Source organism: Brachypodium distachyon, chromosome 4 (assembly GCF_000005505.3).
Source record: "Brachypodium distachyon strain Bd21 chromosome 4, Brachypodium_distachyon_v3.0, whole genome shotgun sequence".
NCBI lineage: Eukaryota > Viridiplantae > Streptophyta > Magnoliopsida > Poales > Poaceae > Brachypodium > Brachypodium distachyon.
In genome coordinates this window covers 36,180,085-36,247,499 of record NC_016134.3, presented here as the reverse complement: position 1 = coordinate 36,247,499, position 67,415 = coordinate 36,180,085, and the positions used below count along the sequence as shown (strand labels likewise).

The 67,415-nt window shown below is 46.8% G+C and overlaps 9 protein-coding genes, 1 long non-coding RNA gene, 1 other non-coding gene and 1 pseudogene across 18 annotated transcripts in view; 5 read left to right on the top strand and 7 right to left on the bottom strand.

Moving 5' to 3' along the window:
- LOC100845027 (protein disulfide-isomerase LQY1, chloroplastic) overlaps positions 1-717 on the bottom strand; it is a 5,368-nt gene extending 4,651 nt beyond the window's left edge. For 3 of the 4 annotated variants that reach the window (XR_732566.3, XR_001407416.2, XR_002960398.1), the window contains exon 1: positions 409-717. Coding sequence is in view for 1 of the 4 variants with exons in the window: in XM_003578093.4 (XP_003578141.1) it covers positions 409-627 (219 nt within the window). In the remaining 3 variants the exon portion in view is untranslated. The remainder of the gene's footprint in view (positions 1-408) is intronic. The other variant, XM_003578093.4, reaches the window with a different exon arrangement.
- A 2,381-nt stretch (positions 718-3,098) lies between these two features.
- LOC100844719 (probable monogalactosyldiacylglycerol synthase 1, chloroplastic) lies at positions 3,099-7,839 on the top strand. The gene is made up of 8 exons (XM_010239877.3): positions 3,099-3,694; positions 4,387-4,559; positions 5,693-5,854; positions 5,970-6,111; positions 6,214-6,438; positions 6,596-6,658; positions 6,767-6,841; positions 7,443-7,839. The coding sequence occupies exons 1-8, from the start codon at positions 3,164-3,166 to the stop codon at positions 7,677-7,679; spliced, it is 1,608 nt and encodes a 535-aa protein (XP_010238179.1). The 5' UTR covers positions 3,099-3,163; the 3' UTR covers positions 7,680-7,839.
- A 4,267-nt stretch (positions 7,840-12,106) lies between these two features.
- Positions 12,107-14,807, bottom strand: LOC100830764 (aspartyl protease family protein At5g10770). Its single transcript, XM_003576489.4, has 2 exons — positions 14,111-14,807; positions 12,107-13,579 (listed from the first exon to the last, which is right to left on the bottom strand). Exons 1-2 carry the CDS (start codon positions 14,208-14,210, stop codon positions 12,255-12,257), a joined length of 1,425 nt encoding a protein of 474 aa, XP_003576537.3. The 5' UTR covers positions 14,211-14,807; the 3' UTR covers positions 12,107-12,254.
- Positions 14,808-15,552: 745 nt separating this feature from the next.
- Positions 15,553-21,375, bottom strand: LOC100830453 (probable folate-biopterin transporter 6). Its single transcript, XM_003576488.4, has 5 exons — positions 20,603-21,375; positions 18,764-19,023; positions 18,561-18,659; positions 17,965-18,138; positions 15,553-16,450 (listed from the first exon to the last, which is right to left on the bottom strand). Exons 1-5 carry the CDS (start codon positions 20,985-20,987, stop codon positions 15,842-15,844), a joined length of 1,527 nt encoding a protein of 508 aa, XP_003576536.2. The 5' UTR covers positions 20,988-21,375; the 3' UTR covers positions 15,553-15,841.
- Positions 21,376-21,525: 150 nt separating this feature from the next.
- LOC100830141 (pentatricopeptide repeat-containing protein At4g30825, chloroplastic) lies at positions 21,526-24,862 on the bottom strand. Its single transcript, XM_003576487.4, has one exon. It carries the CDS (start codon positions 24,617-24,619, stop codon positions 21,809-21,811), a length of 2,811 nt encoding a protein of 936 aa, XP_003576535.1. The 5' UTR covers positions 24,620-24,862; the 3' UTR covers positions 21,526-21,808.
- A 2,358-nt stretch (positions 24,863-27,220) lies between these two features.
- Positions 27,221-34,103, bottom strand: LOC100844413 (putative leucine-rich repeat receptor-like serine/threonine-protein kinase At2g24130). Of its 4 annotated transcripts, XR_732565.3 has the most exons (5): positions 33,774-34,103; positions 29,046-33,709; positions 28,437-28,938; positions 28,300-28,353; positions 28,081-28,221 (listed from the first exon to the last, which is right to left on the bottom strand). XR_732565.3 is itself a non-coding variant. In XM_003578091.4 (3 exons), exons 2-3 carry the CDS (start codon positions 31,648-31,650, stop codon positions 28,520-28,522), a joined length of 3,024 nt encoding a protein of 1,007 aa, XP_003578139.1. In that variant the 5' UTR covers positions 31,651-33,709; positions 33,774-34,103; the 3' UTR covers positions 28,334-28,519. The 4 variants fall into 4 exon arrangements, 2 of the variants coding, with proteins under 2 accessions (XP_003578139.1, XP_024310976.1); XR_001408103.2 differs by lacking the exons at positions 28,081-28,221; positions 28,300-28,353 and adding an exon at positions 27,221-27,581; XM_003578091.4 differs by lacking the exon at positions 28,081-28,221 and having other exon boundaries at positions 28,334-28,938.
- A 6,455-nt stretch (positions 34,104-40,558) lies between these two features.
- On the top strand, positions 40,559-47,091 carry LOC100844119 (QWRF motif-containing protein 4). 2 transcript variants are annotated; one of them, XM_003578090.4, is made up of 7 exons: positions 40,559-40,846; positions 42,384-43,705; positions 44,125-44,244; positions 45,023-45,139; positions 45,283-45,372; positions 46,185-46,292; positions 46,463-47,091. In XM_003578090.4, the coding sequence occupies exons 2-7, from the start codon at positions 42,476-42,478 to the stop codon at positions 46,517-46,519; spliced, it is 1,722 nt and encodes a 573-aa protein (XP_003578138.1). In that variant the 5' UTR covers positions 40,559-40,846; positions 42,384-42,475; the 3' UTR covers positions 46,520-47,091. The 2 variants fall into 2 exon arrangements, with proteins under 2 accessions (XP_003578138.1, XP_024318833.1); XM_024463065.1 differs by lacking the exon at positions 40,559-40,846 and adding an exon at positions 40,905-42,195.
- A 2,326-nt stretch (positions 47,092-49,417) lies between these two features.
- LOC100843814 (cellulose synthase A catalytic subunit 9 [UDP-forming]) lies at positions 49,418-53,944 on the bottom strand. Its single transcript, XM_003578089.4, has 11 exons — positions 53,304-53,944; positions 53,133-53,229; positions 52,903-53,023; positions 52,496-52,762; positions 52,072-52,417; positions 51,719-51,982; positions 51,409-51,621; positions 51,117-51,318; positions 50,833-51,029; positions 50,379-50,732; positions 49,418-50,278 (listed from the first exon to the last, which is right to left on the bottom strand). The coding sequence occupies exons 1-11, from the start codon at positions 53,808-53,810 to the stop codon at positions 49,691-49,693; spliced, it is 3,156 nt and encodes a 1,051-aa protein (XP_003578137.1). The 5' UTR covers positions 53,811-53,944; the 3' UTR covers positions 49,418-49,690.
- Positions 53,945-55,149: 1,205 nt separating this feature from the next.
- Positions 55,150-55,855, top strand: LOC106866609. The gene is made up of 2 exons (XR_001407498.2): positions 55,150-55,292; positions 55,400-55,855. It is a non-coding gene; the product is annotated as an uncharacterized LOC106866609 (long non-coding RNA).
- Positions 55,856-56,611: 756 nt separating this feature from the next.
- LOC100829834 lies at positions 56,612-57,898 on the bottom strand (annotated as a pseudogene).
- A 1,360-nt stretch (positions 57,899-59,258) lies between these two features.
- MIR7745 (microRNA MIR7745) lies at positions 59,259-59,344 on the top strand. Its single transcript, NR_127032.1, has one exon. It is a non-coding gene; the product is annotated as a microRNA MIR7745 (primary transcript).
- Positions 59,345-60,729: 1,385 nt separating this feature from the next.
- LOC100843305 (putrescine hydroxycinnamoyltransferase 1) lies at positions 60,730-65,513 on the top strand. Its single transcript, XM_003578088.4, has 2 exons — positions 60,730-61,527; positions 64,383-65,513. Exons 1-2 carry the CDS (start codon positions 61,093-61,095, stop codon positions 65,247-65,249), a joined length of 1,302 nt encoding a protein of 433 aa, XP_003578136.1. The 5' UTR covers positions 60,730-61,092; the 3' UTR covers positions 65,250-65,513.
- Positions 65,514-67,415: the final 1,902 nt, after the last annotated feature.

Sequence of the window (67,415 nt, the reverse complement as noted above, 5' to 3'; positions counted from 1 at the left end):
GTGCAAGAAAACACTTCATCCACCACAACAAAACTAACAATGTTTGAGTTAGTTCAAAACCTGAGAACTTTTCAATGATGTGCGTACAAGTAAACGGCATTTGTTACAATTTTGTGAGAAATACATCCTATTGCACTTATTACTGCAGCATTTAGTTGTTGCAGAGTTGTAGCAAGCTCAAATGGGCCAGTATCCCAATTAGAGAGTCCACGAATCACCACCATGAACAAAATATATGATTCCTTATCCCATGGTCCAGCGTAATTTATCAGCACCTCGAACTAAGTTCCCGGGAATAATACAGTAGATGCGCACGACAGTTCCCCACAATTTCCCTTAATTCAGTTACACAGCGATAAGCAAGCATCAAACCGAAGAGAAAATTAGAGCGGCAATTCGGGCGCGCACCTTGGAGATGAGCCAAGCGCGTTCCATGCGCTTGGCGAAGTTGGAGGAGTTCCCCGGCGAGTCGACGGTCGAGGCCATCGGAGCAGGAAGCCGGAGCCCTAGCCGCCTGGGGGTTAGCGGTACGAGCTTCCGGAAGCTCCCGGAAGTCGGCGGAGGGCTACGGGCGTGGCGGGAGGAGGGGAAGGCAGCCGCGCAGGCGCCGCAGGCGGTCACCGGCATCTGCGCCGCGCAAGAGGCTTCGAGTTGGGGAGACGGGTCGAGAGAGACGAGTCAAGTGAGAGACGAGGTCGTGGGCGTGAGGCGAGAGAGAGAAGGCTGCCGCTGCCGTGGTGGGGCATCCTTGCATACCACGCGTGTCGTTACCAGTGTGTTCGGTCGCTGGCAAGTGGGCATAGAGGCCGTCCCAAGTCTTTTCTGGCTGGCGGGCCGCCACAGGGTACCGAATTTGCAGTGAAATCGTCGGAAGAAAACGAGACCTCACCGGAGAAACTTCATTCTTTGTCTCTAGGGCTATGACTTGAGAAACATACTCATTTTTCTCTATCTTTAATCAATCTTGTCATATCTTGTACTCGAATTATCTTTTCGGTTTGGAGTCACGTCACGTAATTTTTCTTCATTAACTATCTATCTCCTCACATTTTTGCATACCATATCTTTAACTCTTTGCTCTGTCTCAGCATAAAAAATAAACACAGAGAATACAAATACCTGTTAGGTTGTCAGTGTCACCCATTCCCAAAATTGCTCCCATGCAAGCACAGAAACACCCTTAACTGAGAGGTTTTTCGGAGATGAGCTACTGAAAAGAAGATCCATCATATTAAATTACTAATACTAGTTAAATGTCCGTGATTTGCTACGAAATTAAGAATATGTATTATGCATGAGCTGTTTAAATATGTGTTCACATTTTTAAAAAATTCTAATAAATAAGAATTACGTCAAAATATTATTTTTGAAAAAAAAATTATCTTGAAAGTCATGAAAACCAATCAAGCATAGTCAAAGATCGGCATACGTATAGAATGAGTAGCAATTAGATGATTCTGCACCCATTAATGGGCTGTCTGATTGGAGTGAACTCGCGACCACCAACTCAAATCTTTATAAGTGTAAAGATATATGTAGTTTATCAAGGCTATTAAGCAATACTCGTGCTCTGAGTATGCAATTATGTCACCACAGAAAGAGGGACAAAAGACAAGCTAAAACTAGGACTTCGATCAAAGAACGGCAGAGTGCTACATGAAGCTCGTGCTCTGATCGGAGTTTCCGTCTTTCCGAACAATGTGAAACTTTTTCTGGATTTACACGCATGACACTCCAAAATAATCCAGGACTAGATGGAATATAGAAACACGGGAGGCAAGAAACTTTCCACGCAAAACTGCATTGAGGTATATAGCAGCAGTACATTATGTTATAGCGTGAAGACTTCTTAGGTACACAAGCAATGCCCTCTGAATTGCATTATGCAAATTAAAAAGCTAATTATTATTTTTGAGCGAAATTAAAAAGCTAATTAATGGTGTGTAGGGTAACCTAGGTCTATTTTTAGTGCTGCCTGCCTGGGCCGGATCGCCGGAAACAGTTTTCGTGCCGGGTTGAGTTGGCCCACGTGTCTCATATGGGAAAAAAGGCCGAGCAGACCTCATTTCGTGCCTCGCCTCTGGCCCGAATCTGGGTTTTTTTATCTTAAAAATAGGAATTAGGCCAGTAGAAGTGCAACCCATTGTTTTGGGCCATTCGGGCTGTTTTGTTTAATACTAGGAAATTTCGGAAAATTGGGGTATTAGAAGTGTGCATCCCGCTGTTTTGGCCCGTTTGTGTTTTTTTTTTCGTTCCGAGTCTTGCCGGGTCTGACCCATCATTTTTTGTGCGCTCGTGCCAACCCACGGGTCTAGAATTGACCAAAAAACCAGGCCCACCGTGGGCCTTGTGCCTTGCTCGGTCTGAATTCTCGTGTCATGTCGGGTTTTTTTTCGTGACTCAGACTGGCCAAAACAAGCCCAGGCCGATGACATTTTTACGATTTGGTGATACATTTGTACGATGGCCAAAACAAGCCCAGGCCCACCGTGGGCCTTGTGCCTTGCTCGGTCCGAATTCTCGTGTCATGTCGGGTTTTTTTTCGTGACTCAGACTGGCCAAAACAAGCCCAGGCCGATGACATTTTTACGATTTGGTGATACATTTGTACGATGGCCAAAACAAGCCCAGGCCCACCGTGGGCCTTGTGCCTTGCTCGGTCCGAATTTTCGCGTCGTGTCATTTTTTGTATCTTTTTACCCTTTCGCTTCGCAATGTCTAGCTCCGCCACATGACGTGACCTTATCACCACGTGGGATGGTGTATGAACAATTACTCCGTATTGCTTATATTAATTGCGTGCCTCAGAAAACAATTTAGTCGCATGTAACACGGCATCCCAATCTTTTGAGTTGGTTAGGCACCTTTATACTTACTTTAGGACCACGGCGTTCAAAGTTTATCAGGCCGTGACCCACGAGTCACACCAGAACAAGCATACACGCGCGCGGGCACGGCGCACCGTCCAACCCCAACGAGGCAACGACCGGCCAGTCGACCACCGACCGGTATAGACCGGGCAGGAATCCCGAACCCAACCCAACCCAGACTCCCATCAAAAGCGACGCGCTCCCCCCCAAAGAGGCTGTGTGGCTCACCTCCCCCTCTTCCCCACCACCATCCCGCACTCGAATGTGAGAGGCGACGCACCTCGCCAGCCACGATGCCCCCGCCGACCGCCTCGTCGCTGGCCGCGGCCGCCGACCCCGCGCTCCCCGCGGCCTTCCTCTCCGTCCCGTCCCCGTTCCTCCCCTCCTCCGCGACCCTCCCCTTCGCCGCCGCCGTCGCCGCGCCCTCCCACGCCTCTTTCCTCCCCCGCGCGCGCGGGGGTTCCCGCGCGCTCGCCGTCTCCGTCTCCGTCACCGGGCCGACGTCCACCGCCGCGTCGCGGCTCCACCACATGTGGGGCGAGTTCGCCCGCTTCGTGCGGCTCCACGGGAACCAAATCGCCCCGCTCGGTTTCGGCTCCCTCGGTTTAGCCGTTGGAGGCGGCGGCGGTGGGGGCAAGGCGGACGGGAATGGAGGGGGCGGAGGTGGTGGGGGTGCGGATGGGGTGGTCGAGGAGGATGGAATGGCGCGGGCGGAGGCGCCCAAGAAGGTGTTGATCCTGATGAGTGACACGGGCGGAGGACACCGTGCGTCTGCTGAGGCCATCAAGGCCGCCTTTGCCCAGGAGTTCGGCGATGACTACCAGGTTCCGTTCGGTTTAGTCCAGCTTGTCTCGCTCTCCTGTTTGTGTTTACGATTTGGTGATGCATTTGTAGCCCTTGATCGCTTCATATGCTTATACTTCCAACATACAAAATGTAGCTTGTTGCAACTTGGTAGGAGTAGTTCTAGTAATATGCTGATACTATTGGTATGGTAGTTGCGTGCTTCAGTACTGTGTCGTGCTACCCTAGCTAGGTCTATCATCTATGTGGTGATGATGACTAATTGCGATAGCGAATCATATCGCTAGGCTATCAATGGGTGTGTTTAGGCAGCTAGGACAGTGAGGTGTTCGCCTGTAGAAAAGTCAAATAGTACTACTTCCTCCAGCTGGAATTACTTGTCAAAATATTACATGTATCTAGACGCTTTTTACATATAGATACATCCGTATTTAGGCAAATTTGGGACAAGTAATACCGGTCGGAGTGAGTACAACTTTTCAGACATGAGTCTTGCCAGGGTGTGGGTGTGTGTGTGTAGATATGCTCATTTCGTTGGTTGGTTTATCATGCCTCCGCTTTTAGATGAATGAATGAGGCTATCATGCCTCCGCTTTTAGATAATAGGATGAATGAATGAATGATTGGTTTATATGCTCATTTTGTTGATTGATTGTAGTACTGTTATTCTATGTATTTCTTTATTTCTTTATAACACGTGAATTCTTTGCAGGTTTTTGTCACTGACTTATGGACCGAACATACCCCATGGCCTTTCAACCAATTGCCCAGAAGCTATAGTTTCTTGGTGAAACATGGACCCTTGTGGAAAATGACATACTATGGTACCGCACCGCGTGTAATTCATCAGCCACATTTTGCTGCAACATCAACATTCATAGCAAGGCAAGTAATTACAATTTACATCCCAAATGAACTTCAAAATTACAATTTAAGTTATGGAAAAATCTTACTGTCGCAACATTCTTGAGTTACTCAACCTGTAGTATAGCAGAATAAGGTAAATAGACCGTAGTCTAATTTTTACTGAATATGATTTCCTACTCATCAAGATGTTTTGCTTGTGCAATGAAAATGAATTATTGCAGAACAATATAGATCAGTGAAAATTTGTTATATGACATTCTTGTCATTACTCTCCTCCCTTTATACTTCTTGTTTTACTCGAGGGAGGTTTTCAAATTTCACCTAATATTTCTTGATATCGGAGGTTGCTTACTCTTATGCTCCCTCCGTCCCAGTTTAAACGTCGTCTTAGGCTTTTTATTTTTTCCTATATTAGATGTCGTATTAGGTAGCATTAATCAATGCATGCAGCCAAATGCTGGCTCGGTTTCCATCTCCCTATAATTACTACTCCCGATGACTGCTCCTCCTGCATGCACCGGCTTTCAATCCTTTGCACGGGCAATGCAGAGAAGGCTACAGGGGCTGCCTGGTAAATGCATGTAGGACAATAAATTCGGGATTCTTTCCAGGCAGGTTCAATCGATGTGGGTCGCGTCAATTAATATCTGTTCAGCCTTTTTTTCACGTGCCTGAGTGTTCCTTGGTATTCGAGTTAAAACTAAGACGACGTTTAAACTGGGACGGAGGGAGTAGCAAGCCCTGGATTGTTTGAGCTGTATTTTGCATGAGCTAATCTAAGAGAATTTTAATAATTGAAATAACAGTTGTAACAAACTAACAATAATCATTGAAGAAAAAATTTATATGCTTGAGCCTCAATTCTATAGTCTGTTATCACCAGACGTGTACTGTGAGGACACTGGGATTCATGAATCCTGATGGAGAATGCCCTGAATCTGTCTGTTTGGAACTTAGCCACAAATGATCATCTTGTCTGCTTATGCTTTGTATGATGAAAGCCTTTTTAATGTATTTAGTTATGTATCATTATTAAAGTGATGCATATGTAGACCATGATTACTTGTTAAGGATTTGTGGTACTGTAGCTGTACTTATATTTGCGATAGCATGATTATTATAATCTAGAATTTGCCTATCTTTTCCTGCAGAGAGGTTGCAAAAGGTCTAATGAAGTACCAACCAGATGTGATTATTAGTGTACATCCCTTGATGCAACATGTTCCCCTTCGAGTTCTACGGTCCAGAGGTTTATTGGATAAGATTCCATTCACAACAGTTATCACAGATCTGAGCACTTGTCACCCAACATGGTATGCTGGTTTCAGTGTTCATATAATGTCACGTCAGTTTTTTGTCCTTACCAAATTTAAGATACAAATGAAATTAATCTTACAGTGAAATAGTTATTTTACTGCTATCCATTAGGTTTCACAAGCTTGTGACTAGATGTTACTGTCCATCAGCTGAGGTTTCAAAGCGAGCACTAAAAGCTGGACTGCAACCTTCACAAATTAAAGTCTATGGCCTCCCTGTACGCCCATCTTTTGTCAAACCTGTTCAACCGAAGGTTAACAATTTCTTCAACCATCAGCACCCTACTAGTTCCTGGATCTTAAGCCTTCTTCACAAGTTACTGAATGTTATATCTATACTTGTCTTTTTTTAATAGGATGAGTTGCGTAGGGAGTTAGGTATGGATGAAGATCTGCCTGCTGTTCTATTAATGGGCGGAGGGGAAGGGATGGGTCCTATTGAAGCCACTGCTAGAGCGCTCGATAATGCTTTGTATGATGAAAGCCTTGGGGAACCGATGGGTCAAATACTTGTTATTTGTGGACGTAATAAGAAGTTGGCTAGCAGATTGCAGTCAATCAGTTGGAAAGTTCCCGTCCAGGTACTTCCCTAAAGCTTATTTGTAGCTTCCAAGCATTTGAAAATTGCGACTGCCCGCCTTAAAAAATTCTTTTACTAAAAGTTCTGTTGTATTGGCCACTTTCTATACTCTCTCCAGACTACTTCTTTGATGTTTCCTTTTCTCTTTATAATCTTAGGTGAAAGGTTTTGTTACAAAGATGGAAGAATGTATGGGTGCTTGTGACTGTATCATCACAAAGGTATGCTGCACACTAGATCGACATCCTCAGATCATGCACTTCACTATGTGATGAAATGATGCACCATTGGTGGCGATTTGACAATACCCAATCCATGGTATTTTGCAGGCAGGTCCTGGTACGATTGCGGAGGCGATGATTCGCGGGCTACCCATTATTCTAAATGGTTATATCGCTGGGCAGGTAATTTTTTCTGCCACTCTTTGTAAGGACTGATTGATTCTATCGCTTTGCAGAGATATTGACTAGTTTGTAATGTTGTTCAATTGTGGGTGCACCATTTAACCCTGCTTGATAGAATTTTGATTAAGATACATGTGTATTGAACAATATCTCCTTGATCTTTTCCATGTATCTGTGTTGAATATGTTGTAGTAGTAGTTGTGAATGAAATCACTTAAACTGGTAGTGTAGAACAATACCATGCTTCCGTAGATTGTACGGTACCATCCAAGCTTAGCTGTAAATCATGGGCTATCTTTGTATTGATGGATCCTTCACCAAAGTTGATTTGTGTACCTGACATTTTTGTGTAGTTTGTACCACCCCCTGTTTACTTTATGCAGTTACCCTGACAATATGCTCTGAAGCTGATTCTGATTATGTTATACGGAGTATCTTTTATTTATGAATTACCTAGTTGTATGTTTCTATTTCAAGATGTGTCACACCAAGAGAGGCAAAATGCCCTGAAATTAAGCTAGTGCCGTTTATATGAGCATTGATCTAGCATCTTACATTATGCTTGATTTATTTACATCTCTATAATTTATTTGCATATCAGGAAGCTGGCAATGTTCCATATGTTGTTGAAAATGGGTGTGGGAGGTTCTCCAAATCTCCAGAACATATTGCGAAGATTGTCGCTGACTGGTTCGGCCCCAGATCCGATGAGCTCCAAGTAATGTCCCAAAATGCCCTGAAACTAGCACGGCCAGATGCCGTGTTTAAAATTGTTCATGATTTACATGAGCTAGTTAGGCAAAAATCTTTTGTGCCACAATATGCATGTGCAACATAAGTTCCTCTTTTCCCTTTTGAGTTTAGTTAGTTCTATTCTTTTCTTGCGGCATTAGTTCATAGTTATTTGTGAGGATTCAAAATATCAATTGATTTGCAAATGTCATCATGAAAGGAAGGAACTCAAGAAAAAGTATTACCCAGCTTTGTTTGGCTTGATATTTTACCTTGTCACTATTTACTTACTGAGACCACCATTTAACATGTCAGCCCTTGTCGCTGACTTGGCTGTTGGTCATTCATCGGATCCAATTTCCCCTTTACCCTGACGATTGCACCACGAGTAGTATCAGGGTCCCTCGGTAATCCTTTTTTTTATTAGAGAAAAGGCTTTGGCCCAGCTTTATTAGAAAGCCAGGATGTCTTAGGGCACCTCCAATGTGAAAATAACACCGACCTTAAGGCCTCTAAGGTCGACCTTAGCTAGCTTTTTACATTGCGGGACTCGACCTCAAGCCCAGAATCCTTAAGGTCGCCCGTAGCCATATGGCCCGTCCATAAGGAATAAAAAACAATTAATTCGCTCTCCATTCTCCGTAGCGTACAGAATCCTTAAGGTCGTGTGTTGCCCTTATTGTCTTACGCTGGGGTTGCCAGCTACAAACTGCAAACAGCTACCCTTAGCCGTACCAAGTTAAGACCTGCAAAGTAGCAACACACGACCCCAAAAAAACTACTCCTTCCGTCCCATAATATGAATACGAGGCAACTCGTTCCAATATAAAGGACTAGTAAATAAAATAATATTTAGTAAATGGATCGGTTTGAAAATAAATGAGTTCTTAGTCGTAGAATATTATTCTCATCGGACTTGAACCTAACGAAAATAGGAAAGGTTCATAGAATTTTAGCCCCTTTTCGCGGAACTAAAAGGGCCTTCATCCGTATTTTCTCATTCATGTATCACAAATGGATCTACAGTAGGATTTTTTTCTTTTTTGCTCATTTGTATTTTACGTACCAAAGTAATTAATTTCGCATGCATCCCTAGATACTAAATTTGATTAATTAAATATGTATGTTTTTTAACAAAAAATACACCAGTAGATTCGTTATTAAAAGAACTTTCTAATGATATACTCCCTCTGATCCTAAATTCTTGACTCAACTTTGTCCAAATATGAATGTATCTATTCTTAAAACACATCTAGATACATGTAATATTTCGACAACAATTTAGAATCAGAGAGAGTAATTTTTAATAATTTAATTTATATTTAGTTAGCTAAATTGACGATTTAGGAATGTGTGCGTGTCTCATATTATGGGACGGAGTGAGCAGTACCAAATTCAACCTACACCGCTAATCTCAATCTTGTAACGAAGGTGTCTTGTCTACAAAACCAAGAGCCGTAGGAAGTAGCAAGGAATCTCACATGAACTGGAAGCTAGATAAGCACCATTTGGGTTTTGGTCCCGTCGAAGGCTCCCAAAGTACAATCATATAGGCGAATTGGTCCCCTTAAAAGATGAGTTCCAAAATCCCACCGAGTTATGTGCTGTCTGATGCTTGTTGTGCATGGTTAGTGCACCAAAGTCCCTGCCCGAGTACAAGTCAATGCACTCTGTGCTGTGTTGTGTTCGGATGTCGGGTGAGGCTGTCGAGTCTAACAAAAATATACTGTTGATACGGCTGTGAAAGAAGAAGTTGCAAATAACTCAAAAGACTTAGGGCAACGAAGTTGTATCCAATATCAGACCTAGTATATGTTCAGCTGATTTGCTGATTGGGCATCCAATTGTTAGGTTCTACTCCTTTCTTCAGCACATTTGAAATGCATGAATTTTGCCTGAGATCACCGCCTCCTTGCAAATTAAACATACTGTTGCTAACTTGCTATGGCGGTGTGCTCTCTAGCTTGTAGCATCAAGATTCAAGAGGCAAGCGTGATTCGTAAGAAAACAATAATCTGGTCAACTCAAACACGGGCGCTTCTTTGACTGACACTCCAAACATGGCCTCCAAACATCACCTGCCTCCCTCGTCCTGACTCCTGACCCTATCAGTCATCCATATGTACTGTTGCTGCATGCGCCAAATCTTCCGCTCTCCTATTCCCATTGACCCATTGTCATTTTGTCGGAAAAAAGACTCGGCACAATCCAGGGTATGTACGCCCATCACGTGATCACGGGCTGTGCTTAGAATTTTGAAGAAGCTTTTATTTAAAGAAAAAGGAGCTTCAAAATGCCGGTGCCAGCCATTCAATCGAAATAGAAACATATGGAATGATTTCAGAATTTTGAATACTCCAAAAGGGATATCTCCCCAAGTTAAGGAGTATAGATCTATGTGGCCAGAGCTGAAATCTCTCTAAAGGGATATCTCATCAGAGATACTTGAAGCACTCTTTTCTTTTGTGATACTTGCACCACATATGAGTAATCTTGAAACCCCTGAGGCCTCGACAAGGCGACAAAATATGCAGTAAAATCTCCAGTTAAGGCTAAGCTAAAACAAAAATCTCCACATATGCAGTACTGTGTTCCGATGTAAATATGAGTGGAATCGGAATAGATTCCAGATCAGATTCTCTGTTCGTCCGAAAGGATTGGGTCGAGTTCTGTGTGCGCTGACGAATCGGGCTAGAGCCTGGAGACACGCATCCGCGGATGCAGGTGCAGCAGCAGAACCCTCTGATCCACAGCTGTTTCTTGGTAGCTTGTGCCGTCCCAATTCATCGAAAGGCTTAGCATGTGGGTTAAGGTTAAGGCGAGGACATACTGCATACTCCTACTTAATTACTACGTCCTGTAATACTAATACTAGTATCGTGGCCTTGTAGGCGTCAAACCTCATACGGCCTTAATTCTTTTTGAATCACTTGTGTGTGTTTTAACCTTTTTTTAATCCTCGTTATGTGATTTCACCAGAAATTTTGAGAAGTGCCGTGTATGTAACATATAATTGCAATGTACTCCATCCGTTCTTTAAATTAAGGCCTATATTGTTTTTTTACCGGACCTTTGACTAAAATTAATCCACTAATATATATTTTTTGTAAAATAAAATTGATATCATTGCATTCCTGTCCAAAAGTATGTGCTTATGGTTATGAATTATATCACATAAGTCACATGTTGATGGAGTAATTCTTAATCAAAGTATACACCCTAATTTAAGGAACTGATGGAGTATTGGTTTGGCAAGATACTGATACGTAGAGTATCATTCTATTTGTCATTGACTTTATAATAACGTATAATTCAGTAGTTTTTCGTCAAAATATTCAACGGTCAAAGTTCTGCCATGCGCATGTATCAAACTTAGGGCATCTCCAAGGATGAGTCCCCATTTGTCCATTTCAGAAGTCTTTGGACAAATGGGGGTAAAATGTGTAGTTATCAATTTATCTCTGCATGAGTCTTTTAACATGTGGGCCAAGAAAATAAGTGGACAAGGTTTGAAATTTTTTTGCACAAATGGAAACTCAATATACTCTCCCCAAATTTGAGAAAAAAATAAAGGGTGTGGACCATTTTTAGACAAATGAAGGTTCACATTTGATTACATAATTTGATCATGAATCCCCGTACTCACGAAAGTAGACAAACGGGGGAATTTGGGGCTTCCCCGGGAGATGTAGGCCTTAGACTGCTTGTTGCAGTAGAGATAAAATGATACCGGGGAAGCAAGTGCTACTGTTAAGCCATGTGGTGGGAGGAGTGTGGTAGGTGATTCCGGTGCAAGACTTGTAACACAACATGAAAAGGATGAACTGAAAATAGGTTTTGCTAAAGCTAGCATTCATTTTTGTTCTCTACTTGTAATTTAATGTATTCTGTACAAACAATGCCTGCACAGTGTATATTCTCTGTATGTTGTTTCCTGCAGGTGCCTTTATTAGGAAAGGCAATGATCTCATGTCTGATCACTGCATGTGTATGTCCTGATAATCTGGGATCGTTTCCAGTTAAGTAGAAAATATTCTGACATTGCACAATTTTTTTCGTGGAGCAGTGATGTGCTTTTCTTGCTAACAATATGCACTGGATATTTTATAACAGGATTGAGGTACTCCCTCCGATCAATATTAATTGTCTCAAATTTGCCCAAATATTGATGTATTTACGTCTAAAAAGCGTCTAGACATACATGTAATATTTCAACAATTAATATTGATCGGAGAGGGAGTAACAATTTAACAATCATCTCTGCCTATCAGAACAAGTATAGCCACGTTAAATCCACCAGTTTGTTCTCTGACAAAGCAAAAACGAATTATTTTTTAATTCCCTTATCAGACGCACAAAAACCTTTTTTAGACAGAGAAAAGGAAAGCTAAATGTACAAATTACACGCTTGAATTATCCTGTCTACTCCCTAACCTAGATTTGCTTTGAGATTCGGAGAAGTGTGTCCTAGGAAAATCTTACTATTCCCAACTTCTGCATCCAAACATGCCCACACCCTAAAGCACAAAGAAATGGCAAAAGAAGAAAACAGAGATAGAGCGTTTATGAATGCTTGTACATTTGCCAATAACTAAATACTGTATTGCCATTTGCTGATCACCAGAGGTGATCTGAAAATAAATCCCCACGTATAGGATATTCACATAGCTCCCAATGAATGTCAAATATAATCACAAGTCTCTTGTGCAAACCCAATCTGGGACCCTAAGGTGTCAAATATGACCCTGAGGTTCTTCTGCTGGTAATTACCAATAATTGAGGTGTCATACTCAGATTTCAGGGAGGCCAGAGCCAAGCACACTTGAGAAGCATCACTGCTGACAAAGTAGAGCACACCTTTGGAGTCCACCTCCACCTCCACACTGCCTTCAAACACAAACTTGAGGCTAGGAACCTGCACTTCTTTCAAGCCTGTCAAATTGAAGCAAGTGTCAAGGATGGAGAATGCCGGCGCTTGCGGGTACTCGGCAAGCTGGCTCAAGAACTCGGCCCTGACCGCATTGTACACCGACGGCACGAGGGTGGTGATGATCGTCCCGGAGTCGATGATCACTCTGCCGGCAGAGAACCAGGGCGATTCCACCTCCTGACCGCCGACGGTGATCCCGGTGAGGTTGAGGAAGTAGAAGGGCCCTTGCAACGGGCCGGAATCGGAGACCATGGCGGTGTACACAATTGGGGTGGAATTCCGGTATGCCGAGGAGTCGTCGCCGAGGACGAGCGACCCCGACGAGCCGGACTCCCTCATCGGCAGGCAGTAGGAGAAGACGCCGCCGAATTGGTCCATGGTCTGCGATACCAGCGAGACGTGGCTCCTGCCGAGCCCCATGAGCCCCGACGTGCCACCGAAGGGCGCCCCCTGGTTACTGGTGCCGCAGCCAAACACGAAACCCTCAATGTCCTGGCCGGCTAAGCGCAGCTTGTCGCGCGCCAGGACGCCGCGGGAGTAGGAGCCGTCGCGGTAGCTGAGCGCGTAGCTGCACGCCGGCTGCTGCTCGTTGTCGTCGGCGCACGGAGACGTCCCGGCGGCCATGGCGACGCGCAGCGCGTCGCAGGAGGAGGAGTTGCAGGGCACGGCGGCGTAGGAGGGCGAGGACGAGGGGTCGAAGAGGGGATCCTGCTGGTCGTGGCACGACTCGCAGGGCTGGCATTGCACCCAGGTGAGCTCGCTCGCCGTGTCCACGACCACCGTGGCTTCGGCGGCGCCCAGGCCCACTGTGGCGACGTAGTTCAGGGTCCGGAGATTGGCGCCCGAGGTGATGGGGACCTGCAGGGCCAGCTTCGACGCTTCCTCCTCCTCCCCCTCCGACGATGACCTGTAGCTCTCGATGCGGCGTTGCAGCGACGAGACCCTCGCGGCGTCCGAGGACAAGACGCCGCCGTCAACTTCTCCTCTGCTAGTCTTGCTTGGCCTGTTTGGACCTGGGCTGAAGCTGCTGCTGATGTGGTGCCGCAGCTCCAGTATCGTGGAGCCGCTCTCTGTCCCTGAAAGATTGGCATCACAAGACATGAGAAAAAAGTAGCAGTATTCGAGTCCGAAGCAACATTGCCACATTCAACACTTTGCCATTCTTATCAATGTCGATGCGGTTCTCCCGCGGAAGGTAAAGTACTTGGGACGTGCTACTTATGGCAAATGCTCGTGCGGAAGCCGGCCACATCGATCTTGGGGATTTACCTGCCCCCCCTCCCTCCCTTGGCAAAAATGGTTTCCCTTCTTCTTCCAAAGGAATGCTTAATTTGCTTCTTCTTCCTAATGCCATTTTCGGGCCACATGACACTAAGAACGGAAACATCACTAAATAGGGAAAATACACGCGCGCGCGCGCATACTGTCGCCGGTAAAAATGTTGACAGGAATCTTTTATATTTCCCACGCCGCACTAATCTAAGCCCAGCACTCGTGTGTCACCAAAAAACATCAACGGAGAAGAATAAGAAGAAGAAGAAGAAGAAGAAGAAGAAAAATCAAAGAGGCAGAGCAGAGAGAAGGAAGGGACGGAAGAAGTAACTCACTCGACCTCAGGCAATGCACGCCGCCTCCTCCACCTCCTGCGAGGAGCAGAAGCATGATCAGAGCAGCCGCCGCCGCGACGCAAGCTCTTCTCCGTGCCATCACTGACTTCACTTCACTTGTGGGAGAGAGAGAGACTTAGAAAGATGGAGGCGGGGATAAAAGGAGAGAGATGAGGTAAGGTGAGGTCAGGAAAGGGAAAGGAAGAGAGAAAGATTCTTTGGGGCCGTCAGCTGAGGTGAGGTGAAGTGAGGTGGGCTTCCTGCGGCGCATGGGAACAAGGGCGCAGGAGCTGGCCGCAGCGAGGCCGGAGAGGAGAGGAGTATAGTGGAGAGTGGAGAGAGTGTTGCGAGGCGAGAAAATTATTGGAGGACTTCACATGCATGTCCTCTTGCTGCCCGGCGGCACCAGAGACCAGACAGCGCACACACACCCTTGCGTGCACTCGGCAGTCTTGGTCTTCTTCTCTCTCTCTCTCTCCACCGTGGGGCCTTTCACTGACGCATTTCTTTAAGTATAGCAGTCGGATAGGAGTGGCAGCAGCAGAGAGGGGTATCTATTGTGGAAAAAGAGGACAGATTTTACTAGTCATTAGGGCGCGTGGGTGGACGCATTGAAAATGGGCATCGGGCGTCATTAATTGTCAGCAGTCAGCATCAAGCCGTGCAAACCTTAATTTTAACCCGTTCCTTCGTCAGCCGGATCCTGCCTCAACAGCCGCCGCCAAAACTAAAATTGTTCCATAACTAGGAGTATTAAGCACAGTTTGATCATCGGTCATCTATTTCTCCATCATAGAATAAATAAATCAATACGGTATTCTTTCTTAGCATGGAGTGTATTTCAATTAAGAGAAAAAACATTAGAAGCATCATTATTATCTCCTCCAGGAAATCTTAAACACATTTCATAAGATTCACCATAAACATGATTCTTATTAAATGATTCATTAACTAAAGGTTCGTCATAAAAAATATCGAAATGTCCATTGTCATGTGCAAAGATCGCAAGATAAATGCATTTATCTTTTGCGTTTTTTCATAGTCACATCAGTTTATGATTCTGGATCTTGTTTTATAGCATCCTTCACTGTTTCAGTTTTTTTTTTCCTTTGAGAACCTTGGACGATCAGGGTTTACGTTAAACAGTTCAAAAAGTTTTAGGGTTGAATAATCATAGGACTTGCCTCAGAGAGTCAGAGTGTAAATGGACTTCTTTATATAAAGATGCACCAGCAGATAACAATGATCGTGTATCACTTTGTCTCATTGTCTGGATTCCTCCCGGCACCTGGGCCACCTAAAAAACGTTCTGAAAATGCAAAATCCAACCTCAGTTAATTTGGCTCACTTAGTAGTTGCTGAACCGTGGAACTTATTTAATAAATTTTGTGTGGAAAATAGATATAAAAGCAAAAAAAGTTGGTTAACCTAAGAAAAAAAAATTGGTTGAAAAAACTGGATATCATAATCCATCAATGCCAAAGTCAGCATTAAGATCATATTGATTCCTTTATAATGCTAAAAAAAAAGGATCATCTTGATTCCCCGTTTGTACTGCCGGCCGGTTGGGCAAAGATGCCATTCTGTCGCTAATAAGCTACTACCTTAATTTTCACTAAAGCATGTGGCATAAACAAAAAAAGAAACATACACCAATCACTCGTATCATTCCTCTCTTTTCTTTCTTCGCGTACATGTGTGTGTGTGCGCGCAGTATACTAGCAGGGTCGATCATACATCGTCAGTGTGAGAAGTGAGCTTCCCGAGCTGCAACAACGACTCTTCCTCGTCGGCGGCAGCAGCTGCCGTGCCACCGGAACTTAGGAGGTCGTGTGGCAGCAGCACGTCGGTCTGGTCGGCGGTGGGCACCAGGAAGATCGCGCTCAGGGCGGACAACCTCAGCAGGTTCCTCAACAGGACGGCGAGCCAGAGGTTGCTGAAATCCGTCCTCGTCACATGCAGGGCCCGGAGCACGAAGGCGCCACTGGTCTTGGCTGTCAGCATGCCGAGGCTGTCAATGCACATGAGGAGCGCGAAGAAGGTGCCCTCGGCACCCGGCGGGCAGAGCTTGGTGCTCAGGACCATCATCGGCATCAGCCGGACACGGCTGACCACCCGGGAGACGGACTCCTCCATGATGACGAAGACGGCGTCTGGCACACCTACCAGGAGGTTCCATCGGAGCACGAATGTGAGGTCAAGGAGGCCGGTGATGCCATGCAGGAGCTGAGCGAAGAAGAGGATGCTCCGGAAGGGGTAGTCCTTGAGGCGCTTGTGGTAGATCAGGACGCCCACCATGGATGCGACTGCACCGATGGCATGCACCACTCCGACAAATTCCTGCACGGCCACCGTGAATCACAGCGTTTTCATGCACCCACATTAGTTCTTGTGACAATAGTCTTCACAATTCACAGAGAATTGCTAGGCTGCAGTCTAGTGGTAGCCGGTAGGAATGTTCTAGTTTGTTTGACTACTGTCAGTAGCGAATTGCTAATTCTGGTATCTCATCGCTGCCTCTCCTGTTGGACTCATTTTTTCCACAATTCACAAGGAAATATACTCATTATGCTGCAACTCACAAGGAAATATACTCGTTATGCCAACTTTTCCGTTGTGTTAACCTTAAATTTGCAGCTCAGTTTGGAATGAGAGAATTCCTTCAGGAATTGGGCCATCTTCGATTGGCAGGATTCGACATGCAGGAGCAAAAGGTAATGATTGCAATGTCATGCCATCTTGAATGTTACAGGGTTGAAACAATGTTTGACTGCTTATAGTTATAGCCAAGAGCCCGAGAGGTTGGAGTCGATGGAAAGTTTTTGAACTAGGAACCTTTTTGAAAATTTGCTATGAGTTGCAATCCTACAAATGAAATACTAGTAACTAGGAAACTTTTCTAGGGATTAGAACCCTGCAAAAAACTATTGAAATTATTTTCAATCAGCGAGACCTGTGAACTGTTTCCTCTGAAATTCCTGCTTTTCAAATATGCCCTCACAGAGTGCTATAATAAAGCTTACTGCAATTCTTGAACATGGAGTCTATCCACTACTGTTTCAGTTCAAGCTCTTGATCTGGGCCTACGGCATGAATACTTAGACTGGGCATCCAACCAAAGATTCTTGAAGGAAAAAAACTTGGAATGATGTTTCTTTATCTTATAGTAGGAATCTTTTATTAGGGACATCTGAGGACAGCATTGTGGAACAACCGAGATTGTGGGGCCAAGATATGCATGGCTGCATTATCCCAGATTCCCAGAATTGAAGGTACCTTTTTATCTAGGTATCTTTCTGATAGATGTTGATTGTGTTATATTCGGTAGACTGAAAGTGATTGGTGTGTATCCCTCCCCCCGGGTCTTCACTATTTTATTTCCACCTTTTTGTACTTTTGCCTCTCATGCACTTTATGTAATGTCAAATATAATACTTCCTACTGAGAGAAAATTCATCACATGCAACTAACGTGAAAAGCATCATGACATGAAAATGACAAGCAGGGACTTTGTTGTTTTAGATGATACATCCATGCAGGACACATTTTTTGTATCATGCTCCGAGAGCAGTAATTTTATAGGTTTTAAGGTAATTTTGTGTCATAATCCAATCAATATTACTTCAACAATGTCAAAGTTTATTACACTGCTTCCAGTTTTCTGATTCATGATTCAGTACACTCCCTCGCCTGTATGACTAAGCTACTTCCTTTATAAACCCAAACTTTGGAAAATATTGACACAAGGTGAATTTGAGTTAATGCATATGCTAAAGAATACCTTTGCTGTGTGTAACAGGCGTAGTAGTTACTAGTTAGCATTAGAATTAACAAGGCCATGTTCAAAATTTTACCTGTGAAAATCCAGGATTAGGCGGTTCCTTGTTAGTGTACCAGTAGAACTGTCCCTCATGGGTGCTGATACTGAGAGCCAGCGAAAGGAACATATAGAGAGATGGTTTCCATACAACTGGATACCTTATTGTCCGAACCATCCCTTTAACTGCCACACTAACCTTGTTCAAAACCTGCATTTCATTAGCACCTCAGTGAGACGAAGCAAACATTTCACAAATCTTGTATATCTTCTCATTATTATGAAGTGCCAAGGTTCTTACTTTCTTCATGTGCAAATACACTTTCCTCAGTTCACTCTCTAGGTTTCAGTTAAAATTTATTTGAGAAAAGTAAGTTTCTTTGAACAAGATATCTGAAGGATTCCAGTCACTGAAACATCGTATTCATTTTAACTGCAATTTTCAGAATAATGTATAAAGGAACACATTTTTTTTCTTGGCCAAGCCAGTTAATATGAGATGATGTCAGATAGAATAATAGCAAGCAGAAAAAAAAGCTTGAAGCCCTGATTGCTCACATGGAGATATTAAAGACTAATCAAATTTTATGCACAAAAACGAAGTAAATGGAGCAAGATTGCTGGTCAACGTACCTTCTCTTTCACATTTTGTCGGTACATTTTCAGCTCATATATGTACAATCCTAGGAAAACCAGCATCGCAGGAGGTAAGGCCATGATACTTAATGCACCCTACATTAAACCAGAATTAACGCAAAATTCAGTTTCTCAGTCAAGCAGCATAAAAATTAAAATTAACAATCAAATAAGCTTGAAGTATTTGGAACATAATTTACCTGTGCCCCAAGATGGTGGACAAACATGCCACTCGTAGCATACCCAATAAGTGCACCTAGAGATGACGAGAATGCACAAAGGCTCTGCATGTCTGGGGCCAATGCTGGCTTATCAATGCTGTTCTTCGCAATGCATGCATCTATTGTGACATCAGCAATGGCAACTGCTGTAGAGATTCCCACAAAGCAAATTATAGCAGAAGGCAAGGATAGTCCAACGCCCATTGCAAGGATAGCAGCTGAAGACATTCCAAGTATTCCTAGCAGCACATACAAAAAATAGGATTTGTCAGTCATGTCTATAAATACCAATTACTATGATCAACGTCTAATATACAATTAGACACTTGTGCTGCATGTTAAGGACACATAAGAGGTTACTGCATAGCCAGGGCAAGTTAGAGTACAACAAATGTTAAGATACTTCTATGATTTTTTTTTAAAGAAGTACAATGGGCTGAGAAGTGAGAACACACCAGTTCCCCTAGATTGTACTCATAAGTTCAAAACAGCCATGAAGCTTGGAGTTCTTTTATTTGTGGGACTAAAAGTATCGCTACACACCCCAAACAGCAATTGTGTCACGCGGGCCTTCCGTTACCCTCTAATATTTAGAGACAGTTATTTTTTATGGTTTAGGACACTTTCTTATCCTTTGAGTACAATATGTTGCATTCTTCCAATGGTTTGTGTTGATTAGACCTAATTAGGTTCCACTAAATTAAGTGTCAATTCTTTTTTTGTAAAAAAATTCTAGCCTAATTGATTTGTTTCCCTGAGACATTTTAACCGCGTCAAAAGTTTGTATTATATGACCAATGCTTATAAGGGGGTAATAGTAACTCCTACCACTCAATTCTTCTATATCTAAGTAGGTGAACCCCACTACTTGATTTCTCTTAACATGCAAGCATGACACATCATCACGTCATTTATTTGTTCACACCTAGTTAGTGGAAAACTCATATATTTTTGCACATGCATGCATGCTACTTTTCATCAAGCTATCGCCACTAAGTGAAGAATTGATCATATAAATTAAGTGAAGAATCTATCCTATAATTTCATTATATGTTTTCAATTTTGGATAATCCTTCGTTGCTACTAAACTTCACTCAACGTATGTTAACTAAAAATTTCCACAACAACGTGCGGGGCATCATCTAGTAAAATAAAATCAGCTACCATTGCGCATATGAATAGTTAACAGGTAGTCCAAAAATTGTAGACAGTTAAGTGCCTACAGAAAAATGCAATTCATGTAGAGGCATACGCCAGCCACGATGAGTTAACAAAGAGGCTGAAAGTGATATGTATCTAATAGTCTTGTGTATGCCCCACAATTAGGGCAAAACAACAACTTGTTCCAAAATTTGCACCTACTGACTCAGATCATGTCACCAGTAAACCACTCACAATTTCAAATAACTGAACCTACTCCACATCAGGGTTGAGCTAACACATTCCGTCCTCTAAACTGCCAAACTGCTCTCGACTTCAGAGTCTCAGACAAAGTCGGGAAACATACAGTTCCTACGCGTGCACCATGTTTTCAGTTATGTCTTACAACCACGATGATGGTCCAAAGATACTCCATCAGCAACATTAATGGCAATTAACATGTCTTACTATGGGTCTACACTCTACAGTGAGGCAGGTACCTTCAGACTCCCGCAATCCGGGTGGAATCGAAAATGGCACGTGTTATCAGGCAAAGTCCATGTGAAAATTTCGGTTCTTGATGCCCGTTCTATCTGCAGGCGACAATATCTATACAGACTGAAGGGAATAAAAAATATATGTAAATTTCATGTCTTGAGATGTGGATTCCAGGCTGACCTGAGAAGACGAAGTAGGGGCGGCGGCGGTAGCCGTGTACAGGGAAGACGTCGGTCATGACCCCCCAGAGGGGCTTGAGGACCAAGGGGATGTACAAGAAGATGGAGAGGAACTGCACGGTGGCCGGTTGTACGCGCTGCACGTCCTTCCAGTAGTAGTCGGACGCCACCCGGAAGAAGGAACCCGCGAACCCCTGGCTCAGCCCGTACACCAGCACCACCCCGGCCACGAACGTCGCGCCCAGCTCACGGCACAGCATCCGCACCCACCGCACCGGCTCCAGCACCGCCTCCGCCCATCCCCCTCCACCGCCGCGCGACTCCCCCAGCGCCGACTCGCTGCCGGCGAGGCCATCCGTCTCCATGGCCCCGCCTTCTTCCCGCATTGGATCCTGGATCCTTGGAGGAAGAGCTCGACGAAGGATTGCGGGCTAGAGACGGAATGGGGGCGGCATGCTCAACCTTGGAAATGAATTGAGTAATGGAAACGAGCTCTTCATTTGGATTTCTTTATGGGAACGGAAAGATGGAGTGGACTGGAGAAGACGTGCTCTTGCTTGCCTCTTGGAGGGTTCAGAGTTCAGACGGAGCAAGGTGGTGGTTCTGCTTCTGCGGAGGCGAAGGTCAGCTGAGCAGGCCAGCAGGGGAAGGTGTTGACTACTGAAAACTAATCAACTATTGCTGACCTGTGGCATTTTCGGCACAAATTGACCGTCCAAACTGAAAAATTAAATGCAAAGTCGAGATTAGATTAGCTACAGAAGTGTAAGACGTCTTTAGTTCACACAAAATTTACAGGAACTCTGAAGGTATATTGGATGTGAGATGTAAAGGACTCGAAAAAGCGTGGAACTGACGATTCACGACACAGCACAAAGGTACCACAGAGGACTTTCTCAGTGACAAGAGAAACACAAGCACATCCAAATTGAATTGACTTTCTTTCATCCATCTTCAGAAGTTTTAAATCCACTTTCATAGTTAGTTTACAATTGTGCGGTATGTATGGTAAAAGTTTCCCATCTCGCTTTACACTGATTGAATGTCATCTACAGGTTTGTACACGCCCGTAAAAGATGCAGAAACAATCAGGCAACCAGCTATACTGCTTTCTACAATGGCACTCTATACTGTATACTCTGATTGAAGAACAATGGCAGTGTTTTGCGGGACTATATGCAAGCAAAACCTGAATGCTTAAGGCACATTATGCACGAGCTCCACGGCCCCCAACTCCTGTTTGCTTCATCCAGAGAGACCACTTGACTGCTTCTAAGAAATTTTCATTCCTTTGTAGAGCTGCTATGAGGTTAGTATACGTTATTCGATCAGCATTAATACCTTTAAGCCTCATCTCTTGCATCAGTTTGACAGCATCTTCGGGCATTCCTGCTATCCCGTAAGCTTTTATCAGGGTATTATAACTATAAAGGTCTGGTTCAACGCCGCGGCTCTTTAGTTCTGAAAGAACATAAGCAACACCTTCGATCCAACCCTTTCTTCCATATATATTGAGCATAATATTGTAAGTGTAGTGATCAAAGTCACATTTTGCTCTCCTCATTTTCTGCAAAACAGCAGCAAATTCCTCCAATTGGCCTGCCTTTCCATAAGCATTCAGCATACAATTGTACGCCTCGAGAGAAACAGGAAACCCTGCATCCTGCATCTTTTGGACAAAGTAAGTCATGCTGCGAAAATCTCCACTATGTGCGTACGCTGCAATGATAGTATTGTATGATATGATATCTGCCTGCCCCTGCTTCCGAGCCATGTTAAACACCTTCTGAGCCCTATTAAAAAGCCCAGCCTTTCCATATATATCTAGCAATACATTTAGGGTGATAGTGCTAGCCATGTGTCCTAGTTGAATCATTTCATCAAAAATTCTTGTGAGCTCATCAACAGGTATTGCTGGCCCACAGCAGTTAATGATGCAGTTGTTCATGGCTTCATCACATTCAACTTGGCTCTTAAGTATCCAATAATATGTATCGGTCAATTTCTCAAGCAGTCCACATTTTTGGTAGGTCCGGAGCATGTCAAGGAAAAGGTATTTATCAGGAACTATTTCTTTTTGTTTCTCCATGTCTTCCAAAACTGAGCAAGCATCTTCTGGTCGCCCAGCTTTAGTATACATCCTCACAATTACACTATAAGCAATCATGTCGAGTACACATGCTGAAGTTTTCAGTTCAAGGTACAAAGTTTCAGCATCAGTAAATCTTTCCATGGTGCTGAAAACATCAATCATACTGCATGAAATGCGGAGATTTGGATGCAGTTTAGACTTTGGCATCTCATTGTAGATGCTTACAGCAGCATCATAACTGCCTGCCTCTTTGCAAGAACATACCAAGATATGGTATAGATTGTCTTCAAAATCAGAATCTTTCCACTTCTTTTCACGCAAAACACACAGTGCTTCTTCCAATAAAGAATTTTGAACAAATAATGTTACTAAAATAGAGCATGAGGTAGCATCAAACAAAATCTTCTTGTAGAAGCATGATTGTAGGATTGGTAGAACCTTGTTCATCCCTCCTACTTGTGCATATGCCCGGACAAGAATAGTAATAATAGATGAACACTGGCAGCCTGCTGCCATCATGTCCTTCAGAATTTCTGCTGCGCTTTCATTCTCATCATGTCTTGCTATTAAGTTGATCATTGTGTAAAAGTTGGATGCATTTGGTTGAAAACCAGACTCCTTGAGCTTCCTGTAGTACAAAAGTGCCTCGTCGTATTTGTCTGCCCTACCAAAACCTTCTATCATTGACCTATACGTGGTTTCATCAGGAGCTAAACCTGCCTTCTCAAGGCTGTTAAAAACTTCCTTGGCCTTCTGCATATCAGAAACTTTTCCATACCCTGTAATCAAGGTATTGAATGCCACAACATTGGGGGAAACACCTTCATCTACCATGGACTGCAATATCAATTTTGCCTCCTCCATCTTGCCCTGTTGACTGTAAGCATTTAGCTGCACCAACCAATTTTCCAAATTTGCAATAACTTTATCATCATTCATCAGAACGATAACCTCCTCAGACTTGTCGAAAAGGCCTGAGCGTGTATACAAAGTAATCATAGCTGAGTAAGCATTAATACACTTGACATTGCATTCCCTCATTTTGGCAAAAGTGAATTCAGCTTCAGAAAGGTTCCCAGTTTTCTGGTAAAGGCCCATAAGCATACCTACTGTCGACACATTCGGCTGCACTTCTCTGTCTAGCATCATATTAAACCACTTTGTTCCCCAATCAACAAGCCTCCTTTTGGCACAAACATATATCAGTCCATTGAACGCTCGAGCGTCCAGTGTGCAACCTGAAACGGCGACCATCTCGTGAAGCAACAGCTCAGCTCTCCTCCAGTCCTCCTTCCAGGCAATAGCTTGTAGAGCTAGGTGGTAGGCGTCCACATTTTTCTCTAACTTCCCATTGGCCTTCATCCACACGAAGAAACCAAGAGCCTTCTCATCACTGTGCTTCTCAAGACGGATCAGAACAGAATTGCACTCCTCAATGCTGGACTCGCGGCTGACACCAGACCAAATTGCATTTACATCATCATCGTTTACTACAATTCTGCGACCATGCGTATCCTTTCTCCCAGGGGCACGCCCCGGAGCTCCATGCCTCATTGGCTTGTTTCCGCTCGTTGGTCTCCTCCACAGCTTCCCCCCTTTCTTCCTCCCTGCAAAACTCCTCTGACTAGTACCAGCGATGCCATCTGCGACATCCCGACCCGAATTCGCTGCCACTTCACCGCTGCGACTCGCATTTTCAGATGGACCAGATATACACAAGGTCGTAGACTCCGCGACGCCGCCACCGTCCTCCAAAGAGCAGACCACGGCATCCTTCAGAGTTCCCCTCAGATAGCTCCTCCTCCCGCTCCTTCTGGTGTCAGCGAAGAACCCATGGCATGCGGCGGCTCCACCACCGGCGTGTCCCCGATCTGCGGCATATCCTGGCAGCACCCGAGAACTGAACCCGAACAAATCCAGCCCCATCTCAGCTGGGTTCCCGCGCCCGGCAGCAAGCACCTGGGCATGGGGGTTCAGCTCTGGGACGGGGAACCAATCGATCCCGGATGGATCTCCACTCGGCGGTAGAGGGCTAGTTGCGCGCGGGTGGGATAACCGGATAGCCGGATAGGGAGTGGGTGGCGGAGGCCGGAGGGGGCACAACCGTTGGAAGGGAGATGCAGCAGCCGCCGGTTCCTAGTCCAGTGGTGCGATTGTGCGAAAGAGCATATGCAAATGGAACTTTTTTTAGAACGGCCGGTTTGGATTGAAGGTAAAATTTGTACTGCTACACAAAACAGAGAGCACACGAACAAACACTAAGAAACACATGCTCCTCCCGTCCAACAAAAGTTTCAAGTTTGTTAAAATTTAGATGTATATAGATATGACTTAGTGTATAAATGCATTCAAATTTAGTCAAAATTGATACATCCTTTGTTGGACGGGTGGAGTACGTGGGGTATTTATTATACAGTACGTATGTTACCATGTCAACAGGGAAGAAGCTAGAAAATCAAAGCAATGGAGTTATCTCTTTGTAATGGGCTCACTAACTATAAATAAACAATATTAGTATGGGTATGGTTATTTGTAAGTTGCCTGATTTTTTTTAAAAAAAAATGGGCCTAAATCTTAGTCGACGTTTCAGACCTATTAGATTAAAATCTTAGGGTCATCTCTATTCTTTCTTCTTTCACTTGCTATCATTGGATTAAGATCTAATGGCTAAACATGTCGATTGACCTCTAACTAAAAAACAGGCGACTTCTCAATGGCAAAACCGTATTAATATTGAATTATTCAATGTTTTCTAATTCCATTGGTGTTTCGGGTGACACGAATGCCACCGCACACACACACACAAAAAGGCAACATGAATGCCCATACAGTAGCTTCATCCCTGGACATAGAAAGTTTGGATGTAACTTTTAGTATTATCAAGGATTTTTGTTGATGGTTGTCAGTCTCAGTATTGATGGCCGTTGATCTGGACGAGAGGATGCTACATTGACATAAATATACGGAGACATGAAACATGAAAGTTAAAACCACACGAGTTATATATCTATTTGTTAGTAACATAGGAGGTGAAGATTTTTTAGTAGTGTAAGATGTGAATTTAATTGTTTTGAATATATTTGGGATGTTGCTTGAGTGAATAAGTTCGTAATTTGTTTCATTGGCATGATTGTCAGCCTTCTATTCATATATGGAAGCAGACACATGACCTAGGCTGCATGATTGGGCTCGCGAAACACTTTTCTCATGGTTTAGTTGATTGGATTGAACTTTTTCTTTCGAGTACTGATGATTATTTCCTGTTAGCCCAACCGCATGTGGATGCCAGACATACGATTCAATTGGAAGGGAGTTTGGTGTTGCAACCGAGATCCGACATGAAGAGGACATCCCCAGTGATGAGCTTAGTTCTACTTCTACGTCACTAACTCAAGTAGGACCAATCAAAAGAGCTCATTCCAAACAAATACAACATGAGATGAATCTTTTCCTACTTAATACACCATCTAGTATTCACGAGAATGTGATACTATATTTTGATGCATCAACATTTGTGTCATTGTGTGTCCTTAGGTTTGAGGAGATGGATAAAGGAAATCAGCTCAGGCACATGTTTGAAGAAGCCGAACATGTCATGTGTATGCGGTGAAGAAACTGAACATGGAGGACATGTCATGCATGTATATGCAGTGAAGAAACTGAATACGGAGGACATACCCAAGTATTGCTCTTGTTGTCTCACAAAGTCATGTGAGAAACAGAGTAGCCGGAATTTTCCATGATCTTGAGCAAGATCGAAATGGGTGCAATGACATAGATCAGATTCAATAACGTGAGGTCCCCATGGTTGTGGCCAATTCTCGAGAATAATTTTGTCGATGCATCATAGTTGTATAGTTGCGACGTGTGATTTATTTGGATGTGGAATGTAACATCTTGTCACAAAGGGTCCATACGCGATTTTACCCAAGTTCAACCCCCTTGTCATGAGTATGTAGTATCCCTACGCCTACATTGTATCATGAAGCAAAAGATTGAATAGAGACGGGTAGTACAATTGGGGGACCCCAGCGAGAACTTGACAGTCACGATGGGTGAAACTAGATGGAACGTCCTAGAGCACTATGGTTTCGGTCCAACTCTTTGTGTTGCGAGTCTCCTCGCCTCATTTATACAAGGTTGGAGTGATGGTTAGGGACAAAGTCTTTCTCCAGATACGTCCTTGATTTTCATAGTCAGAGGAATACCTCTATTATTTGAATCTGAGTGCCTACGAGGTACTCTCTCCGTTCCTAAACAAAACAGCGACGAGTATTTAGGAACGGAGGGAGTACCTCCTAGAGTCCGGTCAATCATCAAGTCAAGATCGATTGCTCCTGTGTGGAACCATGGGGGCATTACCTCTCTTATACACAGTGTGTATGCACACGGTATATACTTCCCCCATCTCATATTAGGTGACTTTATATAACATGTATTTAGACGATTTTTAGGCATATATACATCCATACTTGGGCAAATTTGAGTCACTTAATATGGAACGGAGGAAGTACAATACAATAGGTATGGTTATGCATCATCATGATCCTTTTATAAAGACATATACATTACAAGTTAAGTAGATGGTAAGGAGAACTCAATCTATTAATTAATCTGAAGAGGATTGTCCGGTTAATTAGTGAAAAACGGGTTGAAAACCGTCACAACGAGCAGACAAACCGCCGTCATGGAACATGACACCCGACACCCTTGGCCAATCTGGCTACCAACCTGCACTCAAAGCATGCCGCCGAGCAGAACACCACCACCTAGGTTGCCTGCAAGCGTCATCCCATCACAAATCAATCCTCCCGAACTGACGAGTGACGACTCCAACTTCACCGTAGACGATCTTCAGCGAGCCCTTTCCGCAACAGCCGAATGAATCCTATATCGATTAATACCAAACAATTAGCGATTCAGCCGGAAACTATTTACAGTCTGCTTAATTAAAACTGTGCCACTTGTTTACGAAAGAAAAAACACACAAACATGGGAGGCTTCATCAGTGGGCCATTAAGGGTTAAAGCACAACAATGACACGCATAATCTGCATGACTCCATGATCAGGTTATCATATTTGCTAGGCCGGTCCATCCTAGGCATTGCTCATGATACGATCCCGCGCACGCTCAGTATATATCTGTGTGCATAGACCAAACTTTCCGTCTGTAATCCATATGCAACTGCACCATTTCATCTCGCTAATCCTAATCTTCGCGTAAAGCCTACGTAGAAAAGGTGTCAACTTTGTGTTGCTTGCAGTGATGGATGCATCGCTCGAGTCTTTGCACGGCTGACTCTTGCGACGGCGACCTGGCATTGCATCAGTATTCAGGACAGTACTAGAGCACTAGCGGCAATAGAAAAAGTAAAAAAAAAAATATGCTTGCCTATCCATCGAATAATGCTTGTGACTTGTCTTCTCAGTTATCTGAACCAGCACTTCAGTGACATCTGTTTTCGCAGTTTGCTCTCTTTTCAGTTATCTCACCCAACACTTGAGCAACATGTGTTCTTTAAGTTTGCTGAATAAAAAATAGACATCAGATTATTCAGGTTTACAAAGTATTTGAACAAAATATGACGAAGGAACAGACGATTACCAAGATAGAGTTAACAAGTTACTACTCCCGGAACTTAAATCAGTATATGCAAACCTACCGGCCAAAGCTTATATTAGTAAATCAAATCAGACACCTTAAAAAGAATGCTATACATTTTGTGATTAATCACCACGCACCTGCATATTCAGAAGAGACCATCTATTCCTGTCAGAATCGCACAAATACCTAGCTATGCATTCACAATCTTTGCTACTACCAGCTAGTCATCAATATCTTCAACAATCGTGGATGAGAAGCCCAGCGAGGACGCGAATGTAACCGTCGTGTCGCCGCCGAGGTACCGTTTGAGCCGGTCCAGGTCGTCGGCGGCGTCTATCATGGTCGGCCGCGTGGACGCGCTCTCCTGGGTGCAGAGGATGCCAAGCTCCAGCAGCTCGCCGATGGCAACGTCCCACATCCTCCTCACCTCAGGTGTCTGGTCCAGTACCATGCCGGCCAGCACCTGGTCGACCACAGCGTGGGCCTGGCCGTGGTAGTGGCTCTTGACCCACTTGTGCAGGCTCAGCCCGGCATCAAACATGTCGTCGGTCGGCTTCTTCTTTGTTACCATCTCCATCACCAGCACGCCGAAGCTGTACACGTCGCCCTTTGTTGTCGGGTTGGAGCCGTAGCCGTACTCTTCAGATCATCGACAAAGAACCACCACTCAGAACTCAGACGGGGTGAACGCATATATCAATGAGGATTGCTTGTGATTCAGCAGTGTTCGGTTTGATGGTCCGTACCTGGAGGAATGTATCCGATAGAGCCACACAGCATGTTGGCCGTGGAGGCGCCCACGTCGGCAGTGTTGGACACCCCGCTGACGCTCATGACCAGCCGGGAGATGCCGAAGTCGGAGACGAGCGCGGTCATGTCGTCGTTGATGAGGACATTGCTCGGTTTGAGGTCGCAATGGATGACCTTGACCGGCGAGTGGTGGTGCAGGTAGGCCATCCCTTCGGCTATGTCGCTGCAGATGTTGACACGCTGCACCAGGCTGAGCTCGGCAGGCGGCCCCGCGTAGAGACACCGCTCGAGGCTGCCATTCGCCATGAACGGCAGAACCAGCGCCTTGAAGTCCGCCAGGCTGCACGCCGTGATGATCCGCATGAGGTTCCGGTGCCGGATGCGCTTCAGGACCTGGCACTCGCGGTTGAAGCTCCTGGTCGAGTTCCCTGACTGGAGCTGCAGCACCTTCACGGCAACCATGGTGCCATCACGCAGTGTGCCACGGTACACCCGACCGTAACTGCCCGTCCCGACGAGCCGGTCCGTGCTGAACTCCTCCGTCGCCTCAACCAGTTCCTGGTACGTGACCCGCGGGTACTTGTACTTCACCACTGGCGATGAGCCTCCGCTGCGTCGGCCCCTGAACATGTCCTCTCGCATCGCTGCGAGCCGATCACGGATCTTCCAGAAACTGACTGCACACAGGATTGTCAACACGAATGCCAGCACGGCCGCACATACGCTCATCACCACCAAGTACTTCCGGGACTGGTACCACTGGGGGTGTCTTTGGCAGTTGCGCCTGACCACCGAGCCGCAGAGCCCTGGGTTGCCGATGTAGGACAGGTAGGTGAAGCTCGCGAAGATGCCAGTGGTGGGCACATCCCCGATGAAGTTGTTGTACGACAGGTTGACATGTTTCAGGCTGGTGCATTTCGTCAGGTTCACAGGGATCTGGCCGGTCAGGGAGTTGTCGGAGACGTCCAGGTTTTGGAGATCTTTGAGGAGGTCAAGGGACAACGGTAGGTCGCCCCTAAGCGAGTTGTGTGACAGGTCAAGGACCTCCAGCTCAGGGCAGCCCACCGCGAGCTGCGGGGAGATCGGGCCGGTGAAGTTGTTCCAGGAAAGGTCAATCACTTGCACCAGCTGCATGTCGCCGAGCCCCCGTGGCAGCTCACCGCTGATCCGGTTGCATGACAGGTTCAGAGATACGATGCCTGTCCCGGAGACCTTGTCTGGTATCTCGCCAGTCAGGCGGTTGTCAGAGAGATCAAGGTGCAGCAGGCGGATGCACTCCGCGAGGCGGGTTGCTGGTATCGCCCCGGAAAGGCGGTTGCTCTGCAGGTAGAGGTTTTCAAGCTGGGTCCCGATTCCGCTAGGGATGCTCCCTGACAGTGCATTGCCCGATAGGTCAAGCTCGCCGAGCCTTGTGGCGTTGCCTATGCATGCGGGGATCTCGCCCGTCAGGTTGTTGTTGGAAAGGGAGAGGCGCTCGAGCTTTGGCAATGCACAGATGGACGCCGGGACAGTCCCGTTCAGCTGATTGCTGGACAGGTTCATCAGCGTGATGTTTATCACATCCCCGATGTCGGCTGGAATCGGGCCCTCGATCTTGTTGAGCTCCAGGTTGAGGTGCGACATGTTGGGCGGGAGCATCGAGCCTAACAGGCTCGGCAGCAGCCCGCCAATCCCCAAAGCGCCGGCCTCTATCTCCAGTATCTGGGAGCAATTGGATACCGCGGCAAAGAAGGGCTCCAGGTTGGTGTTGCCGTCGTGGCTCAGGAACCGATCGTTGTTGGACAAATGCAGGTACACGAGCTGCTGTTTGCCTGATATGATGTTAGTGGGGAGCTCGTCGGCGAGCCTATTGTTCTCCACGTCCAACAGGTAAAGGTACGTGCAGTTGGCGAGCCACCGTGGGAGCTTCCCGGTTAGCCTGTTGGAGAAGAGGTTAAGGACGAAAACTGAGTAGGCGCAGAAGTCACCCGAGGTGTCAGTGTCACGGGGGATCTCGCCGGAGAGGTTGTTGTTGGCGAAGTCGACGAGACCCAGGTCGGTGCAGTTCTTGAAGATCGCAGCAGGGATAGGGCCTGAGAGGCGGTTCTCCCTGAGTCTGAGGTAGAACAAGTTCGCCAGCGCAGATAGCGATGGCGGTATGCCGCCACTAAGCTGGTTCCGGCCGAGGTTGAGGACGCCGAGCCAGCGGAGGTTGGAGAGCTCGGCTGGGATCTGCCCCGTCAGGAAGTTGCTGGACATGTCGAGGCTCCTGAGGCGTGTGAGGTTGGCGATCAGCGGTGGGATGGTGCCGGAGATGTTCATATCGTTTAGCGCAAGCTTGGTGACGTGCTGCCGCCTCCAGTCGCAGGTGACGCGGGTGAAGCCGCACGAGTCAGGGTTGGACTCGTTCCAGTCGGCCAGCAGGGGCGCCGACGGCGACAGCAAGGTGAGCGAGCGTTTCAATTCCAGGAGCGTGGCCTTCTCCTGCAGCAGGTGCTGCCCCTGCCGCCGCCGGACCATTGCAATCGGCCGCTTGCCCGCCAAAGCCGCAACATGGAAGAACACGAGGTGGAGGAGGAGGTGGAGAATGGCCGCACGCTTGACGGCCATGGGAGCCCTCATCCTTTACTAGGCATGAAGTACCTGGCTAGCTAGCAATGGACTCTGTCGGCAGTAGCTTAGCGCTAGCAGCTAGCTAACGCTACTGGTACTACATAGCAGTAGCATCTCCGGTCTACCAGAGATCGGTGCTAAAGCTGTAGAGCGGCAGAAAATAAAGATGGGGATTATGAATAGATGGATGGATGGAGAATGAGGTGACATCGAGAGGGCCGGGGCGGCAATGGCATGGCCCCCGGCCGCGACTAGCTAGCTAGTGGAGGGTGCGCGGACGGGAGTGTTTCTGCGACGGCGGCTATGATTGCGGGACGCACCTAGCGCGGCCTACCCGTTCGCTTTGGTTGTGCACGATGATGAGTGGGCGCAAGAAGCTAGGGGCACAGGGGAAAGCGACTGGAGATGGCTCGGCAGGTTGCACTTGCACGCGCGGTGGGCTCGGCCGAGCACATGCAGCGCACGAGATTGCTGGACGGGCGATTAATGGGTATATCCGTATATATGGCTGCAGATTTCTCCTGGACGTGCATGCCGCACTCGCGCCAACAGGCCAACATAATTTGTGAGGATTGAATTGGTGTTTATAAGTTAGATAGAAAAAAAAATGTAGTTTCTAAATCGAACAATTTGCACAAAAACATCAAGCAAACAGTTGCGCAAAACATACATTATGTGTAACTTTTGGCCTACCAAGTAGGCCCTCGCTACAAAATGGGCGACACTTTTTATAGATTAGATGGAGTTTGACAAAGTTGCACGACATGCATGAAGCTTAAAGTTCAATTCAGAATTATGCAACTCGTCTGATTGCTCATTTCGAGTATGTTTGATTTGATCCTAAGGTTCCCAACCAAAAACTGCTCAAAGTTTTGCTACTCCCATGAGAAGCCAATGTTGCCAAAATAAAAATTGAATAGAGTGAGATCAGGAGCATTGGCATGCAAACATCAAACAAATACAAAAAAACTCATGACTAAAAATTGGTAGAGTAGATTTGGGCTAAAAACATACCCCCTTTTTTTTGCATATTTCTAGACCTAAAGTTGCACACAATTTCTAAAATATGCAACTACTTACTCTATTACCTTCAGATGGAGAATCAAGAATGAGGATCGGCAAACCAAAATAGATAAAGGGTACCTAATTCATGTTACCACCAGAGACTTGGCAAGGTATTCATGGTATTTATGGGGGGCATTTGTCGCCAAACACGCACGCTCTCTAGAATCCCACTGAATTTCACAATGCACCAAAATGTGATTCACGTATAAGCTTTTCAGCGGTTTGGCCCCATGGTGCAATGTTGCAATTTGAGATAGTTAATATACATTTCAGCCTACGAGTGTGACCTATGCTGCTATGCACGAGGGGTGGGCCAGAAAGCTTGATCTACGAAACCTTGTTTATGCATAGGTAATTATGAAATGTCAAAGAATGACTCCCACTTTGAGTTTGTGAAGCTGGATAGGATGATCAGCCTACATGTCTAAGGTTGTTATTAAATGATTTGCTAGGTACATGATGACTGCCCTTTTAACTAAATCTTGAGATGTTTCATTTGCCCTCTACTGTTTCTCTCTGAAACAAAAAGATGTTCAGTACAAGTTAGTGGATTTCTGGCACTATTCCACCTTCAAAGATATGCCGGTTGCCATGCAGATTGCATTAGTTGTTTGTGCTTTGTTCTGGTTGTTCCACACCGTTCACATCTAAAGTAGCGGACAAAGATAATTAACGGAAGTACTGGATTCTGAATTTTCCCTTTTTTCTCAAGAAAGTACTGGTTTCTGAATAGCTTTTATGTTCATGCCAGACGGTAAATAGGTACCGGCAGGGCACTTCTTCTCCTAATACAATGAAGCCTCTTGAATATTAGCAATATCTCAAGGAATCTAGACTACTGCATTGAGAAGACCCTCTGTTTTGTTTTGAGCATACCTTGAGAAAATGCAGTGCATCTATCCTAATTCTGACCTTAATGGAAGTGATCCGTAGCCATCACCTCGCGAATGAGCTTCAGTATGTGCTGTCGACTTCATCAGAAAGAGCATACTGCCGTTATTCCCTGATAAAAAACATAATTATCAAACAATGTTCTGAGCGACGGAGGAAACAATTATACGACTGACCTTAAGCAGTACTGTACTCGGGAGGTAACCGGCCGCGTCTGGATCAACAGGTGGTGCCCCTGCCGGACTGTCTGCGCATTTGCGCGAGCAGGTGGTGGGCGCGCGGGTGCCCGCCCGGTGGCAGGCAACCGGGAGATCCCAAATCCAAGGAGAGGGGCAGAGGGCCACGGATCGAGTCAGTTGGTGCGTTCCGATGGCGCCGCCGGCGCGGCTGTCGCCTGTCTCGCCATCGTCATGTTGGATTTCTTTTCTTTTCTTTCACCGGATACTTCGCCTACTTGAGAGGCTGGAATGGCGGGCGAAAGCCGAAAGGTAGGGGAGACCCGGAGAGGCAACTGCCATTTCCCGCATGCGTCGAGTCTGGGTTCTGAAGTTTCTGCGGGCTCTGAGCCCATTGGGCCTTACAGATAGCTGCGTCCTGGGCCTCTTGGGTTTACGCGGTTACGTATACGGCGGGGCTTGGCACCGAGTTTTTTATTTCCTTCGCTAAAATAAAGTGATATTTGTCCCCAAAAAGTGATGGTTTCCCCCCTTGACCTTGAGATAAGGTGATATTATTGTTTTTCTAAAAGGAAAAGTGATGCTCCCTCAAAAATAAAAACCAATGTTTTTTCCTTCGGCCAGCACAATTCCACTCTCTTGCATCTTTAGGTTCTCAGAAAGAGTGGTGGCTCGGCTCTTTTCGATCATCATGCTTGTCTCTTGGGAGATTTGGAAGATCGAAACTCTTAGGTACTCCATCCATTTCATAATTCTTGTCTCAAATTTGATCAAAAATAGATGTATCTATTTCTAAAAAGTGTCTAGATACATATAATATTTCGACAAGAATTATGAAACGAAGAGAGTATTTCGTAAGGTTGCTACTTGCCATCGATCGCCTTTGATTACATTAAAAATGAGGCCTTGGCTTCACAGGGACCAAATACCTTGGGTCAATTTTGCCGGGAGATTGGACTTTTTTCTTTTTTGCGAGAAGGCTTTTGTCTTTTTCTTGCTCTCTTTTTGGGGTTTCTTTTACTTTGGACCTCTTTGTTCTAGGAGTCAGACGACTGATCTTGCGACTCAAGATAAAAAAGTTTAATTGTAGTATATCTCTCTGATGTAACCGACTTGGACTCCATCAGAGACCTAGCCTCCTGCATATATAAAAGGCTAGGAGTGGGAGCCTTAAGATCAATCAATCTCTCGTAGAGGCCGTCTAGACGCACTCGCTGGATCCAATCTAAGCCTTTTTTGCCTCGACGACAATCTTGTAATCGACTCATCAATACAGATCAGACAAGCAGGACGTGAGGGTATTAACTTCCGAGGGCCGTAAATCTTTGCCTCCCTCTGTTTGTCAACCGACGGGTTCGCCAACACACGCACGTAGCTTTCGTAGATACAAGTCCATCGATATGGATATTGTCGAAGTTAACCCTTCGTCAGGTGGCCTATGTTTCTGGTACGAAAGTTCCTATATAAATGGGAAATGCCATATCTTTGAGTGCGGTTTCAGCTATAAATTTAAGTAAATGGGAAATAACCAATTGGGTTTACAACGAAACCTAGAAATTGATCACCGGTCCAATTTGGCTACCTCTACGGGATAGACCATATATTTTCTTTTTCTTTGTATGCTATCCATCATGTCAAAGCTGTGCACCTCAAACTAGCACTATATGTTATGTTTGACTTCGACAGGGTCCAGCCGTACAGATAAGACTCGTCCTCTTCTTATGTCAAGACAATCGGCAACTTGGATGAATTTTTCGCCGTCTTGGCCCCCTGTCGCGCAGAATTGCCAAAATTAACCCCTTCACGAAACAATTGACAAATCTAGCGTGACGGAATGCCCATTAAACGACACGTGGGCCTTTCCGCCTATTGCAAAGGAGGAAGGCCTTTGTGCCATTTCAATGGGCGGAATGGGCTTTATCCAGGAAAGAAAGCAACTGCCCCGCGCCTTAAGCAGAGGTCATTCCTAAGTTTCTTGTTGATTGCGTTGGATAATTGATTGGCCGAGACTTCTCTAGCCTAATAAATGCCCCCGCCGCTGATTACTCCGTTCCGTCCACGGGAAAGGCGCTAAGGTATTCCGCCAGCCCAGATTTACCAATTGTTTTGTGAAGGTGTTAGTTTTGCCAATTTCATAAGACAAGGGGCCAAAACAGCAAAAATTTCCAGCTTAACTGATTGAACGTGGTACATCTGGACCTGGGAATTGAAACCCAAGACTCCTATGCCTTGAAGTACTGCCCTTGCTTGTCACGGAACTCAGCAATCTTAGTTTTTTAAAGTCTGGACAGGTTCCAGGTCACGATCGACTGCACGAACTCAGCACAGCGTCTCTGTGGATGCTATCTGTGTTTGTGCTGAGCTGATGATTGATGAGCCGGCTGATGTACTCCGAGTCCAGTAGTACTCGTTTTTTCGTTCATCTGGCATGCACGTTGCGGCATTATGGCGGGAACGGCGCTCGTCATGATTGACGCCTTTCATTGTTTACTTTGCACGTACGCCAGCAGTGCCTATACGTAGTACTACTAGTGCTACGTTTACGTTTAGTTAAAGAAACGTAGCTGCACGTAGCTGCATGCCTGCATCAATTAAGAGGACGTACGTAGTCATGGTCTCGTGCACGTTGTGCTTACAGTTTCTGAAACTCTTATGCTATGTTTGGTAACAAGTTATTTAAAAAACCAGATTATTCACATACCACAATATTATTTGTCCTGGATAAAGGATACTGCGGTTTTAAAAGACCACAATTTTTCTCAGTTTTAGCCAAACTACCAGGACGTTTGCATGCAGGAAGACGTTTTGGCTTCAACATGATACAATACCAATTCAATTTTGCTCGCAATCATATAATCGAACATCATGAATAAAATTTGCATACTTCCTCCTTCCAACAAAGAGTTTCTCAACTTTGACTAAATTTGAATGTATCTATACACAAAGTCATGTTTAGATACATTCAAATTTTGACAAACTAGACATAACGAACACAAATAATTCTGCAACATCGATCAAAAGATTTTTCCTTGCAGCAGTATATTCTCAAACGTGCTTTGCCCATAATGCCATATGCCCATATATCCTCGCGGCATATAAAACGGTTCAGGTATCTCAAAATCTTCAGAATCATGATTTCCATGTGACACGATCCCGCCGCGACGGCAACTGCGCAATTTGGCATTGCTGCTCCTCCGATGCTGCAGGTTTCCTCACGAGAAAATACCGAAACAAGTACAGAACCAAAACTCAAAGACTAGGCGCCGAATCGTATATGCCGCTACTACAGTCTGCGCATATCGCAACACATGTTCGCGTACGTTCCTGGTCCCTGCCTGCCTGCCACTGCCATCTGCATCTCGTACGTGCCTCCGCGCAAAGGCCAACGCCGCGGCGCGGACGGCGGACCACGAGCTAGCGAACCTACTCTACGTGCGACTCCGACCGGGGGAAGGGGTCGCGACGTCCGTCCCCACGCCCACATGCTGACATGCCATGTGCGCTCTGATGCACGAGGAGGGCCGGCCGGCAGGTTGCGCGCCCCGCGGGGCTTGGTTGTCGTGGAGCCGGAACGGCCAACGTGAACGGTAGGCGAGACGCAGCGCTCGATCGCCCCCGGCCGGCCGACGTGGCCACGACGACGTGCGGCGCGGGGTCCCGGCTAGCTAGCTCGCGCTAACCGCTTTCCGCTGTGACTTCGCGCGCCTGTGGTGGCGGGAGAGAGAGAGAGGGGCGCGCGCTGAGCTGGTGGATCCGGTCGAGACTCCAGAGCACACTCTCCAGAGCGTGCGAATACGGACGGTTTAGATAGCTCCCAGCGGGTCGTTTGGCTCGGTATCTTAGGTAAAATTATGACGTGGCATTGCAGTTATTGCGAAAATAGAAAAAATCGGTTTTTCCGTAGACGACGATCTTTGGCCCGTACCCCAACACAGGCATTGATTTCGCTCGATCTCGTGCGGCCGCTGCAGCGATTCTTCTCTCACCCCTTTCTCCCCCGATGCAACCAACCAAAGGCTGCTGCCTTTTCACGGCTTCCCGTCACAGCTTGCCGCCGGCCAGTCTCCTCCACTCCCACTCCCACTGCTGCACCCCGGCGGCCTTCTTGTCCCTCCTCCCGTCCATCTCGTCGCCAGCGCACCCCATGCCTGAAAATAGGTCTGTTACTACTGTACTTGTACGGGTGGCGAACATGGATCAGTATTATAACAAAAATGATGATGTAGTATTAGGGCCTGTTTGGGAGGCCTTCACTTCACTTAAACTCCACTCCACCTCTAAACTCCACTCCACCTCAGCTCCACTTCACCTAAAAATGTGTTTGGCACACAAACCAGCTCCAGATTACAAGTTCCCTGTTTGCTGTTATTTTTATCATTTCTTTTCACTATGGATCGATCCTGTATGAGATTGCTTGGTCTGTTGGTCAATATTTTACGAACCGATGAATCTGGCCGATGAATACAGCTGCTAGCTGATCGACTTTTTGCATGTACGTACTTTTTTTTGTGTGCTTCCCGTGTGTACATACATCAAAGACAACTATGGTTCCCGACGGGAGCGCAGGAGAGGCGCGCGGCCGAGGGCGGGCGAGCGAGGGTGGGCTCGAGGGTGACCGAGGGCGAGCGAGCGGGAGAACTGGGGCGGGCTCGTCGGAGAACGAGGACGGGCTCACCGGAGATGGATCCCGACGGGAGCACTGGGGATGCGCGCGGCCGGGTCAGCTAGGGTTGGAGATGAGTCGCCATGGAGCTTCTGTCGATGGGGATGCGAGGGAGACGAGGAGGCGTCAGGCCTGGGCTGGGAAGATAAGGAAATCACTAATGGCATTGGTGAGTAAATTACTCCAATTTTAGGTGAAGTGGAGTAGGTGAAGCATCTCTTTCTTGACTCCACTAAAATGAATTAGAGGGGTATACTGCTCCACTTCACCTAGCATGTGGAGTTTAGAGCGTTTGGGACAACTTCACGTGCTTCAGTGGTGAAGCTGTGAAGTGGAGCTGTACCAAACAGGCCCTTAGTTCATCTTGTCTATGTTTGGTAAATTCTGGATCTGATTTATCTCCTCTTTGTTCTCTTGCAGCATGCATACATGTTGTGGCTGGAAAAAAAAGCTAGTGGTTGCTTGCTTATTATCTATATATATATATATATGTTTTTGTTTATGTAAGCCTTATGAATTCTGTAATAGATACATATGACAAAGGATGGATGCATCAGTTAAATTGTGTGCGAACATGTTATGTAGTCTGAAGTTGGTGCATGTATGGTTGCGGACGGATATATTATGGAGCAGTTGGCATCAGCGCATCAGTGTGATTTATTTCTATCTATGAAATATGTATTATATATGTTGGTATATGCCACAAATAGGCCACAATATGAGGTGCAAGTACTGATCCCAAATCTAATTAATTGCAAGCTCACAAGAGACAACAACTAAGAAACAATGCATTAGGGATGTTGTTTTTTAGCATTTATTGTGAGCTAAGAGACAATCTCAAGGGACGATGCAGTGGGAGTGGCCTTAGATAGCTCTCCAGTCTCCACTCTCCAGTGGTCGATCTTAGGGCATCTCCAATACTTAGAGTCTGGGAAAGAGAAGAAAGTTAAGATCTCCATCACTCTCAGACAACATTTTTAATCTCAAACTTTGATATCTTTGACTAAGGACAAATCTAGAAATATAATTACTCCCTCCGTCCACAAATAAATGTACTTCTAGTTTGTCCTAAGTCAAAATTTTCTAGATTTGACCAACATTGTTGAAAAGAGTATCAACATATATACATCAGATTGATAAATTATGGTGAACAAGTCTGGTTCAGGTGGTTGGTTTCTTGTGGTGAAACCAGCCCATCCAGGTTCAAATGGCATGGATGCTCACATTTCGCTATTTATTCCAGCGTGGACGTCCTTGCGGCTCAATTTTTTTGTTTGTGTCAACTGGACCATCCAATTTTATTTTATTTTATTATCAAATGGGCTACGCTTAAGTTGGTGATTACGCCGCTATGCCACTGCCTCCATCGTCGAATGTCCCCTATAACAAAACCCGGGCTCGTTCAACCTGTTATTCCACTTGTATTTTCTCTGTTTTGACTAATACTCCTCCGTCCAACTTAGGCTCAAGAATTCGTGATGTGATAGGATAAATTTTGAAGCAGTCACAATAAGGAACGGGATAAAGCATGTGTCTTCCGGTGGATTTGGTCAGCTAATGAAAGCCTACCGGTGCTGTTGACCCCGGTTTTTGCGTGTTACTCTTGGAGTTGGTCCAAGGAGATGAGCTAATCGGGCAACTCATTTCCTCTCTTTCCCCTTGTTTGTTGCAGGCTTGTTTGCTTCTGTTTTATAGCAGGAGTCCTACTCTTTGCAAGGAATTTCCCTAAAAAGAAATATTTGCAAGGAAAATTTGTGGTTTATCGAACCAAAATTTTCCGTTTCTGCATGGAGTTTGAAAATACTCGACGGGACGTCCCATGTTTCTACCTCGAACTCCTGGAGACCTGGAGACTGGAGTACTTCTATCAGTTACGTTTCGTTACATTTTGCTGATGTTTTTTTTCTTTGAAAAAAACACGTTAATGTTAGCGTGGACACGCAGAAAAGAGCGAGCACGGACCATGGGCCATGGCGCAGACAAGATCGATCGGTCCCTGGTATAGTCTGGTCCAGGAGCCAACGCAGACGCACGCACGGCCAGCCGGCCAGGGGTGCACGAGCGGGTACGCGTACCGCACCGCGCGCAGTTAAGGGAGCCGTTTGGTCTCTTCCAACCATAATTACGCACTCCGCCTTGATCCCGCCACCGCCAGCGCTAGCCTCCCCTTCCCTTCCCCTCCCCTCCCCTCCTCTGCCCTCTCTCCCACGCTGCTGCTTCCCCTGCTTTGTTTCTGCAGAAGCAAAACCCTCACGCCCAGCTAGTCGTGGCAAACCCGCGAGGGCTCGCCCGTCTGGTGCTCTCCCGGAGATCCCTCGACCGGCGGCGAGCTTTGCGGGGAGGAGGGGGAGCCGGCGGCGGTTGGGGTTTCTTCTGTGTCTCCGCGCTGTCCGCTGCTCGGGTTCTCGAGGTGAGGCTTCTCGCCCCTCTCTGGTCAGTTTCGGAGCTGGGAGTTAGGGTTACTGCCTTGTCGCTCTGGGGGGACTGCTGTCACGATACCGATTTGTGGGATACTTTTCGGTTTTATGTTGTGCCGTTGTTCAATTCCAAGAGGAGGGAGTAGGATGGCTAGGGAGGCGCGCAACCAGGTGCTGCTGTTCAGGAGGAAGTGCTGGGTTTGTCCGATTGGGGCTGGTTCAGTGTTCAATGGAGGAGAGGGGACTCTGTGTGCTGTTGCTCGCGGGCTTGGAGCTCGGATGATCTAGATGCGCTCCCAGGCGGTTTGTACGGATATAACATCGGCCACCCCGCCTGGCTTGCCTTGGGTTCGTCGTCCTTCTCGAATGAATGAATGAATGATGATTCCGGGGCGCGGTTTTGGTTTATCCCTGCGGATTCTGTGTTTCTCTAGGGCGTTACGGCGTGAGTCTTGAGAAATTTGTCTTCGCGTTGTTTGCCTTGTCTTCGTTACAGCACAGCTTTGGTAATTGATGAATTTGTTAAGGCTACGTACTCTGACTGTTTGGTAATTTCGATGATTGATTAGTCTTCCCTGCTTTTTTTTACTGTTGTTAATTGATTAATTAATCATTTATGTGACTTCCCGAGTCTTGTCTCGTAGCAGCAATGCTGCCACGCTAATCCCCTGCAGTGAATAATTAGAGGGAAAGGAAATATTATCTCTTCACAAGTATCCAAAGCAAGCCATCAAGCATTATCCAATTTAAATCCAGCAACAACATTGGGGCACCATAAGCTATACCCTTCATGTAGAACATACTTTTATGCTTCATTAGTCGATTTTGTTGAAGAAAATTCCCAGTAACTTCAAGTGAACCCTGACGGTTCTACTGATGTGTTGATGCTTTGGTTTTTTGTTGTTTGCATCGAAGTGTACAAAACCTTGATGCATGTTCCTGGTTCATAAGTGGTACCTTTTAAAAAAAGGCCCTTGTTTCCGGTGCTACTTCCGATGAGAAATGATTAATCTTCTAGGCAAGAGATTCGTCTCACATGCATGTGTGATGTGGATTTTCTTGTCTGTCCCCAAACACTCGGAATCTCCGCAAATAGTTTTGTTTATTTGCCTTGTCCTTGTTCGAATGCTTCATGTTCCATAGCAGCAACAATTTGCACAGATTGTCTTCTGTTTAATATTTTTAGTGTATGTACAGTGCATATATAAATGCCACCTTCCTCCCTTGCTTAGAAGCCTCCACTAAATCACTTCTCCTCCCCCGATCCAACCATGCCATCCCTGTGAGAAGTTTGAGAGTCAACAGCTACTGTAACATTTGAGAAAATTGTGTACGAAAATCGGTATGTTTATTCAGTTGCCTGCAGTTTATGGATGACTTGGGTGCATTGTTTTAAAAAGTTGGTGCTGCGTCTTGTCTTGGTTTTTGTATGTATGGATTGTTTCTCTTGTTTCAAGTTATAATATAGTTGAATGCTTTTCTTCATTTGGCTTACTCTGATTGTTTGATGTCTGTTGGTGAACCATGTAGATCTGGGCCTTTGCAGCGTTGCAGTAGCCTGCAGAGAGCTTGTTTGATGAGAGACACATTGATGTGGTTGGCTTTAGAAGTTGTTAATAGTCATGGATGTTCTTAAGAGTGACGTGCAGAATGCTTCTCTTGTTGATGAGACTCGAAGACCACCATTAGTTCCATCTGAGAAGCACAATGCTTCTGCAGTTAGCCGAGGGAGAGATGTTGCATCCAGGTACAAGACTGATAAGGCTGCTACCCCGACAAGGCGATGCACATCTCCAAGTCTTGGCCGGACCTCAGTAACTAACAGCACACAGTTACCTATAAGAGCACAATCTGTAGACAGAAGAAGACCCTCAACGCCTTCAACCCCTTCTTCTAGGGCATCAATACCCTCCACCCCAACATCAAGGTCTGTCACACCAGTTCGTGATACCATCAAAGAGGTAAATAAGAGTTCGAGGTGTATAACGAACGAAAGGTCCCCACATGGCTTGTGGCCAGCAAAGCGGAACCTTTGTCCCTCCTTCCAGTTGGGGTCTTTGGCTACCCCTGGTAAGGAAAAAGATAAGATAACCTCTAGCCCATCTTTGGATCGGACCAAGGGACAAGTAGGTGTTCTGACTGAGAGGAAGAGGAGTCCTCTGAGAAGGAAGAAAATTGGTGAACAATGTGAGAATGCTCAACCTTCAGAAAACCCACCTAAGAGGGCAACTGAGCAAAACCGATGGCCAGCGATGATAAGTGCGCGTGGGCCTGCCAATCACATGTCTAGTGCTGAGCTTTCCGACAAAGCTAGCAGATCAGTCCCTTTATCAAATGCTTCTAGAGGGCTTTCACCGAGGAAGATTCCAGCTTCTGAAGACACAGGTAAAAGGCTGAATCAGTCATTGGATGATGTGGCGAGGAGATTGGCTATTCATGCAAGCAGAAGAGATGAACTGGTCTCTTGCAGTGATGTTAATTCACAGACAGCAGAAAGATCTAAATATGTGAGCCGTCCAAGTAGGACAATCACTTTACCTGTTCCCGTTCTTCATCGCTCTTCCTCACCAAGCAAGATCTTGTCAACTTCATCCTCTGCTTCTAGGGCTTTTCAGAGCCCATCTCGGGCAAGGCCTTCAACACCTTGCCGGTCACAAAGTGCTGGAACTATTCAATCAGGTGTTGCATCTCCGATTGTTAGCTACATGGTTGATCCAAGAAAGGGAAAGAAGAATACCAGCCAAATTGAAAATATCCACCAACTGCGCATGCTGTATAATAGATCTTTGCAGTTTCTCTTTGTAAATGCTCGTGCAGAAGATATTCTATCTTTCCAAAAGGCTACTGTTGAGGTAAAATTAGCATATCTTTTTATTTAAAATTGTTTCAAGTTGGGATTCATGCCACAAGGTATTGTTCCTTGTTTTACACCTGTGTTTAATGCAATTGGTTCCTAATTTCAAGGATACCAACCGACCATAGATCCACAACAACGTTCAATTTATGTTCCTATCATTTCTGGCTAAGCTTAGAATATGAGCTTCTTATAGTTTATAAAAATAAGTTACCTGGTTAGGCATGTGATAATTTCAAACCCAATTGTTTGTAGTGATATAAGTTGCTCGTATCTGTGTTTAGAAGTCAGTGATATATGGTTTTTCAGTTGATACTTTTGGTGCATCATAGATGTAGATGTATTTGTGAACTTCGCAGTTTTTGGGTGGTGATGTTGAGTCGATGAATGAATTTTCCCTGTTCGCATATGAAACAGAGTATTATTTATAATGTTTGGAGGAATACCTCGAACTTGCGGGATGCTGTTAATCTGCGAAGAATCATGTTGCAACGCCATCAGCAAGAGTTGAAGCTGCATGACATCTTACAAGAGCAGGTATGGTCCATTTCGTGCATCAATTCCTTAGGTTTAAATCTCTGAAGCATATTGCTAAACGTTATGTCATTTCTCATTCATGTATACTTCCAATTTGTGGCAAGTTGGCACAAACTTGCTATGGTTTCCCTGGTCACCAATTGAAGCTGAGCCATGGGATAATTAATATAAATAACTTACTACAAGGTTTGATTATTTCAAAAAGTGTCTTTGAAAGATTAAGACCTAATTGTCTGGTAATATGACAGACAAGGTAAACCTAGAACATGTAGAAACACCGAGGTAAATGCATTAAACTGCAAATAAGGGACATAGTTGTCATATCGTGCAGATGTTAGGGTTACTCAAGAATGGATGTAACAACCATGTTACATGAATTATCTATACAACTATTAAAAGCATGAGTCGTAGCCGATCTAAAAGATCTCAGGCATTCAATCGGCTAAATTCAACGTCCCACGTCGCTTCAATGATGTATGATGCACAATACGCTCTAATTACCCATCAATGCCACTGCTAATACCCAGCTACCATGATCCATCCATTATGGAAACCCACTAATGACAAATTATTCCTATTAGTTTTCATCCTGACTAATTTGGAAAGCTTTCGATCAATTATCAAAACCCTCAATTAATCACAAACCAAATCCACAAATTTAGATAATTTCGCTCTCCGATATTTTTTTCATGTATTAGTTGGCTCGCACGAATAGTTGCTAGTGATTGACTGTAAATGCATAAGTCACGTTTTTGAATATGCTGTTGTTTTGGTTCAGGTTGCTTACCTTGAACAATGGCCAGCACTTGAAAAGGAGAATAGTGATTCTTTATTTAGGGCAACAGAAGCTCTAAAAGCAAGCACACTACGCCTTCCAGTCACATCAGGAGCAACGGTATGCTGTGAAAAAGTGCATTAATTAAATTGGAATTATTGTGCAGTCGCGCTTCTACTTGTGAACATATGTTAGTTTTGGGATCCTGACTATTTTTTCAGGAAATTTTATTCTGACTAATGTTATTGTCTTTGTATTAACAGGCTGATGTGATTAGTCTTAAGAATGCTGTAAGCTCAGCTGTCGATGTAATGCAAGGCTTGGGATCATCAGTTTGTCGTATGCTTTCTAAGGTCAGAAAACGGCATGTCTGTGGCTTGGGATTTTACTTTCCACGCTTATTTGTCTCTGATGAAATCAAGTTATTAAGCAGGAAGATGTTTCATGTCATTGTTTGATACATTCATCACAAGAGTTGCATAAAAAGAACTCTCTCCGTTCCTAAATATTTGTCATGGTTTTAGTGCACATTTTTAGTTCCTAAATACTTGTCGTGGTTTTAGTGCAAAATTTTTTTGCACTAAAACCACGGCAAGTATTTAGGAACGGAGGAAGTATGATTGAAACTATACAAAATTTGTTCCCTGGTAATAAGTTTTGATGTTTCGCATGTTGCCATTTTTCGTGGGAACCTCAGCTATTGGACGGGTATAAAAGATTTCCAACTATTATAAAAAACTGAACGAACATGCTAAATCATAAGTCACTAACAGAAGGCCAATTTTTTGACTTTAAACTGTAAGAGCTGCGCGATTGCAGTCCGACAGTATATAGATATATAATTTTTACAAAATGTGACACCGAATTGCGACCTTCGAGGATCGAACTCTGGTGGGCTGCCAACAGCACACCTGGCTGGCTGACCACCCAAGCTATGCTTGGTTCTCTAACGGAAGGCCAATTGGTGGAATATTTATTTCTTGGGAGTCGTATTGACTCGAACACTGCTTTCGTACTTTAAGAATAAAGCAGTTTGGATGAACAAACCACCTTAAAACAGATGATATCAGAATGCAGAAGTTGAAGAAATAAGAAAGGGCATCCTCATTGTTATGTCAAATTCTTGTGAACGGTTATTCTGACTGATACTAGAACTTCTTGTCAGGTTGAAGACCGGACATATTTGGTTTCAGAGCTCTCGGTTATAGCAGATCAAGAAAATGCCATGCTTCATGAATGCAGAGAACTCTTAGCTATGGCAGCGAAATTGGAGGTACTTGCATTCTACTCCCACAAAATTCATACTAAGTAGGCATAGAGCTCTTAACTTCTGAATAACGCAATTTTTTTCCTCTGATTGATGGTGGACTGACGATCAGCGGTCTACATGATATCAGCACTTTGTTCACATGGCCTTACTAGTGTTGTTGTATCTTTAATCAGGTACAGGAGTCTAGCTTGCGGACACATCTTATGGAAGTGAAGGACTTGTCCAGATGAATTAACAACCGGAGTGAAGATAATACACACACACCAATCTTTCTGAATAGGTACAACTATGCAAGTTGAGCTGGTGACTATAAGAACATAATTCTTAAAAAAAAAACTTATAACAGACAAGGAATCCGTATAGAGTAATAACAAAACAAAAGAATGTTAAACATCCCCTGGCGATCAAGGTGTGATGCTGTGCAGATCAAGCCTGATGTGCAGATAACAACTCACAGTGCTTAGAGATATTAGCTTTTAGGTCTCATGTGTAAATGACTTACCATAGAGTGCAATTCTAGCCTCTGCCCCCACTTTTAGTTGTTCCTTATTTTGTTAGTAGTTTCTTTTCAAGGGTAGGACCCTATTCTTTTCTGTTGTTTTTTAGCGCCTGGAAAAGGATTGCACAAATGAAATTGAAGGGAAAGATAATGAAAAAAAGATGGAATCTCTTCTTTGTACTGTACAACATATGTGACCAGATTATGTAGCTGCACTCTCTCGCCTTAACCAACTCCATTGTTTCGAGAATACTGAGACCTCACGTACGAATATCCATGTTGCTGTTGCACTGCAGTCTAAAATAACACTTGTGCTGTACACATGTATCTTGTTTGAACATCGTTGTTCTGCTTATTACATTTCCCTTTAAAAATTTATAGTCTGTTTGAATTTTGTAATACTGTATCATTTTGGGACCCCTAGACAAGGCTCTTCACAACATCAGAACCTGTCACTCTCTTGTCTAGCTGCTAGAATCCGATTCTATCGGTTCAGCACACGATCACGTATGTTAAACTGTTACCCACTGGGAGAGCGTATCCTGTACAGCCAACCTTGTGGTGCACCCTGTGCACTGAGCTTGAAAATAGCTCATGAAAACCTATATCTATATCTATACCTATCTAAAAAATACGAATCGTTTCCTTCACCGTCGTCTGTCAAACTTCTCATAAAATTTGTGGGCCCTCAGGATTGCATGTATATTAGGCCTTCTAAGCCGGCTGGCCCATTACCTGCACTGAATCTATCTATATCTATATCTATACCAATGTAAAAAATACGGACCGTTCTACCTTTTTCCCTTCCTTTTTTTCGTCAAGCCCCTGAGACCCACCTCGTCCGCCCGCACGCAACCACTCCTTCGTCCGCTCCAGACGGTCGAGCTCCCCTCTCCTGACGCAGCCCAATAGGAGACCCTTCCTAATCCAACAAAAATACTTCCCCTGACGCGGCGGAGAAAACACAATTAAAAGCCCAAAAATATCTCTTCATACATTCGACCTTACTCTCCTGCTTTGGTGATGCTCGTTATCTGTAGGTGCAACGGCAGATTGATCTTGCGATGCAACATATGGTCCAGCATGCGGTGTCTCCTTCCATCCGAGAGCTGGTGGCTCTGGCATGCAGGCTCCATCTTGTCATACACCGTTTAATTCTACAGAAAACAGGGGAACAACCTCGTTCTCTCAGCCCTCATCCCCGTCGTGTTGATCTGAGCCACTCTGACTCAGTTCGCATCCCACTGGTTCCTTTCGGACTGAGCTCGTCTCTGACTAGGTTAGACCCTCGCATAGTAACACTAAGATAGGCAGAGCTGAGAGGCTCTTAGGAGTTCAAGTAGCTAGCCGGGGAGCCACCACCGGCACCCCTGTAAACACCCTTAAATCAATGAAATCCAAGCACAAAAACAGGACGTAGGGTATTACAGCTCCGAGTGGTCCGAACTTGGGTAAACTCCTGTCACACTTCGTGTCTTCGTCACGTCGGCGATCACTCGGGAGCCGCTACGACAACACGCGCTAAGGCGGTTCAGCCGTGATTATGGGGGATGATTGAGGAGGGAAAAAGGAAGGGAAGGGCCATGGGATACGGTTCAGAGCACCTGGACGGGTCACGGGCCGAGGAGGCATCGTTGAGGGCGGAGATTGCGGCGGCCGAAGCATGTGTGTGCTGCTTTTGGCACGAGGAGGAAGATGGGCGCGGACGCTCGTCCGAGAATGGGCTGGGCGCTTTCGGGGAAGCTGACCCAAGAGGGAGAACGGGTGTGCCCAAGAGGAAAAAGAAAAGAAAAAAAGAGAAAAAAAACTAAAAGTGGTTTGCATGGGCCATGGCAGCGCACGGGCATTCTGCTAGTCATTTAAAAAAATATGTTTTTTTGATGACATAGGCACAATATACATTAGAGTATCACAAATTTTAAGATAAAAAATAAAATCACAGCTCAAGAAAAAAAATCACAGCTCATGAAAGAAAAAAAGAGTGACAAATTCAGCTAAGATAGCGTTAACGGCTCATAATTTGAATCAACGACTATTCGTAGCATGGTTTTCCTTCTTTAGTTATTATCCCTCTCTATATATAATATAATAATAAAAGCATGAAGGTTTCTTTCGTTGTCGTCCCCCGTGCATCAATTTTCGTGCATGTTTTGATTTTCCGTGTCTCCTTACACTCCATCGAACCTTTCTTTTCCTATTTCCACAGCGCTGCCTTCTCGGGCCGTCGCCGCCGACTCAACTACCCGCGCAGCACCTCCTTGCGGTGACCGCTCTCGATACGCGTCGGCGCCGGATTAGATTATCGTGCAAGAGACGAGCAAAGGGGTCCATAGCTGATCGGCGCTATCCACCGCGTGCTCTGACGCTAGCCACGGCCGGCGGGCGGTGTGGACTGGGTGCCATGTCCGTGGCCGCGGCTGCTAGCATCGGCCTCGAGATCATTTTGATTGAATGTCCAATTATATTGTTATGTTTTGTATAAACATGAATTTTTGTGTGCACATGTTTAAGCGGCCGTGGCAACGCATGGGCACTATACTAGTTAATTATTAATTGAAATTCTTTTAAATTTCAATTCAAAAATTTTAGCAGGTAGATGTATGTTACTTTATATACTATATTAATTTCATTTCTGTAATGACTTTTAGCCTGTATTCTTGAGGTTTGGTGCACCGGGTGCACCAGATACATTCTGTTCCCACAGGAGCAATCACACTTAAAGACCTGAATACCACTCTTTCTTGCTTGACATCGAACCTGGTCTTTCGTTCACTTCTTGTTTAAACCAATTTTGGGGCCCAAAATATTACACAAAACATATCATGAACAAAACATCGACAATACAAAATTCCTTCGAAATTGGTCTCCTCCCTATGCACAATCTTCAGAATTCTTCAGGCGCTCAGCAGTTGATGCCACATTGCCTGACATCAGGCCCCTTGGCCTTGACGGTAAAGGGATCGATCCTGACCCAGAGCAGGGAGAAGATAGAGGCCAACAACACAGACCAGATGATGACAATGGTGGGCGTCCTGTTCTGCCTCCCCATGAGACCCTTGAGGAACGGGTAGAGGTGAACGATCACCCAGAAGGCGAAGAAGAGCTTGCCAAAGAGCGGGCCCCATGATTGGTAGCCATTGTTGATGGCGTCAGAAATGCCTGCCACAACCCCGATGATGTTGATGATGAGCAACGTCGTCGGTGGGATGAGGAGGGTGGTCCACTTGAAGGTGTAGAGCTCCGCGAACTCATCATCCTCATCGCCTGTGGCCTTGGAAGTGACGGTGAAGTTGGTGTCGATCCCAGCCAGCACCTTGAGCAGGCCCTGGATGACAGCGAACAGGTGCGCTGACACCCCTCCGATGACCCAGAACTGCTCGTTCCTCCACCACTCCTCGATGCTCACTCCACTCCATCGTAGCTCCAGGATGCCAGTCGCGAAGATCGAAATGAAGAGGGAGATGAAGAAGAGGCTGGCAAATGTGCTAATCTGCAGTGACATAAGAACATCACGAAAACCGTCAGACATTTGAACCGGTGGCCTTGGTTGGAAGAAGGTCGAACGTGAAGGCTGGTCGTGTAGCACTAACCGGTGGCATGATGAACTTCCCGGTGAGGAGGCAGACGGCCGGGAGGGTACAGTAGGCGAGCAGCGGCAGAGAGGTGAAGGGGTAGATGGTGGTGTTGATGTAGGCGAATCGCTCGAGCCACTTGAGGTTGCCGTGCTTGTAGCCGTAGAGCAATGGACTGTGCCGGCTGAAGAAGATCTCCACGGACCCTAGCGCCCACCGCAGCACCTGGTTCAGACGGTCGGACAGGTTGATCGGCGCCGATCCCTTGAACGCAGCCAACTTTGGCATGCAGTAGATCGACCGCCACCCACGGCAGTGCATCTTGAAACCGGTCAAGATATCCTCAGTGATCGACCCATAGATCCACCCCAGCTGTAGCATCGATCCAAGGCAAGAACACAAATCAGTACAGAAGTCTGAATCTATATAGAGAGGGCCAGCAGAGCGATGGTTTTGTGTGGGTTTCCTGTACCTCTAGACCCCAGTCAGTCTTGTCCTCATAGCCACAGCTGATGACATGGATGGCCTCCTTGAGGAGAGCAGCAGGGCTCGACGATGGAGGGACGCCGCCTTCCTCCATGAACGTGGACGTGACGAACGCCGCTGACTGCCCGAAGCGCTTCTCGAAGTTCATTTGGGACATCAGCATCTCCTTGTCACCATCCATTCCTGAAGAATCAAAGGGAAAGTTTCACCAAGCTGCAACAGGCGACTGAACTGAAACAAATGCTCAGGTTTCCTCTGATGCATGCATACCGTCACCGACACTCTCTGGCAGCCCATCCTTGGCCTGCTTTCGCTTCTTGCGTCCAAAGCACGGGCAGCAGTCACAGGTCACCATCTTCGGCCTCTTGGGGCCGCTAGGAGGGTTGTAGCCGTAGAGCGCCTGTCGCCTGAACACGCACCCGGTTCCGACGTACACCGGGCCTTGGATACCATCCAGTCCCTTCATGTTTATCTGATCACCAAGAACTAATAATGTCAGATCCATGACACAAGTATTGCATCTATATACAATGCAGGTGTGTGATTGGAACTAGAGGCTTACATCGAAGAACACGGTGTTCCTGTTGGCATATCGGTCGTGGGCGTCAATGCCGTCGAACCTCTGGGGAAATTGCACATAGCAGACCTTCCTGCCGACCTGAGGGTCCATGAGGAAGCACATGGACTCCCGGATGGCCTTGCTGTTGTTGATGTAGTGATCACAGTCCAAGTTGAGCATGAATGGCGCGTTAGTCAGCACGGCGGAGACACGGATCTGTTGGTTAAAAAAACAAAAACAAAAATCAAAGAACCGTAAGCAAAGGAAGTTCCAACGTTTATAGATAGCTAACAAAAGGGTGACAGCTCAGTACAAGAGCGTTCATGGCGCCGGCCTTCTTGTGGTGCTGGAACCCAGGACGCTTCTCACGGGAGACATAGACAAGGCGGGGCAGTTCGTTGCCGTCGGTGTCGAGGCCTCCGCTGTGCCCCAGGAACACCTGGATCATGCCAGGGTGGTCGCGGGTGTTGTTGCCGGGCCACGGCGTGCCGTCCTTCATGATCCACCCCTCGTCGGGCACCTTCTGCGCTTTGGACACCAGCGCGTTGATCCGCACCTTGAACTCCTCGTACTCTCTCTGCTCAACCCATCAATTGACAAAAAATTATCAAGAACACATTCTCTCAACTGATTCATCTGCCACTTGGGCGTCTTGTCTGTACTTACCTTCATGGCGCGGCGCTCCTGTACGAAGGTGGGCTGGACCTTGTCCTTGAGGTAGTCGACCTTCCGGGAGAAGTAGAACTCCGGGGCGCGTGGCTCGATGTTGAACTTCTTGCAGAAGGGCACCCACTTCCTGGCGAACTCCGCCGTCTCCGACAGCGACTCGAACGACAGCATGGACGCGCCGTCGTCAGAGACGTAGCACGAGACCTTGTCCACCGGGTAGTCCACGGCCAGGATGGACAGCACCGTGTTTGCGGTCACGAGAGGGGGCTCCTTGAGCGGATCCACCGTGCTGACGAACAGATCCACCGGCGACAGCAGCGACGGCTCCCCTTCCCTCTCATACCTGTCCACATTTTGTTTCTTTCAGAGTTCAGTTGAGAGCCATCAATGACTGGTCGTCCGAATCAAGACTTGTGGATACCTGAGTGAGAGGCGGTCGAGGTAGGTCTCGCGGTCGATGGGGTACCACTTGGGGAACTGGTCGAGGATCCAGGAGACGGCGAACCAAATCTCGCAGATGATGGAGGTGAGCCACAGTGGGATGGCCTCCGGGACTGGGTTGAGGATACGGTAGCGGAGGAAGACGCAGAGGACGATGAGACGGAGGATGATGACCATCCGGTACGGGTTCACCTTACTGGACGCGATCGACACCTTCCTCGACAGCGGCTGCCTCGCCTCGTCGTTTCTGCAGATCGATCACACACACACACACAGACAAGAAATAAAATTCAGGTGAGAAATGGTTCTTGGAATTTGAAGTACATCAGCCATGCATGACCCACATGAATCATGGTCGATCGATCGGCTGGGTTTTAATTAACGTACATTGGGACATCTGCGTCCATGTCGTCGGGGTCGGCGGTGCCGAGGATGCCCTGCTTGGACTTCCAGTCGTCCATCCTCTCCTTCCAGCTCACCTCCTTCTTCTCGTCCCACTTTGCACTCCCTGATCAAAATTCTTCCGTCCTCGTCAGCAATTAAGTGACCAATGTCGCTTCAGCACATCAATTACCGATTCTTAAACTACGATGATTTTGCAGTGAGTGGTAAGTAACCTGGCTCAGACATTGGGTAGGGATGGATGCGCTTGTGCAGGGAGGAGGAGAAGTCGCCATGGCCATGGCTTGCCGACATCGGAAACTCCCCGCTCACCTGAAATTGCAGCAGTCACGAATACAATACAGCTGGTGAGAATCATGTGTGTGTGTGTGTGTGTGTACACGTACCGGCATGGAGCGATTGCCGGTGATGATGGGCGGGACAAGGGGGGTGTTATTGCCCTCGCCGCCATCCTCAGAAGCCCTCCCATAGCTCATCCTGCCGTGCAACATCGCCTCAGTGATGTGGCTGTTGTTGTGCAGCTGGATGGCACGCTGCTTGTCATCGTCGTCGATGTTGAACTCGTGCTCGATGTCGTCGATGTCCTCCTCGTCGTCGTCGCCCTCCACCCGGGGGCTGCCCTTGAGGCGCTTGTAGCGGGTCTTGCACTGGGGGCAGTTCTGGGTGCCCTCCCGGCGCTCGTACTCGTAGCACGGGCGGCACACGGGGAAGCCACACTCGTTGCAGGCGACGAAGAGCTGGTCGCCGTCCGCCGTGCGGCCCACCTCGTCGCCACATATCTCGCACACCTGCCCGCTCAGCGCCCGCACCGGCTTGTGGTCCTCGTGGCCCCGGATCAGCACCAGCTCGTTCCGGTTGTGCGACCCGGCCACCAGCCCGGCGCCCGCCTCCATCGCCGGCCGGTCGATCTCCGCCGCAGCGCCGGTGCAGCGCAGCGCAGGGCGAGAGGAGACGGGGGCTAAGTGTGGGTGCTTAGTTGGTTCGCTTGTGGCAGGGGCTGGGGGGCTATATGAGAGGGTTAGGTGTTTTGGCGGGTGGGGGAGAGGTGAGGGGTGGCTGTTCGAAGTTCGAAGAAAGGAGTTGTGATTTGGTCTGTGGATCGACGTGGCCGGACGGTGAGGGGGAGCTTGGCGGGTTGGGTGTGGAGTCCCCGTTGCCGCGAAGTGAAGCGAAAGGTTTGGTTTTGCCGGTGCGCTGCGCTGGATTCTGCTGCCGTTGTCAGGCTCAGGCAAGGTGCGCGCGTCTCTCCTGAGTCCTGACCAACCCCCTTCCAGACCAACCCAAGCTTGGGTCTCCCGCCATCTCCTTTTTTCGATTTTTTGAGAAAACTAATGGTGATCGGTGGGTTGTACGTACGTACGAGTATCCTTGCAAAGAACATTTGAAAAAATGCATGCACCCGTTGTTCTAGCTCGCGAGCTTGGCCCAGCATTCGTTTCTTGTACATTTGTGCTACGCAGCTACAGATATGATAGAAAACCATCCAGTACCAGAATCGTAATCCGTGAAGTCTTTCAAGATCTTGTGTACATCAAGGAAAAAAAGCAAATACCATCGCTCTCTAGCCGTACGCTTCCGGTAATCAAATGGTCGTCGCTCGCCTTCAAGTTTTGATCTCTGTCCGTTTCCATGCGACCCGTGTTTGAGGCTCAGCCCATCGGGTAAGGGTTGAGCACGCACGAAGCAAACGAGACGCGTCACCTTTTCAGTTTGACCCGAGTGATATGGAGAAGGTGACCAGGCACCTTAAATTTTTGGCCCGCCACCTACCAACGCCTATGATCGTGTAACAGATATCCCACATGCGCGAGAACCGTCACGAGGAAACCAAGCACCAAATGTATCCTCTGCAAAGTACTCTTTCCTTTTTATTTTATTATGAAAAAATTAATTAAGCTGGCCGGTCGATTAGGAGGAGGAGGCGAAATGTCCCCGTCCTGAATGCGAAACGCAGGCAGGCGCGAAGCTGAAGCATCGTAGGATGCAAGCCTTGGTTTTAGTTTTTGCTGGTGGTCGATCGATCATGCCACTGTTGTACTGGACGACTGATCGGCCTTTAATTTGCACGCGTCAGGGCAAAAATATGGGCAGCACGTTACCGTCGGTGGCTTGGTGTGAAGCATAAGCGCGGCAGGGCATATGGCCGTATGATTCGTAGTTTCTTTGTCACGCTCCTGGCCTGCTTGAGGACTCGAGGCGGGCATGTATATATATTGGGCATAATATGCTTCAAATGCTGAACAAAATGGCGTGAACCAAAGCATGGAACCGAGTGGTGATCTGCCGCGGCGCCGGTGACAAGCCATCAACTGCTTCAAAATCGTTCCAAACACGTACGGACGTGGAAGCATCACCGCTCGTTCTGGCCTGATCTGGTCTTGTGCTAATTCTCTTCGGATCTCTGGTCCTCTTGCTTTGTTGCTTTACGTCGGTGTATATATGGTGGATCTTTACTCCTTCTAAGACCTCAATTCATCTTCAGGACGCATCATCTATTAATCTGACCACGTCAGAGAGTAGGTACATGCAGCGCAACCTTTTTTTTTTTGAGATCGAAGCGTCAGGGAAGTCAGGTGCTAAAATGAAAAAGAGATAGCGATTTGGGCTTTGATGGGTCACTCATGACTCATGTGAGGGTGGCCTGGCTAGACTACGCTATGATCGCGGTCGGACCGGCTTACAAGCTCATATTCGTTCCAGACCCGTAAGGCCTTCCTTTCATCGGCATCATAATCTTCGTCAAACTGGGCCGAAGTTGCAAAAGTTAATGTAGCCAGAATGGCAAGCCCGTTTCAACCATTTCTCTCTCAAGGCGTCGGCAGATAGGCCACCACCGTAGACTCAGTCTGTGCCTTCATTGAAACTCTCCAAAACAAAAGTCTTGATAGTTCTTGACCTCTCCAAAACAAAAGTCTTGACTCTTCATGCTTTTTTTTTAGCGAATCTTGACTCTTCAGGTGAAGCGGCAAAGAACCGGCCCATCGCCGATCCGGCCCGAAATGGGCACCGCATCGTGTCGGATCGGATGCGTGCGTCGGTGCGTGCACTCATGAAACGATCAGATCAGCCGCTCCGCGTCGCGTTCCTCCCAGATCGGTTTTTTCCCGGCTGCGACGCCGCGCCCGGGCTCCGTTTCAGCGATCACCACGACCGCGGGCGGCTGACCGACGTAGTGAACCCATCATTACTACGAATCGCATCCTCCCCACGCTGGCCGACATCGGGAACCCGCCGGCGCTTTCCAAGTCTCGCGAATCTAGCTCCTCCGTACCACGACATTTCCAGTTCCGGAAGAGCTCAATTTAAAAGAGTAATGGCACGATCGCCAGCACCACAGGTCCATATATTCCTAGTCATCCATCGTTTCGTCGGTACAGATGGAAACGTTTTCGCTTGTGAGATTCACCAAGAGGGCGCTGTTCACACAGTCCCCTCACCTGCAAAGAGGGCCAAAGCCTTCCCCAGGAAAAGAATGGATTCCCGCTCGTTTTCACTAAACAACCCCTACTAAAATGCACAGACGATGACCAGATGGCCGACCCACGATGGCTACACGAATCAGTTCCCCCGGCTAGCTTTTTTTTTTCCTTTTCTTTTTAGGGCATCTTGTCCTCCACATTTGTCCAAGTTATCCAAATGGGGATGAACAAAATATCAAGTTATCCAATGGTAATCTCATTATTTTGCACCTATATACATGATTTGAACATCATTAATAATTTAAGCCTTCACACCAGCAGGCTACATGTTAATCTATTTTACATATACATCTTAAATATTCCGATTACCCCTTAAAAGATACTCTTGACACACTAGCAGGCTAGTTGCTTTCAGATCAGTAGAGACCATAGGAACAAATCAATGGTAAAATACGGTCTACTTTGCGCAAGTGAGTTCAAAGTTAAAAGGCATGAACCTCTCCATCTGCTCACTCACTCATCTTGTGACTCACTGGAATGAAATGCAAGCTGCGGCAGGTGCAGTAAACTTCAATCCTCTTTCAGCAAAATTTGTTTCCTGCTATGCACTGTATAAAATCAAATGTGTACCGTTGTGTGAACAACACAAAACAGTGATTCTTGCTCTTGCTATCTCTTGAACAACAAACAATCAAATGTATCCAAATCAGATGTTGATTCCAGTTTACAAAAATCAGCTGAACGGATTGGTACTTTGTACAATGTTTGAGCTTAAAAAAAAAGGAACCAAAATCAGGCTGAGGAGAAGACGCTGGACAGGACCTGGGCCAGAGCCGTCATGGCGTGCACCTGCATCTCCAGCGGCGCGATGTAGTCGGAGGCCTCGCTGAGGAGCGCCGGGAACAGCAGCTCGTGGCAGCCGGGCACTACCGCCCGAGGACCTTCGCCTTCCTCGCGAGCGCAGGGGTCTTCGAGGCCTTCCCCGGTGCCGAGGTGCCAGCGGCGGAGGGGTGGCGCGAGGGGCTGGGCGGTGGGCAGCCTGGAGACGACGGCAGCGGCACGCGAGGATGGCGCAGCAGCCCCAGCGCGAGCGCGCGGTCCGCCGCCTCCCGGACGAGCCGGCTGCGCGCCGGGGTGGTCGTCGACGACGCCGGTGACCCGGAGAGAGAGGAGGAGGCGACGACGTGGATGCGGGAAAGGAGGCGGGTGGGGGAGCAGAGGAGGAGGGGGCGGCGGATCCGGCGGCGGCGGCGGCGGCAGGAGGAGGGGACCTCGGGTTGAGACAGAGAGAGAAAGGTGGAAGATGAAAACAGCCTACAGGATTCTGGCTTGTGGGCCCGGCAGACAATGGGGAGTCCCTGTACTTTCCTCATGTTTGGGGAAGATACGGGAAAGGTGGACAGAAATTAGACAAACGGGAGGTTTCGTTGGGTCGTTGTTTTTTCACATGGAGCTCGTATGGACAAGAATGGACAAATAGGGAAGACATGGGTTTTCCCTGCCCTCAGGGTCCTTCTTGTTCAGTAATCAAAGCCCATTGACCACGAAACGTGTGACGACGTCCGGACGGTTAATTTACTGGCGTAAAGCAGGGACAAGGGCACAAGGCGCCATTCGGCCCGGTGCTCATCCAGACTTGATTCTATTCCCATTGGCTGGCCCAAATCGCTTGAACTTTAGATGATGATGAATCGGGTCCTTCTTTTGGTAAACGGATCAGGTCCTTGTATTGTACCATTACGATTATGAAGTGGTGATGGAATCAAACATCTGTTTCGCACAATTATGTTCTTGGGTAGAGATGAAAAAAGGTGATGATGAAGGTCGTCCTCGACATTTTAGTTCAAACAAATGAACAAGTTTTTTCGCGACGTGATTTTAATTTTTTTGTTCATAATGAACTAAATAAGGTCACACGACACCTTCATTATCCTTCAATATCCGGTACGTAAGTTACCGTAAAGTGCATCCTGTCAAGCACGCTATTTTTTTAAAAGGGGATGTATACTCAACATATCAATACAATCACAGAGAACGATTCCTTCCAAGCGGGCAGGTACCGAACCGTGCAACACACTCTGACCCGCTCCATCGCGCAACCTTAGCTAGCTCATAAGCAGCTCCATTCATTACGTCTTCCATGAATCTTACACACTTCATGTTCCTGCATTTTTGCAAAAGAAAAGTATATTTATCGTTCCTCAATCTATCAAAAAAGTACGCCAATCGTCTTTTTTCCTTTGTATTTTCATCCCCAGCCGTTGAAACCTGACAGGAATGGTCTCTCACCCCATCCAAAGCGATATTACTGTCATCGTATCATAGTTTTGGTCTCAGAATTGCCATGCCAGCCTGCGAAGTTGGCATCACCTTTCTTTTCAACCGCCGAGTCAATTTGTTTCCGCCGAGAAAACAAAGGAAAATCTAAGTCGGTGTGGTATTTCAAGGCCAAAAACATGACACGTTGGCACTAATATCACTTCCTGTGGAACGAAGGATCATTGCTGGTTGGTCTCGACAATTGAGAGACGAAATGCATAGTAAAGACCGCTGAAGAACCATTTGTGTATTCTTTTTTTGTGGAAAACAGCAGGTCAATTGACCTATTGCAATATACTATAAAATGGTGAAATATGTACTAAACGATAAATAAAAAAGGATACATATCCATCCAATCTCGTAGAGTAGCATTTGTGTACTTTTCGACAAGCTAATGGATGAAAAATATATTTTTTCTGCCTGCAATTATTTGCTCGGTATTCGCAAGAAGACCGGTAGGATTAGGGCATCTTCAACAAGGCGTTACTTAGGCGGTTACTAAGAAGGTAGTGAATATTTTATCCCATGACTGGTAACAACATCTCCATGGTTACTAAGATTTAGTGTTAAGATTGAAAAGGCAATAGATGAATGTGAGAGGGTGGGACCCACAAAGTAAGGCTTTAGTAACAAGAGATGTCTCCAACAAGTGTTTTGTTGTTACTTAAGTCTTGGTACAAGAGTCAAAACAGTTTTTTATATAGATAGCCACTAATTCACTTTTTATCATGAAAAGTCCTACATGACACATTCTTAATACCTGCTGACATGTATTTACTGGAGATGGCCTTGTGACGGCCCACGACTCCTTGCGTGTCTCTAAAACTCGCATCGAAATTCCTTTTTATCCAACCATTCCTTGGCTTGTGCCAACCCGGAGACGCTTCTCTGTTCCCTGGCAGTTGGAGACGGACTGACGAACACGCCTCTGTGCATGGGAGTTTTCCCTTTGCTCATCGGGTTCGGGTCCAAGATGGAATCGGCCCAACAGGGCAACAGATGAACAGATCAGATCAAAAATGAGGCCACACAGAAGTTGTGCTGAGACTCGACGCCGACTTGCCGTCTTAAAAAAATATGTGGCATTTGTACAAAGCATAACTGTCGCGCGCGTTTCCTTGTGTACCCAAGGAGGATCATCACACCGTCCTTTTCCGCTGCAACGATGGTTTTTTTGACACGCCGAAGCTTCCAGAACCTTATCATCTCCATACGCATCCATCATCTCCCTGCCTATACTGCATCACCGCAAGAGTGTCCGCTGCGAGTTTCTAGGCAGAAACAAGATTTTTTTTTGTTGAACAATGGCTTCCCAGAACAGATCATCAGATGGTTATTTACTGCCTTGGCAGAAAGAAAGGACCCTTGAGCATGCTATACGTGCAACGGTGTCGTTGCTTCAAACCTTTTATATATCAATCCTCACTCACGTTCTGAGACGACCGGCCGGATTGCCCGGATCGACACACATATGCATATTCTCGCCCCGTGGTTGACAGTTTGGCACGAACGTCTGGCCGTTCCTAAGCATAGCAGTATAGCACCAGGCTCGCTGCCTATCGGCCATTCGACCGACCGATGGCGATGGATGATAATGGATCTCCTCTGACGTACCGTTGATCGTAAAAATAAGGCGATTCTTACTGGTTTCGTGTCCATTTCCAGCCTCGCTCGCGCTGTGTGTACGGTAGGCGTCAGTGTCACCTTTGCTTAATTATTAGCTAATTATTACCTTTCGCGTTTAGTGCCGGTAATTAAGAATGGACAGGACGAAGTGTAGTACTACGACTCTACGAGCAAGGTGCTGGAGCGGCGAATTACTAGACAGCTTTACAAGGGTCAATTCGACGGTGAAGAAAAACACGTGACAGAGTTGCGCATGGCCACTCTGGTTTTCGATTTTTGACACGATTCCTATCTCTATTCGTGCAAAAATGCTGAAAAACTATCACACGGGCATAGGAAGCTGCCTGGAAGGAACAAAAAGCGGACACGAGAAAGGATTACTACAAGAAAATAAAAGCTACTGGCTAGCTAAGCTAAAAGAGCAATTCTGCTCTAGCTAAGCTAGTACGAGACACTTACCCCAGTACAAGATCTTTAAAGCGTAGTTTAGCTTCACGTCCTTAACGCCACGGCTAAAATTAACCAATCCCGACCAGAACAATCGCACGCACGTGATACCAGTTACCACAGCAGCCTCTGTCGATTATCTAATTTACTACCGGACGGTAAATGGAGTAGGTTTAGCACAGCAGCCCCTGTCGTCTCTTTCGCCGCTCCTCCTCTATTAATAAACCCTCACACTCTTTCGCCGCTCCACACACACGCAACAGCGCAAGGACTGCCCAAACCGCATCACACAAGCAAAGGGGACAGCTCGATATCAAATTAGCAAGCGAGCAAGAGAGAGAAGGGGATCGATCGATCTAGCGAGATGAAGGTGGAGGTGGTGGAGTCGACGCTGGTGGCGCCGAGCGAGGCGACGCCGCGGCACGCGCTGTGGCTCTCCAACCTCGACCTCGCCGTGCCCAAGACGCACACGCCGCTCGTCTACTACTACCCCGCGCCCGCGGCCCCCGACGCCGATGGCGGCGAAGACGCGGAAGGGTTCTTCGCGCCGGAGAGGCTGCGGGAGGCGCTGGCGAGGGCGCTGGTGCCCTTCTACCCGCTGGCGGGCCGGATGGCGGTGGGCCCCGGCGGCCGCCTCGAGATCGACTGCAACGGCGAGGGCGCGCTCTTCGTCGTCGCGCGGGCCGACTTCACCGGCGACGAGATGTTCAGGGACTTCGAGCCCTCCCCGGAGGCGCGCCGCCTGCTAGTCCCCTTCGCCGCCTCCGGCGACCCGCCCTGCGTCCTCGCCATGGTCCAGGTACTTTCTTCGTGTGTGTGGGGGGGGGGGGGGGGCGGAGGAGTTTACCATTCCCTTGTTCTTCTTCATTTTCACGAAAAGTTTTTTTTTCGGGCCGCACGTCGGTGGAAAATCGACGCTAGAAAGTTCAATGTCCCCTCGCTGTCGTGTGGGACCCCCGACAGCCGGGCCCCACCTCTACAGCGAGGCGTCGTAACGGCAAGCAGTCGACGCAGTACCGGGTGGCGCAAGAGCTTCTCGAAGCCGTAACATGTCGACTGTTGATTGGTACAACTCGAGCACAAATCAGCAAAAAATAACTTCTGTTCAAGATCATAAACTATGGAGTAAAACAGAGTGCTAAATTGGTGGTCCTATCTGCGTTAAATATGTAGCCTAGATGTGCACGTGCTAGGCCCTAGGTTACAACAACGATGTTGACGAACTGTAGCTCGTTATAACTACGGGTAATAATTTTCCTGAGGCCCCATAACCAAAATCGGAAGAACTGCTCGTAGGAGATCTCTTGGAAAGGAACGACACGGCCCAGCCGCAGTCGCTTTCTAGTAGTTTTCGTCCGGGAACGATCGATCCACGGATGCTTTCGCGAACGAGAAGAGCACGGGACGGCTGTAGGATGATGCTGAGGGAAAATAACATCAAAATCACCATCAATCGATTGTCGCTGGGCCCCACCACGCTGGATGCTTCCGGGAATAGATAAAGCAGAACGGCAACTGACGGGTGAGAGTGATCTCCTCTTGGCCGCAAAATCACCGGCTAGAAAAAACTGTAAAAATACTTAAACCAGGATCAATTATGCAGTTCCATGCCAGTTGTAGTAATTAAAGAGAGGTCAGCATAGTGCTTGTGTGGAATTTTAATGATCAATCAAACTGCTAAGTTCCATATCTACCGTTGTACTGTACCTGTACGTAGGTTCCAACCGAAGGACGGGATTGGTTTTCTCCATTTATCTTTTTTCTTCTGTACCATCTATTCTGGTTAGTGAATGCCTTTTGGACTCACTAATTGCAAATCGGTAGTACATGTAACTAACAGTCCGGCAGTGAGACTGTGAGATCAGATCGCCACTACTACTACTGCCACGAGTATAGTCCACGTCAGCCATCAAACATCAGTGCCAAAGAAGCTGACCAAGATGTGTATATGGTTGGCCCCAGCGGATAGTTGAAGCTTCTGATCTTGACGCCGCCCCTCGTTGTCTTATGTGTTATGTGTGTGACTTGTGAGTGTCGTGAGTGACACAGCCCGGCCGAATGCGCCCGGAGCGACACGGCGCGTATAGTGTCTTCTCCACAGTACACGCTAGGGAACATGGCCGCCCATGCAGGCGCGTCAACGCTTGTGAAGCCGACGAGTTCTCCCCCGCGGCTAGTACCACGCCGGCCTTGATCGCGATAAACCGGTGTTTTTTTTTTGCTTTTTTTTCTTGGTGTTTCCCGGCCGGTGAGATCGACCTTTTTACCGTAAAGATTCCTTTCGGTTACCGGACGGTGTGTTTTCTCTGTGGACCCGTTTGTTTTTGTCCTGTTTGCTGACATAAATGGAACGTGTTGCAAGTTAAGATAAGATTGTGTTGTCATTCCCTCAGCACAAAGAAATACAAGATCGGATAAATTAGAAGATTTTATGCGTCTACTTGCTGGGCCGCCGGCCCCGATTGACTTGACGTAGTTTAATCTGCTCAAAGTTTCATTTTTTAAATTCGAAATATATATTTGTGAATACAATTCGTTCCATTAGTACAAACTGTAGTTCGTAAGCCCAGATTATATCTGTTTGCGTTATGTAAGAAGAGAAGAATACCCGCAAAAAACTTGTACGGTATCTTCGTTGTGCATGACACAACAATTTCTCTGGAGGACCTCTAGGCCTACAGAGTACTTCCAAAGGGGAGAATACTTCCAAACCCGTGGGATCCACGAGCTCTGTTTCTCTTTTCTTTTTTCCCGACGGGAGAGTACTTCCAAACCCGTGGGACCCACGAGCTCATCGATGGGCTTTCTTTGATTTCTTTTTACCACTTCGGTCTTATCTTTCTCCAGATTTCTTTCCCCTCTGTGTTTGTGTCTATCCTCAATTCCGCATGTAGAAACCACTTGCACGGCTTCACCTGATCTGAATCATTGAGAACTTGAGATGGACATCGAGAGCGACGGCTCTGCTTTACTGCTTCAGCTTCCCCAAAAGTACCCCCACACCCACATATAGCCGGAGTCCTGAGTCCATCCTTCTAGGGTCAGGATGCGCTTGTCGAGGTGCCTAGATGAAGTGAAATCTTCTAGTAGACGCAGGCGTACGCCGCGTACTGCTTTGCAGATAAGATGGGTGCGTTTCATAACTTGATCAATTTGATTGGTAACAAAATGGGTGCGTTTCATAACTTGACCAAATCGATCCGGAAATAAAACGGCAGATAAGGCATGACATGCGCGTGGATTTTCTGGCGTTGTTTGAAGAGTGGGCCTTGGATCACAGGGCTAGAGTAGTAATCTTGTTTGCAGCTATGGCCTGGAGTAGTTGCTATCGTTCTGCAGGCGACCAGGCGTTGCGACCAACCGTTTATCCAAGTACAAGACGACGATACGATTTTCATTGTTGACAATTTGGACACAAAGGAGTATTATTGCCTGCGTTAAAAAAAAAAGGAGTATTATTGCCTTGCATGTCATGCGAGCCACGCATGCTCTTTGAGTATTTTTGTTGCTTAGCATCGGAAGAAGATGATAGAATTTTTTAAATATGGATCGGAGGGAGTGTGTTGTTTTTTTCTCGTCTGCTATGCTCGAAGTGAACCTGGACAAGATTTTGGAAATGTAACCAACAAGCATCCGTGCGATTTGGTTTTGCAGGTGACCTTCCTCAAGTGCGGCGGCGTGGCCGTGGGCACGGGCATGCACCACGTGACGATGGACGGCGCGGGCGCGATCCAGTTCATCCGGACGTGGACGTCCCTGGCGCGCGGGCTGGACGCCGCGTCCGTGTCCCCATCCCCGCCATGCCACGAGCGCACGCTCCTGCGCGCGCGCTCCCCTCCCAGCGTCACCTCCGAGCACCCGGTCTACTCCCCGAGTAACCTCAACGGCATGCCGCGCCCGTTCGTGACCCGCGTCTACGCCGTGCCGCCCAAGCTCCTCGCCGACATAAAGTCCGACTGCGCGCCCGGCGTGTCCACCTACTGCGCGGTGACCGCGCACCTGTGGCGCGCCATGTGCGTGGCCCGGGGCCTGGCCCCGGACGCCGAGTCCAGGCTCCGGGTGCCGGCCAACATCAGGCAGCGCCTGCGCCCGCCGCTGCCGGCGCACTACTTCGGCAACGCCATCGTGCGGGACCTCGTCACGGTGCGCGTGGGCGACGTGCTGTCGCAGCCGCTGGGGTTCGTGGCGGAGCGGATCAAGCGCGCCGTGGCGCGGGTGGACGACGCGTTCGTGAGGTCCGTGATCGACTACCTGGAGCTGGAGTCGGAGAAGGGCAGCCAGGCGGCGCGCGGGCAGTTCATGCCGGAGACGGACCTGTGGGTGGTCAGCTGGCTCGGGATGCCAATCCACGACGCCGACTTCGGCTGGGGCCGCCCGGAGTTCGTGGCGCCCGCGCAGATGTTCGGCAGCGGCACCGCCTACGTCACGCAGGCGCCCGACAAGGACGACGGCGTGTCCGTGCTGTTCGCGCTCGAGCCAGAGTACCTGCAGTGCTTCGAGAAGGCCTTCTACGGGGAGTGATCGACGAATGGCTACGAGCCTTTAGAAGAAGAAGAAGAAGAAGAGCACAAGAGCCCCCTGGGCATCGCGAGGGAGAGAGACTAGTCCCGTGGGTGTGCTGTATCATAACGCAGGATGCTGCTGTGTTGGTGTGAAGGTTGCTGCTTGTTTCTTCCGCCTTTCTTCACTAAGACATCGTCTAAGTATCTATACAAAAGTTCAAATGAGAATAGCCACAAGTTTGTCTATCTTGTTAGAACTTGAGATTCATTAGATTAAACTTAATCATGCATTGGCCATTAATAGAGCACTAACAGTAGAGGAAATAAGGAGGTTCATACGTGCGATGGAGGACGATACCATTGTCGTGGAGTCGGTGGAGAGATGAACCGGTGGCGATGCCGTAGAGGAAGTACGGGAAGTAGTCAATGGAGGGGTTCTGGTGAAACTCCTCCTTCCTTCCGGCCACCACCTGCACTGCCCCGGAACAGGAGCAGAAGGCTCGGGTCTTCCCGCCGTAAACAGTGCTTCCCAGATCGGTTTGAGTTTAGGGTTTCGAGGTTTCGTGGGCAAAACGAGAACGAGAGTCACATCTCCATCTGCTGCCGATCCCCTTTCTTATATAGCACTGCACGACAGGGGACCAGAACCATCGATTGGTTTGGCATCCCCGATGGTTCGTGGGCCTCACCCTTATCCTAATTCCTTCTGACTCGGTCAAAGCCAAGATCAACCTACATTCTCCCCCTTGATCGTTAGGCTTATTTACATTCATCCCTTTCCACAGGAATATCATACCAAAGTAGGGTGTTACAATGACCGATAAAATGTCTTTGAAACTCAATACTTATAGTATAGCAGCCTGTTTCAAAAGATCACATTTTTCTTATTGGGAGTGGTTCCTTTTATTGGTCCCTTAAATTTCCAGGATCATTCGGCTTCCAGTGTTCCCATGCCGGCAACATGATCACGAAAAATATTGGGTGATAAGCCCTTGGTTAGCGGATCCGCAAGCATATGAGTAGTGCTGATATGCCTGACATCAATGGTTTGATCCTGGATTTTATCTTTCACAACATGATACTTTATGTCAATGTGCTTGGCAACAGCACTTGACTTGTTGTTACTCGTATAGAAAACTGCAGGTTCATTATCGCAGTACAACACCAGTGGTTTAGAAATGCTGTCTACCACTTTAAGTCCGGGAATAAAATTCTTTAGCCATACAGCCTGCGCAGTGGTCTCATAACATGCTACAAATTCTGCTTGCATCGTAGATGAGGCAGTCAAGGTTTGCTTGGAGCTTTTCCACGATATGGCTCCCCCAACGAGTGTGAATATATAACCTGACGTGGATTTCTTACTATCCACACACCCGGCAAAATCAGCATCTGAATAATCAACAACTTCCAGGTTATCAGATTTTCGATATGTTAGCATGTAATCTTTAGTACCTTGCATATAACGCAAGACTTTCTTTGCGGCCTTCCAGTGGTCTGGTCCTGGATTCGATTGGTATCTGCCAAGCATCCCGGTAACATAAGATAAGTCAGGACGTGTACATACTTGTGCATACATAATGCTTCCGACAGCTGAAGCGTAAGGAACATGCTTCATTTGATCAGCTTCAATTTGGTTTCTCGGGCACTGAAATGTCCCAAACTTATCGCCCTTGACTATAGGAGCAGGTGAGGAGGAGAACTTGTGCATATTGTATTTCATCAGTACCCTCTCAAAGTATGCTTTCTATGATAGTCCCAATGTGCATTTAGACCTATCTCGATGAATCTCAATGCCAAGGACATATGAGGCTTCACCGAGATCTTTCATATCAAAATTAGATGACAGAAAATTCTTGGTTTCGTATAGCATATTCTTATCGCTACATGCCAACAATATGGCATCCACATATAGGACTAAAATTGTGAAGCAACTACCTTTAAATTTGACGTATATGCAGTTGTCCACAACATTTTCCGTAAAACCAAAAGTTCGAATCACTTCATCGAACTTGAGGTACCATTGTCTTGAAGCTTGCTTCAAGCCATAAATCGACTTCTTTAGACGACATGCTAAATTCTTTCCCTTCCACCACAAAACCTTTCGGTTGAGTCATGTATACATCTTCATTTAAATCGCCATTTAGGAATGCCGTTTTAACGTCCATTTGATGTAGCTCTAGATCAT

Excerpts from the sequence above, each read along its gene's own strand:
- LOC100844719 (XM_010239877.3), top strand. The coding sequence starts at position 3,164 with ATGCCCCCGCCGACCGCCTCGTCGCTGGCCGCGGCCGCCGACCCCGCG. Across the intron at positions 6,439-6,595 it reads GTTGGAAAGTTCCCGTCCAG|GTGAAAGGTTTTGTTACAAA; the intron begins GTACTTCCCTAA and ends TTATAATCTTAG. Across the intron at positions 6,659-6,766 it reads GTGACTGTATCATCACAAAG|GCAGGTCCTGGTACGATTGC; the intron begins GTATGCTGCACA and ends GGTATTTTGCAG.
- LOC100830764 (XM_003576489.4), bottom strand. The coding sequence starts at position 14,210 with ATGGCACGGAGAAGAGCTTGCGTCGCGGCGGCGGCTGCTCTGATCATG. Across the intron at positions 13,580-14,110 it reads CGTGCATTGCCTGAGGTCGA|GGACAGAGAGCGGCTCCACG; the intron begins GTGAGTTACTTC and ends CCAATCTTTCAG.
- LOC100830453 (XM_003576488.4), bottom strand. The coding sequence starts at position 20,987 with ATGCGGGAAGAAGGCGGGGCCATGGAGACGGATGGCCTCGCCGGCAGC. Across the intron at positions 19,024-20,602 it reads CCCCTACTTCGTCTTCTCAG|GAATACTTGGAATGTCTTCA; the intron begins GTCAGCCTGGAA and ends ATGTGCTGCTAG. Across the intron at positions 18,139-18,560 it reads GACAAAATGTGAAAGAGAAG|GTTTTGAACAAGGTTAGTGT; the intron begins GTACGTTGACCA and ends AATGAAATGCAG.
- LOC100830141 (XM_003576487.4), bottom strand. The coding sequence starts at position 24,619 with ATGGGGCTGGATTTGTTCGGGTTCAGTTCTCGGGTGCTGCCAGGATAT.
- LOC100844413 (XM_003578091.4), bottom strand. The coding sequence starts at position 31,650 with ATGAGGGCTCCCATGGCCGTCAAGCGTGCGGCCATTCTCCACCTCCTC. Across the intron at positions 28,939-29,045 it reads TATCGGATACATTCCTCCAG|AGTACGGCTACGGCTCCAAC; the intron begins GTACGGACCATC and ends GATGATCTGAAG.
- LOC100844119 (XM_003578090.4), top strand. The coding sequence starts at position 42,476 with ATGGATGTTCTTAAGAGTGACGTGCAGAATGCTTCTCTTGTTGATGAG. Across the intron at positions 43,706-44,124 it reads TCCAAAAGGCTACTGTTGAG|AGTATTATTTATAATGTTTG; the intron begins GTAAAATTAGCA and ends CATATGAAACAG. Across the intron at positions 45,140-45,282 it reads CAGTCACATCAGGAGCAACG|GCTGATGTGATTAGTCTTAA; the intron begins GTATGCTGTGAA and ends TTGTATTAACAG.
- LOC100843814 (XM_003578089.4), bottom strand. The coding sequence starts at position 53,810 with ATGGAGGCGGGCGCCGGGCTGGTGGCCGGGTCGCACAACCGGAACGAG. Across the intron at positions 53,230-53,303 it reads CCGGCAATCGCTCCATGCCG|GTGAGCGGGGAGTTTCCGAT; the intron begins GTACGTGTACAC and ends CTGCAATTTCAG. Across the intron at positions 53,024-53,132 it reads CTACCCAATGTCTGAGCCAG|GGAGTGCAAAGTGGGACGAG; the intron begins GTTACTTACCAC and ends AATTTTGATCAG.
- LOC100843305 (XM_003578088.4), top strand. The coding sequence starts at position 61,093 with ATGAAGGTGGAGGTGGTGGAGTCGACGCTGGTGGCGCCGAGCGAGGCG. Across the intron at positions 61,528-64,382 it reads GCGTCCTCGCCATGGTCCAG|GTGACCTTCCTCAAGTGCGG; the intron begins GTACTTTCTTCG and ends TTGGTTTTGCAG.